The 72,089-nt window shown below is 29.9% G+C and overlaps 3 protein-coding genes, 1 non-coding gene and 1 pseudogene across 4 annotated transcripts; 2 read left to right on the forward strand and 3 right to left on the reverse strand.

Annotated features, from left to right (window-relative positions):
* Positions 1-1,087: 1,087 nt before the first annotated feature.
* LOC113871704 lies at positions 1,088-4,206 on the reverse strand (annotated as a pseudogene).
* A 9,614-nt stretch (positions 4,207-13,820) lies between these two features.
* LOC113873974 lies at positions 13,821-13,927 on the reverse strand. The gene has a single exon (XR_003506038.1). It is a non-coding gene; the product is annotated as a small nucleolar RNA R71 (small nucleolar RNA).
* Positions 13,928-22,417: 8,490 nt separating this feature from the next.
* Positions 22,418-26,515, reverse strand: LOC113873015 (protein SIEVE ELEMENT OCCLUSION B-like). Its single transcript, XM_027510957.1, has 7 exons — positions 26,252-26,515; positions 26,044-26,136; positions 24,753-25,198; positions 24,583-24,677; positions 24,315-24,448; positions 23,485-23,943; positions 22,418-23,319 (listed from the first exon to the last, which is right to left on the reverse strand). The coding sequence occupies exons 1-7, from the start codon at positions 26,447-26,449 to the stop codon at positions 22,744-22,746; spliced, it is 2,001 nt and encodes a 666-aa protein (XP_027366758.1). The 5' UTR covers positions 26,450-26,515; the 3' UTR covers positions 22,418-22,743.
* A 19,214-nt stretch (positions 26,516-45,729) lies between these two features.
* On the forward strand, positions 45,730-49,940 carry LOC113871705 (protein SIEVE ELEMENT OCCLUSION B-like). The gene is made up of 7 exons (XM_027508802.1): positions 45,730-45,974; positions 46,067-46,153; positions 46,330-46,775; positions 46,946-47,040; positions 47,182-47,312; positions 48,734-49,192; positions 49,356-49,940. The coding sequence occupies exons 1-7, from the start codon at positions 45,762-45,764 to the stop codon at positions 49,938-49,940; spliced, it is 2,016 nt and encodes a 671-aa protein (XP_027364603.1). The 5' UTR covers positions 45,730-45,761.
* An 18,306-nt stretch (positions 49,941-68,246) lies between these two features.
* Positions 68,247-71,782, forward strand: LOC113873438 (protein SIEVE ELEMENT OCCLUSION B-like). The gene is made up of 7 exons (XM_027511549.1): positions 68,247-68,462; positions 68,542-68,631; positions 68,738-69,186; positions 69,305-69,399; positions 69,539-69,669; positions 70,581-71,039; positions 71,207-71,782. The coding sequence occupies exons 1-7, from the start codon at positions 68,256-68,258 to the stop codon at positions 71,780-71,782; spliced, it is 2,007 nt and encodes a 668-aa protein (XP_027367350.1). The 5' UTR covers positions 68,247-68,255.
* Positions 71,783-72,089: the final 307 nt, after the last annotated feature.

Below are 72,089 nucleotides of genomic sequence, written 5' to 3' on the forward strand. Positions count from 1 at the left end.
TGAAAACTTGTCTTCAAAATAAAAATACGACTTTTTTTATTTTATTTTCTAGTTTAATCAATGTATAACTTTGATGTTACCAGTCTTTTTCAAGTTAATTAAGTCTTTTTATTTTTTACATTAAGAAAATATGTTATTTTTCGTTCAAATATATAAGATATAAAATAATTTTACAAGTTTAAATGTGAGAAATTTATCATAAACTAGACAAATTTTGAATGATTTTATTAATTGTGAAATTAGGTAACAAGAAAAAAAAATGGAGATTTTTTTTTTATTTAGGGTGAAATTTAATATTTTATTTGGTGAATTTTAAGTAGAAAATATTTTATTACTTGTCTTAATTTGTAAAGATTGTGAGTAAAAAAAATGAAAATTTAAGTAAAAGAAAATAATGAGGCTGTATAATTTCAAAAATAGAAAGAGACGAATCGCCTCTAAAATAAATTGAAAGACTATAATCTCATATAGTTTAAGTTAAAGAATCCAAACATACAAATACAATTAACCAAAAATAATAAACATGAAGATTTATAAAGAAAATAATTTGAAAATATTTCAATAACTTTTATTTTTGTGTATTTTTTTGGTATAATTGAAAATTCGTAGTCAGAACTTTTTGTAGAAATATTTGAAAAATTCGTTTGGTCAAATTTAAAGACTCAAATCATGAAGTTATTGCAGTTCTACTATCGTCTAATAAAAATCACAAAATTTATAAATTGTTGCAGCTCAATTAAACTGACGACAAAATCAACAAATTAAGGAATCAATTTTTTAGGAGGGAGGGGAGGAATTTGAAATCAAGTAATTATTATTTCGGTAGTAATAGAAGGTTGAAGACAGGTAGAAAATCTCAAACGTGAACAAGAAATCTTGAGGACACATTACATCACTTTCATTCTTTTTTCATACAAAACAACAATACAAAGTTAACAAAGAGCCTTTTATAACAGCATACGTGATCTTACTCGGATCAACGATATCGATCACTCATTTGGCTACGTCACATAATTGGTACATAGAAGAGACAAAGATCTCACTGGAATTCAGAAAGCAAGTAGACAGACACAACATGCAACAAATTCTATGGAGGCATAAAATTAATGGCCACCATTTTAGTATTCTGACTATTCTCTGTGTGGCAACACTTGTAGCTGACAAAGACCTCCATAGTGCGGTGACACTCTGGGCACCCAATTATGTCTGGAATTTTTCCTGCAGCGTTAGGAATTTGTAGGAGAGAGCAACGATGAATGTGAGGTTACCTTGTCATGATGTTCTATAAAGGATATCTCAAAGCCCTTATTGATCACTTGCTCTTTCCATTTGTCAAATTCTGCCACCACCTTCAAAATGGTGGTTCCATGACCAGTGATCACCACAGTATAGCCCTTGCTAAGAAGTGCCCATCCATTCTCATTCTCATAAGAAAGCATCTTTTGCAGCTCTTTGGTTACAGAGTTAGTCTTCATGTTCATCTTGGTAACAAACAAATTCTCTATACCCCTCCAAAAGCGGCTAATAACACTTTGTTGTTCCAACTCCAAGCAACACAACTCAATCGAAATCTTTGCCTCCTTAAGAGTGACATCATTTGCAAAGGCACCCGCATATTTATTGAATTGTTGAATCCATTCCTTATCCTTTCCTCCATAAAAGAAGATATGCTTTTGCTCCTTCATCTTTTACAAAGGAAACATTAAATGGATTAGTCGCAATTTGAACATGTCGCCAACCAATTTTTCAACTATATGAACATGTAATAGTCATTTGCATGTGAAAAATTATACTCACCCATGTGGTTATTTGTGGGTTAATGTTTGCAACGAGTGACTCAATCCAACTTGCTTCTTGGGTCAGTGTTGCTTCAATGGATTGAGTGAAAGGGAAGGCATCCATTCCCCAAACTTGAATCATGGGGAATGCATTCGAATGTAGAATCTTTCCTTGGGGATTCATTGACACGAGGATAGGCTTTTTCTTGAATTGCCATTCCTTCTTTATGAATCTCAAGCATTTTATGGGTGCAAAATGTTGCAATATGTACCAAGGCATCTTAGACTTCAAAGATTCAAATTTCTTCCGTAATTGATCATTCCATTCTTCCACAACAGGAACCCACATAATTGTATATTGGTTTTCTGATTTCGTTTTATCATAAACAGGTTTCAAAACAGAAATTTCTTCTAGGGTGACATCTAGGGTTGAAATGAACAGAAACACATTCTTGTTTTTCAGCACTTCAATACTAACCTGTGCACAAAACATGTCTAATATAAGCTCGTTAATCTTTTTGCCAACAAGGGTATCCAAAACTTTCTATTAGGAAAAAAAATAGAATTTTCAAGTTGAACTACATTCTACAAAATTAGCATTATGATTCATATTTGTTTCATTCGCTAGTGTAATTTCACCTGTTTATTTTTCAGATTTCTATTGATTAAATTATGTTTTAAAAACAAGAAACATGTTTCCTTTGAAGCACACCCGAAAAAATATAAATTAGAAGCAAGAAAATACTCTTTCACACAGGTACGCCCTCACAAAAATACACAACAAATTATTTATGTAATATATTAGAAAAGATTATACTAACCTGTTTTTTAGTAGCGCCGTTATAAATCGGTGTTTTAGGAGTGTCTCTACCAAAAATCAGCATCTTAAACACCTCCATAAATACAGTAGGGGTTTGAAGGAATTTCCTGAGTCTCTTGAAGTATTCTGCTTCCTCTGAGAAATTAAATGATTTTCTTAGCTCCATTCATAAAATTAATGACTTTTACATTCCAATGCTATTTCAATAGGAGAAGAAAATACTCACATTTGAGGTTGACAAAATAGAAAACTAAAGAAGACAAAAGCTCTCTATATGGCTAATTACCGATTTGCTGGTTGCATAGTGACATTTGTTTCCTCAATTTGCTTAGTATGATGTTAATCTTTTGACCAAATTGAGATAATTCCTGTCTTTGCTCCCTGAAATTATAGAACAATATATTGCAAGTGACTATTTAGACATTTAATGAACATATTATATTGCAAATTATGAACAAGTTTCATTAATAGCCTGAACATACGAATCAGTTGTGAGGCAATCAATCTGAGTAACAATTGCTACAATGGTGATGATAGCCCAGTAGACATCAATTGGGATTTGTTCTAAGGCAGGTACTAAATCTGGCACATCCTCCATGTCATAGGAGGTAAACTTTTCCAACTCAAAGATTACTTCAATTAATTGACAAGTGGCCTTGATGAGATTGTTGAGCTCCAAAATGGCATTGCGGTGTTTTCCCAGTGCTGAGAGCTTGGTGAGCACAGGAACACGCTTGATAATGGCTAATGATTTGGCAAGTGGGTCTGTTGGCTGATGCAGAGAGAGGAACCAGAACTCCCCATATTCAAGAGCAAAAGCTGCAAGAGTGAGCACTGCTTTTGCTTCCCAGGAATAGCTTGATAGCTTGTTCAGGATTGCTAGTGTGGTCTTGTGAGCAACTTCCTCACCTGGAGGCTTGCATGACATCTGCCATCATCATACAATCAAGCTCCTTTTGATTACATTTCTTATAATTAAAGAACTCCGACATAAGCTAAAGTTGAATAATTTATATTACTTTTATGCAAAACTCATCGATAAAATTTAAACCTTTGCTTTAAGGAGATCTAAATGCCAAAGTTAACTTACTCCTAAAATTAATTAAAATATAAATTCATATGTGCATTCATTTAACTTCTATAAATGAAATAAAATAACTATGACCTCAGAAGATATTTCCTTCAAAGTACCCAATGGTGAGGTGAAGTTAGCTTGGGGAATCTTGTCATACATATGCTCCAGGCTTCCTTGATTTCCCTGTAAGTCACCAATATTTATTAATTTGTTTATCACAAGCCACCGACATTTACAGAGCTAAAGAAATCAACGAACATCAAGTTGGCAAAATTCCAAATCAAATGTATAAAATTAGCCATAAAAAAGAGTGAAGTCCAGAGGAATATATATACTTGCACAGCATTGTCAACAATATGTGTTGAATGCTTAATGATGTTTTCCGCAAGGATGAAAAGGGCGGTGACATCAAGGTTGGTGTCACTGTGGACGTGGGTTGAATAAATCTCTTCCAAAATGTGCTCATCGGACATTGTTAATGGGTTATGGTGACTGTCATCAAGACTAAGAACTGATTCCACAAGGTTGGCCATAACTCTTTCGTTTATGATGGTAAATGAAGGGGAAGAAGATTTTTGGTGCATTATGTGGTAGCTTCAATGCCTTATTTATAGCCTTTAGGGCTTGCATGACCCTGTCTGTGATGTGTTGACTTCACGTTAAGATTCGTGCCGGATCGATCCTACATTGTTTTTCTTTTAGTAAAACAAAAATTAGGTACTTACACGCCGTTGACAAATTTTTAAATTGGTAAACGCTCCCCGTTAAAATTTTAAGTGTATCTAATTTTTTTGTAAGTTTAAATCATTTTATGTATAATTTTTTAAATAAGATTTTATTTTTAAAATATTTTTACAAATTAATTTCAATATAAAAATAATTTATATTACTTTCATTTTAATGAAGAAAAAATTTATAAGCAAAGTGTAACACCTAACGTAAGTCACTAAGTCCTACTTCCTAAACGCACAAAGTAAACGCTCATCAACATATAATATTACCAGTCTGACTCACGAGACACAAAACCCGAGACTGTGACATGTGAATTGGCATTATTAATAATTTTAAGAATCGTTTAAAAGGTTTTTGGAGAGAAAAAAAAAAGGAGAATATATTTTTTAATTTTAAATGAAAAGATTATTTAATATTCATGATAATAAATATATGATTATTATATTAAATTTATGTTAACAGGAATCTGAGTTAAGTTAAGCTTGTACGGCGATCTAATCATATTTATGACGGTGCCATGAATGTTATAATAAACATTTTAAAAGACACAACCTAATCTTAAAATTTAGATGGATAAAAAAAACCTTTGAAAAAACTCTATTCCAGCTGAATTATTATTTTGAAGGGTCGCGAGACGTGACTTTCCGTTAACGGCTAATGGAAACGGATCATTTCATTTTTTTTATAAATTTTTCTCTAAGTAAAGGATAGGGAAAATTAACAAAACGATTAATTTCAAGTTCCATATTCATTAATATTCTCTGATGAACGTCTTTCCCGTCTAAATGCAGTAGCTTAATGAGTATTTGAGATTAGTATTTTATTGAGAATAACTGACAAGCTTTATGTAAATTTTAACGTATATTTTTTTAATAAATTGTAACTCATAAGTTAAATAAAAAGTTTTAGTTAAGTATAATTTTTTTTATACTTATACTAATATAAGATAATTTATATATATATATATATATATATATATATATATACTTTTTTAAGATTATAACTGACAAAAAAAATTATAAAGATTAATTTTAAACTTTCTTTTCAATCCCATTGTTGTTAACTTTCTTTTCAAACTTTGCTCTTTTATAAATATTAAACTTTAAAATGCTTTTGAAAAGTTTTACAAATGTGAAAAAAAAAGAAAAAAAAGTTCACCACATATAAAGTGTATATATTATAAATTTCGTCAGTTACAAAAATATACGGACACTGGAACTGATGAAAAGGTTTCACGGATAGACTCATTTGACAAAAAGATATCAATGGCCAAAGATTGGTTACATTTTTAAACAAATGAATATGACACTTTTAAAGTTTTAATGTAGAAGGAAGAGGCATGGACGTAGAAGGTTAATCTAATTCAGATTCCCAGATTGATTAATAAGTATATGCAATTTGGCAATGTCACATGATATGAATATCTGATAATTTACTTGAACCATTTTTTTCAATGTGTTTAATTTGAATTTAAGCAGTGAATATATATATTATTTAAAGGTTGAGAAAAACATGAATGTAAAAACAAAAGAATAGTTAATTGTTCTAAAATACCTTGCTATAAATCATACCCGTCGTCTAGCCATGTTAATCTGCTGTGGAAGGTTAGTTCCACTATACGGAGGGCTTGCAATGTCGGAAATTTCCCTTCTCCCTTGAAAAAAATGGTGTTTCTGGTTCTGTCTCTTACTGCTCATCTTATTTGTTGTATAATAAAGAACAAGGAAGACAGCTCCATGTGAGTATTCTCCAGGCACCAGTCATACATAAATAATTCAGTTCATCTCCCGAAGTCCATAAAGCAAAAGTTTCGGGCATAACTAGCTACACGGTTCAGCTTAAAGACAGAGATATTGGAGTCCTAAAATAAATTTCACTATGAACTGCGACCAAGCAAAGAGCTACCACCGAGAAAATGAACTCAAAAACTGGGTTAAGACAGAAGACAACGACGAAGAAGTATACCCACTTCCAATTACACCATAACTAACTTGAAAAGCAAAAGCTTAGTTTGAGTTTGAGACAAAAATCAAATATGAAGTGGGAAAGGTTTGTTGTTTGTCATGTTGGAGTAGGACTGTATCTGGGAGTGAAAGATTCATAGAGACCAGAAACACGATTTATTTTTTTTTAAATCGCTTAGCCAATTTGTTGAGCAAAAATTTTTTCTTAAGAAAAAAAAAATTAGATGAGGAGATCTGAATCCTTTTAAATACTGGTCATAAGAAGCAAAGAGTATATAGTGATTCTTCAAATATAATTCAACAACTAATAAGTTTCCCCGATAAAAATATATATTAAAGTTAATTTATAAATAAATTAAATAATTTAGTTATTTATATATTATATAAATATTTTGAATTATTAAAATTTAAATAAATCAAAAGTATAATTAATAAAATACATAATACAGTGTATCTAAAAATTAACAAAAATTAAGTACAAAACCTTGGATTTATTTTTTCGATCTTTGCTTTGTCTTGATTAAAAAAACTTTAAAAAGAATAAACTTAGGATTAGATAATTTTTTAATAAATTAATATAATTTTGAAAATATTAAATTTTGACTGATTATAAGTTTTAAAAAACTTCTTTTAAAGACTACTTCAACAGTGATATGGTCAATGCTTTTCCATTTTATCATGTATTTTAATCTTAGATTATTGCTTGTTCAATATTTTTAAAAATGTTGCATATAATTGGTTATAATTAAACAAAAATTTAGATAAATATAACCAAGTACTGCCTAGTGACCCTAAATTTTATTTATCATCACAGTGTATAAAACTTTTATTAAAAAAAATATCTTCTAGTTAGTTTAAAAGATAATGGTGGTTTAACTACAAACATTATTATTTGATAAATATAAGTTAAATAACTATTTTTTCTCAAAAATAATTTTTACCACCATAATATAATGTGTTAACTTCTCACAATCATTTTTTTAAAAATCTGCTTAAATTTATATTTATAATATATATCTATGAAGTTAATGTCATTAAGTGTTTTAAATAAACTTAGAATTAGATATTTTTTTAATAAAGCAATATAATTTTGAAAGTATTGAATATTGGCTGATTACAAGTGTAAATACTAATTTTATCCTCCCTTTATTTTATTTTTTATTTTTGTCTCTTTATTTATTTATATAAGAAAATTATAATTACAAAGTTAATTTAATCATCAAAACAAAAAATGACTACAAAAACAAAATAAAAATTTGTAAAATTAAAAATTTATCAATAACTCTGGCAAGTTAATTTTTTTTGCGTAATCCAACAGAAAAAGGAAAGGAAAGTTGAATTCAAATGGTATGTTTTTTTTTAAAAAAAATGGTAACTTTTTAAGCTAAAATCAAGAAATTAAATAATAATAATAATAATAATAATATAAGAAAAAGGTAATAGAAATATGAAGATTATAAAATTTAAAAAAAGAAAAAAATAGAAACTGAAAATAGATTGAAAATAAGAAAAACAAGAATTAGAAACAGGGGAACAGAAAGAAGGAAATAATAAAAGAAAAAAAACATAAAAAACTAAAAAAACAGGAAAGCACCAAAATTGAGGAAAGAAGAAAGAAAATTTGATGACGGAGTATAAAAACAGAAGGTTAACAGCTCCAAATCAAAAATAAATCTTCATTGTTCTTCGGATGTAAATAAATTTTTCTCAAATGAATTCAAATAAAATTTTACAATTTTTTATATTGAACACTCATGTCTATAAAAGAATTTAAATTATCAATAGTCTATATTTTAACATGTTTTTATAATCTATTTTTATAAGTATGATTGTTATTTTATCAAATTTTTACACTTATTTATATTAATTGTATAGTATAACACAAGAAGGACATTTTGAATTAAATTGGATGGAAAATAGGCCCTGCTAAGCCAACACGACCTTACTTATGAGAAAGCATGAGAGTACTTCATGGACCATGTACGGGCATGACATGTATAATAGGTAGCATGGTTGTGCTTGCTCTCAAGAAATTCAAATTTAGAAATTTTTAAAGGACTTGCAGATTAACAAAATCATATCTCTCTTGATATGTCATAGTATATCTCTTGGAAGCAAGAATCATCATCTCTTAGAGACTTTAACTCTATTTTTAAGGAACCTCAAGGACAACAACTTAGGCATCTCGTTTACATCTTATCTCTTTCACATCTCTCCCAACCCTTTTACATCTTTTTAAGACACCTTTAATTTTAGTTTTGGTCAATCGCTAATGACTACTAAAGCTTTGAGATCGTGTTTTGAAATTAAGAGCTCTCGTCATCTCTTTTTTGTTGGAGACTACTTTAGTTCGTATTTACTTTTTTATTAGAAAAAGAAAAAAAATACCTTTACTCCTTGAGAATTACCCTTCTAACACTACTTACACTACTCTAATTACACGTTCAACCACGATCAACCAGAAAATTATACTATGTGAAAATTTTATAACGCATAAACTATTCTCCCTTGTCCCAATTATACCCACACTCTCCAAAGTAAGTAACTAAACTAAACCTCACAACACTCTAATACAAGAATATAAAAAAAAGTCAAATATAAGCTTAAAGTGTTTCTGACTAGAGCGCCTTGATACCATGGACTCAGATCCATTATATAACATTTTTCACCCACTTCCTTGTTCATCCCAAGCAATGTAGGACTTCTTCCAACATACCTTGAACAATGTGAGATTTTCAAGATGTACTATTTTCATTAATCCCAACATTTTCAAATAACTATGAATTGATTTATTATTATTTTGGTTTTCAATTATATTATGTTTAACTAAATTTATAGCTAGAGATATGGAGAATCATTTGCATGACTTTATAAGATCTTTATAATTAATGATAATTTCATGATTCCTGATTGATTTTTATCCTATTGTGTTATATTTATATGTTTGAAATTAACAACTCTTAAACATATAATAATTAATAATATTGTAGGCAATCGTATCACGTATAATTAATGATTCTATAATTTAAAATGAGACAAAAGATTAGGTGGATAAAGCTTAGTTCTTCTCTTTCAATCGTTATTAAATTAACAGCTTATAAGCTTTTTATGTAATATATATATGTTGTGATATTAAAAAAATAAATGGAATGTGAACCTAAATAGCAAAAGAAAGAAATGAGTAGAAGATAAGAACGGAAGAAAAGTATAGAAGCTAAACGTTAAAATAAAGCATTATTTCTTGCTGTGTGGTCTGAAATTTAAATTTTAACTTTTAGCGGTGGTTCAAAACTTACATTAAATAATCGCTGCAAATTTAAAAATTTAGTGGCGGTTCAAAACCGTCACAAATTTAGTTTTGTGTTGCTAATTTTAACGTTAATTTCATAACTGCTGAAATAAAATTTAAAGGTGGTTAAAACTATGGTTAATCATAAAAATTAACAATCATAAATGAGAGATTTTTTTTATAATGACAGGGTATTAGATAATGTAGCTAAAATGATACCTTTACAATTTTATAACGTACAAATGATAAGGTTTTCTATATATCGTTATTAGAAATTAAAAAAGTACTTTGATTTTTAAAATAGACAATATCTAAATTTTTTTAAATAAAATGTAGAATAAGTCACTTATGCAGGTATTAGATAGTGTAACTAAATTGATACTTTTACAATTTGTAACATTTGAATGATAGAATAATTTATACATTACTATTATAAAATTGTTGCATAAATTTAAAATATATCTATATTAAAAAATATAAAATACAAGAAATTTTGCATGTGTGTAGTATAAGAGTTTAACTATAATATAAGAAAGAAAATTTATATGTAGCGTCTAGCACAATCTCACGACTTTCTATATAGATTTATAAATTTGTTTCAGAGATTAATTTAATACAATGTTAAATAAAAATTAAAGTCATCCAGCATCTAAGAAAATTAATTACATTACCAATGTAAAAAATGTCTAGTCTCAAATCTTTCTAGCCTCCTTTTGATGCCCTCTTCTCTCCATCTCTTTTTCCTTTTTATGTTGGTATGATTTTTGCTTTTAGGGTTTTTTTTATCTTTTATTTATAAAGCAAGCATTGCTTTATGGTTTAATTATATTTCATTTTTCAATTTTGAAGTTAAATATGAATTTTTCCATTTTGTTAAGGTAAACTTTATTTTTCTTAAAATATTTTGTTCTTATTCTCTTTCTATATAAAAAATAAATTTAGAAATTTTTTAAAAATAACACTTAAGATTTTTTAAACAAAATTTAGGTATTCACATGTATTAACAAGAACAACACCATGTCCTTTAGCTATAACTTGCTCTGCCTCGAGCAAGAAAACAAGATCTACATGTGAGACAAAAGAAAAAATTGGCTTAATCTTGGTCTATTAAAAGACATCCCAACTACTAGTCTCTTCCATCTTGGAGGACTTGGAGGCATCCCTCAACGATGTCGTTTGAGTAGCACGATGTTTAGGCACATCCATGCTAGCAAGTGAGGAGATAAAGGGGGGTTGAACTGCGTTCTCTAGTGTCTTATGCTAAATGGAGACTAAACTCTCATTTTGTTTTCTAAAATAGTAAGTGTTAGACATTTTAGTTCTAAAATTTTAAAAATGTCACATTAGTTCCTGACTTCCATTTCTATCAAGCATTTAAATTTCTAGATCCAAACACCACTAATAAATAGTAACAGAATGTTGACATGTCACGTTAGGTGATACATGTGATTGATTACATAGTAAAAATGACATTATATGTGTTATAATTTTTATTTTTATTTTATTTTAGCCTTTAAAATTATCATCGATAGGTATTTTAGTCCCTAATATTGTCACTGATAAGCATTTTAATTCCTTTTTCTTAAAACCTTTCAACTATCCATCTCTTTCTTCTTCATTCTCCTAAAAACTACCATTCTCGCCATAATAATTCTCAGTCTCTTTCTTCTTATCTCTTTCTTACTTTTAGCCATTCTCTCAAGTGTCTAATATTTTCTTCAAAGCTTCACATGGTTCCATTGGTACTCCTTAAAACCTTTCTCTTTTCTTTGACCTTAACCTTTACATCAACCCATATGTTCTCTACATTCTTATGGCTATCATTAGCATTGCTTCTTCAACCTCGACTCATTATGTTTGAGGACAATATCCAAGCTCACAAAGATGGGCAACATTGTTAACATCAAAGCTTAAAGAAGACAAGAAAATGTATATCAATGCGGTAGTTTGAATTAAAACGTTCACGGAAGCAACATTTGAATGGAGATTAATCAATAGTCTGTAAAGTAAAACCATAATTTCATACCACCACTATGAGGCAAACAAAAATGCAACTTGAAATAATCAAATTCAAGAGCACTTTTCACCCCTTGAAGCAACCATTGAGGGAAATATTTTACCATGTTTTTTATGTATACTCGAAGCCTATATTCAAGTTGAAATTTGTCCAAATAGTGTCTAAAGCAATGTCTATACTACTAACAAAAAACGTAAATGGTAGCCAGATAGTATCCAGAAGAATGAAGAATAAAAAAAGAAGGATGAATAATTGAAAAATTTAAGAAAAAATGACTAAATATCCGTCAGTGAAAATCACAACGACTAAAATATCATACAGGTGATAATCTCAAAGACTACAATGAAATAAAAACATATATTATACCATATACTATATCATTTTTGCCATGTAATCAATTGTACGCATCACTTAACGTGACATGTTAGCATTCTATTACGTCTGGGTCTAGGGACTTAAATGTCGGCCAAAGATTGAAGTCAAGGACTAACTTGACATTTTTAAAATTTTAGAAATTAAAATGTCTAATGTTTACTATTTCAGATGTCAAAATGAGGATTTAATTATAAAATGTTAAATCATAGATATTAAGAACTTGTTTGTTTTCTTTTCTTGAATAGAGTTTTTCTTTTTAAAAATATAAAATATAAAAATTTGTTTGTTAATATAATTTTAAAAATAATTTTTTATTTTCAATTTTTAAAACTAAAAAAGGAATTACTATTTAGGTTTTTTTTTTCTATTTCTCTTTCTACAACTAACAAAAATTTAACTAAAAACAGTTTTAAAAACTAACTTATCAATTTTTTTTTCTAAAATTTTTTTCATAAAATTATTTTAAAATGTAATTTTTATAAATTGAAAGTCAAAATTAAATCAAACAAGCTCTAAATATTTTGAATTTAAATTTTAGAAGCATAGATTAGTTAGAAAAACCAAGTTAATTTTATATATGATATAATAATATGAATATATAATTAGAATAATAAAAATTATGGGAACTCATTTGAATTTAAAAATAAAACTAAAACAAACCTATACAGTTATCAGAGATAATTTAGTCAACAAATATAATTCTTTGTATTTTAAAAAAAATAATTATATATGATAATAGTATTTTGAATTTTAAAAAATGAATTTTTCTAATATATATCATAGATATCTTTTACACAATTTCACTTAAGGTAGCGTTTAGAACAATCTAATGTCAATTGATTTATATGATTAATTATAATAAAAAGATTATGTTGAAAAGATAAAAAAAAATTTGAATAAATTATAAATTGATTGAATTTAAACAAAATAAAATATTTAATGTAAAAAAAATACATGTACAACATGATTAAAAAGAAAACAAAATTATAAAGTTGTCTGTATAAAGTTGTCTGATTGCTCCAAAAATCAATCTTTGTGGGACGATATTTCGGGAACTTAATTTAAGAACCCTTTATTACTTCTCGATGGGTATACTTGCCCTCCAAATAAGTTTTTGGCGCCGTTGCCGGAGATTGCTTTTTCAATATTAAGAAAATCTCAAATTTAATTGATTTAAGCAATTTATGTTTTATTTTATTTTAATTTAATTTTGTTTTGTTTATTGTTAAATTTTTTTATAATTTTTGTATTTATTTTATTTTAATTTTTTTATTTTACAATTTCTTTTAATGTATGCTCACTCGTTTTAAGTGCTCTACAGCTTGTTCATTTAATTCGGAGATTGAGAGAACAGTGTGTAGACAAAGAAACGAAGTGAGAGAGCAAAGAATAGCAGAGGGAAGGAGATCAATTCAAGATTACATGACACCTATTGCTAGAGGCACTCTTGGAAGCATCGCAGCCCTTAATGTGGAGGCCAACAATTTTGAATTGAAACCAGCACTCATAACCATGGTCCAGAACTCGATACAGTTTGGAGGCATGCCTAACGAAGACCCCAATCTTCATCTGACAAAGTTTCTTCGATTGACAGATACCATCAAGTACAATGGAATCTCTAACGATGCTATTCGACTTCGACTTTTCCCCTTCTTAGTATCGAAAAGGGTGAATGCATGATTTTCCTCACTCCCAGCCAATTCCATCAGAACTTGGGAAGATCTCACTCAACAATTTTTGGGAAAGTACTTTCCTCCATCAAGGTCCTTTAAGCTTATAACGGAGATATGTTGCTTCTAACAATATGAAGCAGAATCCTTATTCGAAGCATAGGAGCGATTTGGAGAGCTTTTGAGGAGATGTCCTCATCATGATTTTTTGACGTGGAGACAGGTGTAAATCTTTTACAGTGGCCTATCAATCACTACCAGGGCTACGATTGATGTCGCAGCAGGAGGGTCTCTCATAAGAAAAGATCCAAATGATGTATACAAACTAATAGATTAGATGGCATCTTCTAACTTTCAGTGGCATACCGCTAACTCTTACGATATCAAGAGGAAAGAGACCGCTCTGGTCTACCAAGCAGAGAGCAGCAGCTCACTAATGAACCAAATGACAGCCCTTGCAAAGAAACTAGAATCTTTAATGAAGGCTCAAGACCAACCTATAAGAGCTCCTGTAAGCCCAGAATTTAAGCAAAATGAGACAAACTTTATGGGCAATCATAGTTCAGGGTGGAGGAATAATCTTCCTAACTCTTGGGAGAATAGCTTTGGAAGTCAAAATTCAATTCTTTATTGCCTTCCCCATATGCAAAATCAAGGAGCAAGACCAAAAGGAAAAGAACCCCCTAGATCTCAATCTAACTTTCAAGAGCAAATGATGCAATATGTGCATTACTCTAATAAGAGGATGACAAAGCTTGAATCCAAGTTGGATCAACATATTAAGAGAACTGATAGGAGGTTCACAGAGGTCAAATCTGAAATACAAGTCAACTTTTCTAAGATGAGTGCACAATTGGAGCAAATTACGAACCTTCTGAGTTAAAGAGTGATGAGAACATTGCCATCTCAGCTTGAACCTAATCCAAGGGAGCAATGCAATGCCATCACCCTTAGAAGTGGAAAGAAATTACAAGAATCACAGAACAAAGGCACATGCACGCCCATGCTTGTTGAGAAGCAAGCTCATGCTGATTCTACATGCACGCCCGTACTTACTGATGAGCAAGCTCCTGCTACAATAGAAGCACAACCGTGCTTATACAAGCACGCCCATGACAGTGATCAAAGCACGGTCGTGCATCATTATGAGCAAGACCGTGCTTCAAGCGAGAAGCCTAAAAAAGAAAAGAAGGAAGGGCTTCTTGTTCAACGAAGGCCCTATGAGCCTAAGATACCTTTCCCACAGCGACTGCAAGGTCACCCTCCTTATGATGAAGAGTTCCACAAGTTCTTAGACTTATTGGGCAAAGTGCACATCAATATGCCTTTCATTGATGTTATCTCCAAAATGTCCAAATATGCTAAATTTTTAAAGGAGATTTTGACCAATAAAAGAAAGCTGAAAGCACATGAAACTGTGAAGCTCACCCAGGAGTGCTTAGCTATAGTCCTTAGAAAGCTTCCACCTAAGCTTAAGGACCTAGGGAGTTTTACTATTCCTTGTACAATTGGAAAAACTCATATTGATAAGGCTTTATGTGATTTAGGAGCAAGTATTAATCTTGTGCCTTATTCTGTTTTCAGGAAGCTTGGAATGCATAAACCTAAGCCGACCTCCATGTCACTTCAGCTGGCAAATAGGTCGATCACATACCCCAAAGGCATAATGGAGAATATACTGGTAAAAGTTGGAAAGTTTATATTTCCTGCTGACTTTGTGGTACTTGACATGGAGGAAGATGATGATGTCCCCATCATACTAAGGAGACCGTTCTTGACCACTACTAGGGCTATCATAGACGTACAAGAAGGGAAGCTCACTGAGGCTAGATGATGAAGAAGTTGTATTTCAAGTTTTCAATTCTTTCAAGTACCCTTCTAGCTAAGAGTCCTGTCACTTTGTGAGCACTGTGGATGTTGTTTCTCCTCCTCCAATTTATGTGAAACATGAAACCACAAGAAGAAGGCCAAGGAGGAAGCAATATAAGAAGAAGAAAAGACAAAAACTTACACCATCCATTAATAAGCCTTCTAATTCGAAGCTTAAATTTTCTTCTCTTTATTCTAATCCCTATTTTATGAATAATTTTTCTGATGTAATAGGTGTTGGGGAGGCAAAGCTACTGGGGAGACAATTACATATCAAGGGAGTCACCTCTAAGACTCATGCATTCTTCCCACCTTGATTTAATAGGAACGTCAAGCTCGTGACGTTAAACATGCACTCCCAAGAGGCAACCTGTGTCTTTTATTTTATTTAAATTTTATTTCTTTTTGTTTATTTTATTTTTGCTATTGTTATTTTATTTTTAGAATAAAGAATAAGCATATTGAAGGATTGAAAGAATTGAGTTGAATGTTCCCGCACACACTTTTGAGCTATGATCTAAAAGCACGCCCGTGTTCATCCCATACATGGTCGTGCATTCAGTCGCAGTTATGAGAGAAAACTTTACATCATAAGCATGGATGTGCTCAAGATTTTAGTATGGCTGTGCTCCCTCACCTGAAGCCATCGCGCCCAGAATTATCAGGGAACATCTTTTCTTTTTATTCAATTGCTCTCTTTGCATGCTTTTAATTTGATTGCTTTCAAACATTGAGGACAATGTTTCGCTTTAAGTATGAAAGAGTAGTTCCTAATTATATGATTGTTATTGCATGTTATTGAGTAAAGTGTCTATGCTATTTTTTTATTATAATTTAAAACTTTTTCCCGCATGGAACCTAATTTTTAGTAGTTCCTAATTATATAATTGTTATTGCATGTTATTGATTAAAGTGTCTATGCTATTTTTTTTATGATAATTTAAAACTTTTTCCCTCATAGAACCTAATTTTTCCAGATAGAAGAGTATGTTGAGGGATTATTATTGGCATTATACTTTCATTTGAAAATTAATAATTAGCTAGGTTCTTTACTTTTATGCTCTACATCAAACTTTAAATCACAGATGTGAGTTTTGAGCCTTAAAGAGGATTTTTATCTTAATCTAATTAATTGTACCCCTTCCTCATTGTTTTGTGTGATTATCTCTTTAGGATTTATGCTCTAGAACTTGACTTAGAACTGACTTAAGACTTCTCTTTTTAATTGCATGTTTTGAATATGATTGAAGTATAATAGGATTTTTATTCTTGGCCTTCAGCATGTTTGAGATACAACTAGTTGTCCACTTTGAGCTTTATTGATTTTCTTGGTCCCTTGCATTAAATTTATAAAATATTTTAATGACCTTGAGTTTATGAATAGAGCAATTAAGTTGTTGAATTGTTTGTTAAATTCTCCTTTATATCTCTCATGTGCAAAAAGAAAGAAAGAAAGTATGAAAAAGAAAATAAAAAATAGAAAAAAAAAAGAAGAAAAGAAAAGAAAGAAAAAGGGTTATATATGATTGAAAGGAGAGAGGAGCAAAGATACTGATTACATACAAAAATATAAAAATTACTCCAAGAGCTTCATTTGTAAACTTAGGGGATGTTTATAATTGTTATAATTTATTAACCCTTTGTATATCTCCTTTCTTTCATTTATCTTACCTCAATTATTATAACTCCTTGGTCACATTATAATTTGAAAAGGACCTCATAATTTTTACTTGCATTTAATTTATTTAGTGGAATGGTAGTACACTTTTCTTTAGGAGAACTGAGTGATATTTCATTTTATCCCTTAGTGAGAGAGGAAAGTAGAGTTCCTTAGTTTGATATTTGAGTGAAAAGTATGGACATATAAGATTCTAATTGGAAATCCTTTTGATTGCTTATACTCAGTGATATCATTTTTGTTGCTCTCTTTATTACAATCTGACAAAGACCTCATGATTTTTACATGTATTTATTTTATTTAGTGAAAAGTTAATTTATATTCAAGCTTATAGTAGTACACTTTCTTTGAAGGAACTGAGTGATATCTCTTTTTGTCTCTTAGTGAGAGAGGGAAGTAGAGTACCTTACTTTGATGTTTGAGTGAAAAGTATGTTAATATAAGATTCTAACTGCAAATTCTTTTGATTACTTATGCTCAATGATATTACTTTTGTTACTTTTTTTTATCTCATTTATCTTTGGTTCCTTGTTGTGGTATTGTGTTTCAAGTTATTTTGTTATTCTCTTAACCAGCACTTTGCTTGAGGACAAGCAAAAAGATAAGTATGAGAGAGTTGATAAGTCTGTAATTAGACCCTCTTTTACTGCTTATATATTGATGTTTGACCTTTATTTTATTTGGTTTTACACTGATATATTTGTATATTATTCAGTTTAGTATAAAAAGACCACAACTAGGTTTAAGACGTGTTTTGGGCCCAAATTGGTTGCAAAATAGAGTTTTGCATGAGTCAGCAGGTCCAGACCCTATCATCAAGCACAAGAGTACTTCAAGCTCAATTAATGAAGAACTTTTAGGGTTTTCAAATCCTATAAAAGAGATACCTCAGACATCTTGTTAGAGACACCATTTACAGCTTGTCTTTTACTCTCTGATACGTTTCTCATCTCGTTTCTCTTGTACAGGATCTTGGGCATACTCTTGATGGAACTTGAAGCTTCAAGCGATCGTACTTGAAGACCGAAAACTCATGTCACACTCTAATTTGCTATTTCTTTTTATTATAGCTTTGTTTATGATTGTTTTAGTTCTTTCTTTTAACATGAGTAACTAAATCCATAGCTAGGGCTATGGGCATGAATTTATGAGATTTTGAAGTTTGAATTTATATTTGGTTTCCGTTTGTGATTAGCTTTTATCTTATTGCGCATAACTATAATTCTAATTAATTTTATCGTTAGATAATCATACTTCAATTAGTTAATGGATCTATAGGGTAAAATGAGGCAAAGGATTAGGTAGACTAAACTAATCTTTCTCTTCCAATTGTTATTAAATTAACAAGTTTATAGGTGTTTTATGCTTTTTTTAGAGAAAAGGATATTACTATTGCATAATCATTGGGTATTAATAGTATTTGTATGAATAATTAGTAATTACAAGGAAATCAATTTTAGAGTTAAATAGAAAAATAAAATAAAGGATTGAATGAGAAAATCTATATGCCCTAGGTTCTTCTCTTGTAAGTTCAACCAAGACCTGTATTGTTTTATTTGCTTTTATTTATAATTAAATTATGGTTCTTATTAAATTTTACATCTTTTAGGCTCAAACAATTGAATTAAAAAATTCTTAATAATTGCAAATCAATCTTTGTAGGACGATATTTTGAGAACTTATTTTAGAATCCTTTATTACTTCTCGACGGGTACACTTGCACAACGAACAACAACCCATAAAGTAAAATCATAATTTCATACCACCATCATTTGAGGCAAACAAAAATGCAATTTGAAATAGTCAAATTCAAGAGCACTTTCCACCCTTTGAAGTAACCATTGAAGGAAATATTTTACCATTTTTTTTATGTATACCCAAAGCCTATATGTAAATAGTGAAGTTGAAATTTGTCCAAACAGTGTCTAAAGCAATGTCTCTACTGCTAACAAAGAACGTAAATGGTAGCCAGATAGTATCCAGGAGAATGAAGAAGAAGAAGAAGAAGAACAAGGATAGATAGTTGAAAGATTTTAAGAAAAAAGGACTAAATGTTCATCGGTGACAATTTCAACGACTAAAATGTCATGAAGGTGATAACCTCAAGGACTAAAATAAAATAAAAGTATATATCATACCACATACGACGTCATTTTGCTACGTAATCAAATCACACGTGTCACTTCACGTGACATGTCAACATTCTGTTATTGTCTATTAACAGTGTCTAAGTCTAAGGACTTAAATGTTGGTTGAAGATAGAAGTCAGGGACTAACATGACTTTTTTAAAATTTTAGGGACTAAAATGTCTACCACTTACTATTTCATATACCAAAATAAGGGTTTAATCATAAAATGTTAAACAATAGATTTAAGAATTTGTTTATTTTCTCTTCTTGAATAGTTTTTTCTTTTTAAAAATAAAAAACAGAAAAAGTTGTTTGTTAAAATAAGTTTTTAAAATATTTTTTTATTTTTATTTTTTAAAACTAAAAAAAAAATTACTTTTTAGGTATTTTTGTTTTATTTTTCTGTTTTTCTTTTTATAACTAACAAAAATTTAACTAAAAACAATTTTAAAAACTAACTTATCAAAAAAAATTATTTTATTTTTTTCTAAAAATTGTTTTTTAAAATTATTTTAAAATATAATTTTTATAAATTGAAAGTCAAAATTAAATCAAACAAGCTCTAAATATTTTGAATTTAAATTTTAGAAGCATAGATTTGTTAAAAAAAATCAAGTTAATTTTAAATATGATATTGTAATATGAATACATAATTAGAATAATGAAAATTATGGAAACTCATTTGTTGGAGATAATTTAGCCAACAAATATAATTCTTTGTATTTTAAAAAAATAATTATATATGATAATAGTATTTTAAATTTTAAATTTTGATCTTTTCCAGTGTATATCGTAGATATCTTTTACACGATTTCACTTAAGGTAACATTTAAAACAATTTCATGCCAATTGATTGATTAATTATAATGAAAAGATTAAGTTAAAAAGATAAAAAATAATTGAATAAATTATAAATTGATTAAATTGAAACAAAATAAAATATTTAATGTGAAAAAAATACATGTACAACATGATTGAAAAGAAAACAAAATCATAAAGTTGTCTGTATTAAATTTTTAACTAGAGTGTTTTTTTTTTTTTTAATATTCATAGACATGAATGTTAAAAAATATTTTTTTATTATAACAAGTATTATTTTTTCCATATTATATGTATTTTAAATTATTTTAAATTTATATTTTTAAATTTTATTTAATACAAAAGAATATTTATTATTGATGATTATGATATTTACTCTTATAAGTTTTTTAATTTAAAATTATTCATATAATATATATTTTTATTTTATTAAACACACATATACATACATAGGAAGAGAATTTATGAGAAAAAATCTTTGTAAGGTGTAGTCCGCTGAAGGACTAATATAAATTATGAAAGGATGATGCAAAAAGGAAAAAAAAAACTGAAAAGACTCTAATCCAAACATAGCCAGCTAGAGAAAGAAGTGATTTTTATTCAAAGCAAGAAAAACTTACAAAAGGTTTTCTTCAGAGCTTCTCTTTTTAAAATCACTATTTAGAATTGGTAATATATGTATATATAATATTTGTGAAGAATTATTTAATCATTAATGACAAAAATTATTTTTTTAGTGAATTTTGTAATATAAAATTAGTAAAAAATTGAAGTGAATAATATCAAAGGTCATGAATGAATTTTTGTTTGTAATTAACACCAATTTGAAAATTTATATTTTATCATTATTATAAAAAAGATACTTTAAATTTTTAACAAGAAAAAATTTGTCACTACTAATTATTATTTTATATTCACCAGTACTATAAATAAATAATAACAATTTAATTTTTTATATTAATTGATATGTCTTTCTCAAACTTCTTTTTAGAAAGTGATTTTTCTAATTGGCTTACATGCATTAATTAACAACGATAATAGGACAAGTATGCATTGAAGTGTACCTATTAAATGACAAATCCAAGTTTAGACATTGTAAAAATTTTAGATTTGGATTTAATTGTACTTTAGATCTTCAACGCATTTGATCTCTTTAATTTTTTAAAATTTTAAAATAAATACACCTCAAAATTAAGACTTTTATTATATTTATAATTTTTTATTAATATATAAATCAATTAATAGAATGTTACTTTCATTATATTTTTATTAACTATTAAATAAAATTTGAAGATACAAAATTTAATTTAAATATTTAATAAATTAAAAAGATTAAATATTAGCCATTAATATTAGAAAAATTAAACACACGTGAAAGTAGGTAAACTAAAAGGATAATTAAATTAAAAATTTATTTTTAAAAGTCTGAGAAAGAGAGCGCACGATAATGACATACCATACACCTTCCACCGTAACAAACGGATAAGGTTAAATCATGCGTGGAACTACTTCATTTGGTCACGTCAAATGTTAGGGGACCACTTGCTGCAACATTAAATGTTTGGGTACCTTATGCTGCAACATTTGCGGGCATGGCAGAGCTTTTGGGCACTGTTTGGGGGAGGATCATGGAAACCTGTTACGCTCCTTGTCTCGCTCTTCAAAATGATTCTGCCCTTCACGCACATTGGTAATTCGCAGAAGCAATGGCAGTGAGGCGTGGGCACTGGAAATTGGAAAAGGCTAGAGGCTTGAACTTTCTCTTTCTTCACGTTGAGACAGATGGCAAAATTACATGGATCATGGAAAAGTCACCAGCAAAATGTTCTCTTCCTTTAAAGTCAATTGGATAGGAACGCATGCACGCTGCTATGTGTTGTCTTTGTCTTTTACACATGTTTTATAGGTGGATGCTCCAAAAAAACACAGATATAGAATGATATTATAATGTTGTTTGCATTAGTTAAAATGTATTTATATATATATATATAGAGAGAGAGAGAGAGAGAGAATTTATTACTATTATTTTGCATTAAAATTACACTGCTTTTCTTATTTATATTTTATCAAAAATTCGGAGTGGCTTGATGTTGTGAAAGTTTGGAGGGTTTGCCACTCGTATAAAATGCAATAGAAGTTGGTATTCAAAGACGAGAGAAATTATGAAAATCTTTGAAGCTTGAATAGTAGTTGAAAATCTCAAACGTGAATACTGCACTCATTATTCATTCATATAATAGAACACAAAGTTGACAAATGGCCTTATTGTAGCTGCATTAATTCGAGACCAGACTCTGATCAACGATAATGCAAATTACTAATTTGGCCCCAACCCACAACGAAACATAGAACAGACAGTGATCTCATAAAAAAAAAAACTAGACTTATTTAATGCTCAATTGTGCGAATTAGTAGACTTAAGAAAAGACAGTGAACCCACAACGATAATGCAAACTAGACTTAAGAAAATACAAGAGAAAGGAGATCGTACTGTAGACTCTAGTTATATGGTAAAGAAACTGATATATTAATGCTCGGCATTAGTAGTATTCTCTTTGTGGCAACACTTGTAACTGATAAACACTTCCATTGTGCGGTGACAGTCTGGACACTCAATTGTGTCGGGAATTTTTCCAGCAACATTAGGAATTTCGAGGTGGGAGCAACGATGAGTAGTGCGAACAACTTTATCATGTTGTTCTCTAAAGGATATCTCGAAGCCTTGTTTGATTGCTATTTCCTTCCATTTCTCAAACTCTGCCACTGTCTTCAAAATGGTGGTTCCATGGCCAGTGAGCACCACTGTAGAGCCCTTGGCAAGAAGTGCCCATCCACTCTCATTCTTGTAGGAAAGCATTTTTTGCACCTCTTTTGTTACAGTGTTGGTTGTCATGTGCATCTTTGTCACAAACAAACTTTCTATCCCTCTCCAAAAGCGGGTGACAACATTCGGGTGTTCAAACTCCACACAAAATAGCTCAATTGAAACCTTTGCCTCCTTAAGATTGGCATCATTTGCTAATGCACCCGCATATTTATTGAATTGTTGAATCCATTCCTTATCCTTACCTCCATAAAAGAAGATATACTTTTGCTCCTTGATCTATTTCAAAGGAAACATAAAATAATTAGACACGGTTTCTTAAATTTCTTTACTTTCTCAATTTAAACTTGTTGCCAACTAATTTCAACTAGTGATGTGCTTATAAAAATGTTGTAATATAATCATTTGCATAATAAGATTCATGACTAAGAAAGTTATACTTACCCATGTGGTTAATTGTGGATTTATGTTAATCACGAGTGACTCAATCCAACTTGCTTCTTGGGTCAGTTTTGTTTCAATGGTTTGAGTGAAAGGGAAGGCATCCAATCCCCAAACTTGAATCATGTGGAATGCATTCGGATGCAGAATCTTTCCTTGAGGGTTCATCACCACAAACATAGGCTTCTTCTTGAATTGCCATTCCTCCTTTATGAACCTGAAGCCTTTTATAGTTGAAAAGTATTGCAACACGTACCAGGACATTTTAGACTTCAGATATTCAAATTTCCTTCGTAGTTGATCATTCCATTCCTCCACAATGGGAACCCACACAATCTTGTATTGGTTTTCTGATTTTGTTCTATCGTAGATAGGCTTCATAATAGAGATTTCTTCTAGGGTGACATCCAGGGTTGAAATGAACAAGAACACATTCTTCTTTTTCAGCACTTCAATGTTTACCTGTTTCGAAACATTTTTAATTCAAGCCAAATGGTTATTTTATCGACACACCTAAACTTACTATTGGCAAAAATTCTAGAATTTTCAACTTGAACAACGTAATGCAAAATCAGTATATGATTTATTTTGATAATTTTTTCTAGTGTAATTCAATTATTTATTTATGTATTTTGGGTATTTATTTTAATCAAAATATATTTTAAATACAATAATTGAAATTAATATTAATTAATACATATAAAAAATGAAATAAAAGTTTCCGTTGAATCACTCCGACGAAACCAAGTTAAAAGACAAAAACATAAACACTCACGCGCGCACACAACAAAATATTGTTGTAATTAATATATTAAGAAAGAAATGTTACTAACCAATGATTTAGTGGCACCATCATAGATGGGTGCCTGTGGAGTCTCTTTCCCAAAAATCAACACCTTAAACACCTCCATAATCTCTGTGGGGGTTTGAAAGAGTTTCTTGATTTTCTTGTCATATTCTGCTTCCTCTGTGAATTTAAATAACTTTCTTAGCATCATGCATGCAATCATCGACTTTTTCATTCCAACGCTATTTCAAGGGGGTTAAGAAATTAATTACAAATAAAATAGAACTAAAATAATAATAACTTCAACTAATTACCGATTTGGTGATTGCACAGTTGCATCTGCTTCCTTAATTTGCTGAGTATGATGTTAATCTTTTGACCAAATTGGGATAACTCCTGCCTCTTCTCCCTGAAATCATAAAACAATTATTTATGAATTTAATGAACATACACAAGGTTAATTTCACTAGTAGTCTGAACTTACGAATCAGTAGTGAGGCAATCAATCTGAGTGACAATTGCCACAACGGTGATGATAGCCCAGTAGACATCTACTGGGACTTGTTCTAAGGCTGGAACCAAAGCTGGCACTTCCTTTGTGCTGTAAGAAGTAAGCTTTTCCAACTCAAAAATGACCTCAATCACTTGCAAAGTAGCCTTGATGAGATTGTTGAGTTCCAAAATGGCATTGCGGTGTTTCCGTATGGCTGCGGGCTTAGTGAGCACAGGAACACGCTTGATTGTAGCTAATGATTTGGCAAGTGGGTCTGTTGGCTGATGCAGAGAAAGGAACCAAAACTCGCCATATTCAATAGCAAAGGCTGCAAGAGTAAGCACCGCTTTTGCTTCCCACGAATAGCTTGACAACTTGTCCAAGATGGCTAATGTGGTCTTGTGAGCAATTTCCTCACCTGGAGGCTTGCATGCCATCTGCCATTATCATACAAGTAAGCTCCTTGCGTTTATCACGGCCATACAATTGTTTTAATTAATGTTGATATATATGCATATATCGATGCATGTCTTTGAGTTTCATTTCAATGTTAATACATACCAAGAATTTTTGTATCGAACTGGCATTTGTTCATCTTCTGGGCTAAATATAGTTTACATTAATTATGCATATAATGAATGCGACATATAAGAACTCTGTCATTTAGGTAGTTATAAATTTTACAAATAAAATAAATTTGTGTTTAATTATCTTATTTGATGCATTTCCGTTTTGAAATTTCTTTCGAAACTGCTAGTTATAGCGTAATTTGGCACCAGATCTTTATGTGACTGCCTGATTTTTAATTACAATGATACCAAAAATCATTGAAGTCGTTAAATCCATATCTACCGTTTTCTTCGGTTCACTAGGTCTTCAAGCTTATCGATCTACAGTAGACAAAATGAATAGTATTCGCTAAACAATTTTTCTTTTGAGTAATTTATTTGGGAAATAATTTGAAGTAATTTCTACGAGAGAAAGAATGAAAAAAAAAATGACAAACATAAAAAGACGAAGAAAAAAAAACAGTTTGTTGTTCTCTATAAGAAATGGTAACTTGTTTTCGTAAGCCAGTCCTTTTAATTTACCAAAGTGTTCAAAATGTAACTTATAAGTCAATCATTTTATATAATTTTATTTAAAATCCATCCTTATAATTTAACCTTTCCTTTGAAGCAGATCCTACCAAACTTATCCCTATATTTGATACCAAAAAAGATCATTTAAATACATATATGTATTTAGTTTAGCTTATAAAAATCAAATATTAAGTAATGACCTCAGAAGAAATTTGCTTCAAAGTACACAACGGTGAGTTGAAGCTAGCTTGAGGAATCTTGTCATCCATATGCTCGGGGCTTCCCTGGTTTCCCTGTAACAAGCCATCAGTGTTTAGAAACTCAAAGGAGAATTAGAATACCAAAGTTAGCAAAATCCCAAAAATCTTTAGTGTGTAAAAGGATGATTAATTGTGGAGGTGTATATACTTGCACAACATTGTCAACAATATGGGTTGAATGCTTAAGGATGTTTTCAGCAAGGGTGAAAAGTGAGCCCGCATCAAACTTAGTGTCACTTTGGACATGAGTTGAATAAATCTCCTCCAAAATGTGCTCATCGGACATGGTTAACGGGTTGGGGTCATTGCCACCAAGATGAAGAATTGATTTCACTAGGTTGGCCATATTGATTTTGGAAAAGTGTGAACTAGTGGAACTCTTGGGTTCTAGCTTGGAAGCGCGAATAGGATTTTTGGTGCATTGTGTGTAGCTTCAATGCTCTATTTATAGCTTGAGAGATGGAAGATTTTTTTCTTCAAGCCGTGGTGTTTTGTGTTGTTGCAAATCATGTTTAGATGAAGAAAGGGTTGATCCTGCAATTTCTTCACGTGTATGTTTTGAATTCAGTAACGTTGTTCAAATCTTTAATTTGCTTTACACTATCCTACGTCTTATGTAAGATATCAAATTATTATACACGAAAGAAGAAAAAACTGTTTTTATCGTAGTGAATATAAAATAAAGCGTATTAAAAACTGAAAAAATCAGGACATTTTCAATTAAATAACTCATAGTATCTTTTATGTTTAATAGTTTTTATCTATTAAAAAAAAAGAATATTTTAAAGAATGAAAATTTACCAAAACACATAAATAAATAAATACTTTTTTGTGATACAATAAATTTTTGGTCTACGTAAATATACTTTTGACAATTTTAAATTGGCAAAGTTTTAATTTAGTTCCCATATTCCTTATTCCCGTACTTAATTAATCTCTGTATTTTGTTGAGTTTGAAGACTTATTTGATGAATAAAATAGGATTAAAAATTACGATAAGAGTTTGATAACATTTTATTTTATTAAATAAAATTTACCCTAATAAAATAAAAAATAAAATTTTATTCTTTTATCGTATATACTAAACCAGTTCATATCATTAGAAATGTATGGATTCAATTTCTTGACGGAGTCAATGTGTCCAATGATCCGGAAAAGAAGGGATGAAACTTAAAACTGAAATAGTAAGATATATATATATATATATATATATATATATATATATATAATCTCTTTTTTTTAAGCAAAATATAATAGGAATTTATTTCAGTTTTTAAAGTAAAAACATTTTTTATTATGTAGAAATAAATAATATAAAAGTAGAAATGAAAGAGAACTTAATTAATACTGTAGTTCCATAAATTATGAAGATTGCTTGAGGAAAGCAGCGAGAGACGGAAAAAAAACATTGAATAAAAATGAAAATAAAAACAAAATCTTATTATAAATTAAATAAATAAATATTAATTTCAACTTTAAATAAAATTTTAATACTTAATAATACTATTTCATTAGACAAATATTTATTTTATTTTTATTTTAAATAAATAAATATAGCTTTTAACAAAAATATTTTCAATCTTCAATTCAATTTTGAAAAATGAAGGCAATGAAATATACTAAAATATATGACATGTAGATTTACACGTTAGTAACTCTGTCTGTGTGGTCTAAATTCCATCCATAAAAGCAATCAGAGAAGCTGTGTTATTGTTTTTTTCGTCGTCGTGTTGGGTGACCACTAACATGCCTCATACATTATACGGATAGAGCCTCAAATGTCCAATCAATGGCGGTTTGTTTTTTATATGGGATTTTCAAGCTTTATGTACCAAAATATGAAATTTTGTTACAATTGAAGAAATAAAAGAATACAATAAATTTATAAATTTCATAAAATTCAAAAATAACAAATAACATTTTTAAAAATAACTAATTTATAAAAAAAAGTATTGTTCATAATTTTGAATTTCTGTGTTTTTATAACTTTGTAATTTCATATTTTGATTTATAACCTTTTAAAAATCTCATGTTACAGGACAAACGGTAAAATGCTCCGTCACTCCTATTTTAAGAAAGAAGAACCACCGGTGAAAAAAAAAAAGCATAAGGAGACATCGGTAAATAATTAATGGCATACATGTTATCGTGTGAATTTTTTTATATGAAAAAACTTTAAATACTAAAATATATAATTTTAGAAGAATATAAAAAATAAGTGGCAATTTTTATACTTTAAATTTTTTAAAGTATAAAATAAAATCTGTTAATAACAATGTGTAGTAATTTAAAAATATTTAATACTTTTTTACTGTATTTTTAAATTTTTTAAATTTTAAAAAATACAGTAAAATAGTCTCTACTATGGACGCTACTAAAATCGTCTCAAATAAGATGATACTAATTTCTGAGATGACACGTGTCGTCATTTTGTGAGTGTCGTTTCTTAATAGAACGACACTGTCACAGTTCGACACGTCAGCATCTGTGTCGTCTCTATTTAGAACAATTCTCTTGCTACGTGAACTTCAACTTTAGACCAAAAATTTATTTTTATGAAATCTTATTTTGATAATATTTTTTAAAATTAACTTCATAAGGACAAAAAAGTCTTCTATCTTGAGTTTCTGTATCTGTATAGATATTTTTGAGTTCTTATATTTTTACAATTTTTTCTAAAATCTCATATCTTAGTATATAATTTTTTAAATATCATATAAAAATAAATGAACCGTTATCATGTAATAATTTCAGTATTTTTTTTATTATTTTTATGATTTTATATATGTATATCATTAACATTATTCTATCTCCTAATTTCATGATATATTTTCTAGAAATAATAGTAGCATTTTGAACTGGTATTTTTTATAAAAAAAATTCACATTTTTTATGTACTTCATTATGAATCTGACATCAACAACTTTGAAATCGTCGTTATAAACTTTTTTTATTGCATGCGAACCATTTTTTAACAAGCCACTCTTTTGAAAAATGGAAGAATTGGAGTAAAAAACTGGCAAAAAAATTAAATTAAAGAACTGAACTAAATAAAGAAAAAATAAAAATAAATTTGAACATAGTTAAATTAAGTTGATAGGACTAAGTTAAATTACAATATAAAAAAATTCAAATAAATTGACATTGTTGTCTTCTGATATAAGGTGGCAAGTATGTATGAACACACTCGTACACTTTGTTTATTTGCATTAAATTTGTGTGGACAGAAATTGATGAGGATGAACCACTTTAGTCATACCTGTATGTGGAAAAAAGACAATAAAATAAATCTGTGGGCCTCAATGATAAAAATAACGACTCTCGCTTTATCATGAAATGAAGCTGGCAAAGGTCCAATTTCTCTCAAATATACCCTCATCAAAAACATTTGCTTTTTCCTAAAAAGAAATAACGTTTACTCTGTAATAAAATTATTTTCGTGAATTTATTTATTTATTTTTATTTCATTCCATTTAAATATTATATTATTCTATAAAATATTTCATTTTTTGTTTTTTCTCTTTTACCCTTATATGCAAACAAAACATTAACACAATTGAGTCTATTTTTAGCATATTTGGATTCGCGTAATCATATAATTAATGAGCTTTTAACTTTTTGCTATCAAGTCTCCATTGAAAGGGATAGTTTATTATTTTGCTGAGATTTTTTCCAGGGAATGCAATGAAAATAATAGGAGGTTATCAACCTCACAATTCTGACGTGATTAGCATTGTTGTCCTTCACGTAAAAACGCGTAAAGTAAATTTTCAACACTTTAATTTTTGGGAAATGATTGATATACATTAAAAAAAAATTATCTATACTATTAAATACATTTCCAATTATTTAATATTTAATTAATAAACTTTTTTTTATAGGCAAAATAAATATTATTAGAAAGAGTTCAAAGAGAACTCAAAACTCATATATACAGAAAAAAAATTACTTACTTAGAGAAATAAAAAACAAAAATATACTTATACAAAACTAAGACGGATGTAATTTTGTGAGTTCAAATACCAATCAGCTAACATAATAGTTTTTTTCTTACTAACAAGTGATAGTCATTTCTAAGACCTTAGAATAATAGAATCTAGGACTTCCCTCTTATTCAAAATACCATTAAAAAACACAATTATATTTCTATGTAACCACAAAGATCACAGTGTACTTACCCAAACAATTAATAAGTATATCCTTCTCTTTTACTACAGTCAACACCAACTCAAGAAAGTAAGTGAGTCGATAAATCTGAAGGCAAAACCAGTGAGAATCCAAGCCAACGCGTAGTACAGTAGCAGATTAGAGATGAAACTGAGCACGTTAAAAATAAATGAGTTGGAAGTTCCTCCAAACCATGACAAAAGCAACAAGTTATATCATCAATTTGAACACCACGATCAATTAGCAAACATTTACAAGAAAGTGCATTCAACAACAATTGTCAAGAAAATATCAGACACTTAAGAGGGACATTCCCTCTCCATAGCCTTTGCAAGGCATTTGCCGTATACTGATCTACACTATTAAGACCACCAAAAAGTTTAAATAGCCATGAATACGCAGATTGCACTGAATAATAACCTGAAGAATCTACCCTTCATATTCATTTATCTTCTTGTAGTAACTTAATAGAAACTTTATCTACAAACTCCAACAAAAGATTAAAGCTTGAGATCTCATGTTGAAAGAATCTTCTTCGCCAACTAATATCCCAAACTCACCTAATGCCATCATGAAAACTATTCTCCAATACGTATGATTCAGCATTCATCGCCACCATAAACAATTGCGGAAGTGCTTCACACAATCACACCCCACCTACCCACTTATCTCTCCAAAAAAGAGTGTGTAAACCTGCACCCACACTCCTATCAAACTTCTCATCCAGCCATGAATTTTCTTAATGAATAACCTCCAGCAAATCACACCACTATAAAGAATATCTGTTGTGAACTGATGAACGCTAAATAGAAAAAGCTAATCTTCCATATCTAGATTCCAACACCCGCACCCACAATGAACTAGAACAGTTAACACCTCGCCACAACAATTTATCAAGAAGCGCTCAGTTAAACTACTGCACATTCCTAATGCCTAAGCTACCATTCTTCTGCGGTCTGTATACTATTTCCTATTTCACCCAGGGGATTTTAGATCCATCCTTAACATCCTTTCATAAAAAATTCTGTTGGATAGTGACAATCTCTTTTATCACTGACTTCGATACCTTAAAAAATGATAGAGTGCAATGGCATAGAATTAAGAACAACATTAATCAAAGTCACCCTGCCTCCAATCAATAAATACCTATGCTTCCATGATACTAACCTCTTTTTAAAAGCCTCTAACACATCCTTCCATGCACTATGCTTTCTCGAGTTAACACCTAACTGTAACTCGAGATACTTTAATGGGAAACTACCAATCTTATGATGTAGGAACTTTGCAGCCAAGTTTTCAAAGTCATCATCAGTGTTAATTCCTAATACATAATATTTATAGAAGTTAATTTTCATACCTGACATTAATTCAAAGCTACGCAATACTACTTTCAAAGTCTACAAATTCTGCACTGAAGCCTCTCCCATAATCAATGTGTCATCCGCAAACTGCAGCAAAGAAATATCTGGTCCCCCTACCTCAATCTTCACACCAGAGAACAACCCACAAGTCATTGTCTTCCGCACAAGAACTCCTAACACTTCTGCTGCCACAAGAAAAAGAAAAAGGGCAAGAAGACCCCCTATTTTAGGCCCCGCTTAATATGAACCTCCAATGTAGGACAACTATTAATCAAAGCTGATAGACTACCCCACACACATAAGCTTCCATCCAACTGACTCATTTTTCTGAAAATCCAAAGTTACGTAACATAAACAAAAGATATCCCCACTCCACCGAATCTTAAGTCTTTTCATAATCAAGTTTTAACACAAAACACCTCTTGTTATACCTCCGCACATAATCAACTGTTTCATTAGCCACAAGCACACTATTTAACATGTTTCTTCCTAAGATAAAAGCTAATTGTTATTCTGAAATTATTGAATGCAAAATCCCTTTTAACCTATTTGTCAAAAGCTTGAAAATAATCTTATAAAGACAACCTAATAATGAGATAGACCGAAAATTAGATATCTGTTGTGAGCAAGACATTTTTGACACAAGTGCTACAAAGTAAGATAACAAAGACCTAGGTACTTTTCTATTTCTACAAAATTCAGTAAGCATACCTATCACTTCTTCCTTGATCACTCTCCAAAACCTCTTAAGGAACACAAAATTGAAACCATCAAGCCCAAACTTTTATCCCCGCACACTCCAAAATCATCCTTCTCACTTTCTCCTCTGAAAAAACATTAATCAACCCCTCATTCTGTAGAACAGAGACTCTCGGTAAATCATTAACATCAATAATAGGTCGAAACCAATCTCTAATACTCAAATAAGACGCAAAATAGGATATCACACCTGCTTTAATCTCATCAACACATCTCTCTCCAATTTGAAGCACATGTATATTATTTTTCACATATTAAAACTTTCATGTTAGTAAATAATCTCAAAAGTATTTTAAATTAATTGAATAATTTTAGGGAGGAAAGGTCCCATAAATGTCGAAGATAAAAACGATAATTGATGGGAAAAAAGGTAAGACAACAAAAATAACATTATAATACTTGTTCGGGTTGGAAAAGTAAATATGAAAAATAAAGAATACCAAGGTCCTTTTTATTTTTTAAACATTTTTCATTTTCTCTTTTAATTATAAAATTTCACTTTTTAATGTTATTTTTTTTAATTTTCCCATTAAATACTAAAAGAATCACTGTTTTTTGTATAATTCTTTAAAAACATAAAACATAATAAATATAAAAATAAAAGTTTTATAATTAAAAAAAATATAAAATGCTTTAAAATCAAACATCCCTATTATGTTACAAAAAAAAAAAACATCCCTAATATTTTATTTTTTATTTTTAGAGTATAGTAACTAAATTTGAATTTATCGCCCTGAAATTAAGAAAAATTATTTTAATAAAATACAAATGTAACTGTTGTTTAAAATGTTGGCAAACGATATTATGATAAAAACATATATACATGCATAATAAATTAAAAAAACTGTTAGAATTTTCTTTTTGTTTTGGTTTTGTTTTTATTTTTACTGTTAAAATTTGTTAATTACTTATTAGAACTATATTTTATCTTTTAATAACAAAACTGGCATCTATCTAGATTTACACTTTTTGCACTTGTGTTGTGTGTGACCAATAAATTTCATCCACCAATACAACAAAATATTTATTATTTTCATTGCATGTTGTCTTGTGTTTTGGGGTAGCAAGTGGCAGTCATTGCACCCTCAAATGCCTCTTTCAGTCCGAAATATGTGGACAAAGCCTGAAATAACAGATATATAGGCAAAAGGTCCTTCTATAAAATTGACAAATAATTGTTTTAATTTTACTGTATAAGATATTGAAATATAAATAAAAATATTTCATTATATTTTATATGTTTATTTAGTGTTTTTATATTTATATATTTTTTATCAATTAAAATTAAAGATATTAAATACTGACAAGTAAATTTTTAAACTAATGGCATTTGATTGTTATGCAAGGAACTTGTGGGTGAGATTTATAGTACTTAATCGATTAAAACATCCACAATTTCTGGCTTTGTGACTCCTGGCAAGTATGAACTCCTTGCAGATAGAGTCAATTCCGAATTCAAAGAACGTGAACAATGCTTGAAATTTATATATACAGAGACAATTAAGACCCATCATTAAATGTGGATAATGACTTGTTCATCCGGTGTACAACCAATTTGGTAAAACCTACTAAGAAAGAAAAAAAAAAACCATACTGATATATTGTTAGTAAGTATGCTGAGTATTTTATATTAAAGTAAAAATAAAATAATTTAAAATTAATAAATGTACGTACTTAATTCAAATGAATGAACAAGAAAACATAAATAGGTTCTTTCGATAAAAAGAGGAAAAAAAAACATAAGTAGTTTAGATAATAAACAAAAATTTTTAAAAAAAATCATTTGAGCATTGAAGTAATTGAGATTTGAGTAAAAAGTAATATAAAGGTAAATATTTAAAATTAACTAAATTAAAAATGTTAAGATTTAAAATAAAAAAGTTTTGATGTAAAAATTAAAAAGAAATTAACAATTTAATTTTTTTTAAGGTATTAAATAACGGAAAAGTCCTGTATTAAAGAGAAAAGGTTAAATGAAATATGTCATCACATTTGAAAACAAAAATTCAATTTTACAGTATACAAAAATTAATCTTATATTTATATATGATTTCAGGTGTCAGATTATGTGATAATTAGTTAAAATATAAAATTTATTAAATAATATAATAACATCGTTGATAACGGATTAAGCCAACTGCATTAAAGAAAGAGGATTGGACAATAAGTATAAAAAAAAAAAAAAGTATGATATACTTATATATTTTTTTAGTCTAGCTTGAAGACTAACACTACTAAAAAGTGTGTTTATACAGACAGATTTACAGACGGATTTTTAGAGCATTACAGACGGTTTTTTCTATTACAGACGGATTTACAGACGGATATAAACCGTCTGTAATATCCTCGTCGGTAAATAATTACAGACGGATTTTCAAATCCGTCTGTAAGTTACAGACGGAAAAATCCATCTGTAATCCATCAGTGATATATTTTACTATAATTGATATTTTTTTATTTGTATAGATAGTTATTTCCTGCTATTCTTAATTATCACAATTTATAAACAAAATAGAAACTATAGATTCGGCATCTAAACATTCCAAAATGATTTATAAAATATAAAATTTAAATGTTGTTACAAAGGAAGAAAAAAAAAGCATATAAATAAATACATTTAAAAATAAAATACAAGTCTTCATCAGGAATAATCTATATGGTCAGAATCCGAAGAAGCATCATCATCAGTAGAAGAGGAGTCAGTAGAAGAATGATGCATGGAGGTGAAAACCGGTGGTGCTGGAGCTGGTGGAGGAGGAGGAAGAGGTGTGGAGCTGCTTGCTCTCATGAGCTCAAAATAAGCATGCATCTGCTGCATTTGCATATACTGCTGCGTCATCTGCTGCTGGACCTCCCTTTGCATTCTCGACGCCACCTTCTTCTCTATCTTCTTCTCCATTTTCTTTGCCCACTTCTTCTTCCATGCACTTTCTTTGCTCTTCCACGTCTCCTCATTCTGCTTCTGGAGTTCTTCATTGAGGGCATGGACCTGAGTGCGGACCATGTCCTCCACATCCTCAGGTGCAAGAGAAGGGGCATCTCCAGTGACAGATGCAGGGGACATGGAGTCTGCAAAGCGGCCCCCCATGCCATAAATGCGACCTTTATAAAGGCCACCCACTGTCTGTGACCACATAGCATCCTCATCTACTGACTCTGGATTCTGAGAAGATGCTTCCTCAAGCCTTTGAATATAGTCATCCTACAGTTCAGTTCAGATAATTAGATATTAGTTTGGAGAACTATTTAATAAGTCGCTAATAATAACATATATTATCAATAACTATGACTTACATATGTGGCCTGAGATCGTGTATCAACCCACAGGTTTTTGTCCTGCCTGCGAGTGTGTGTCTCTTTAATCCAAGTTTGGAAACTAATTTTTTGGCTTGGTAAAAGTCCTTTGGGATGGAGTCAGGTTCGGGACTAAGCTCACTAATTAATGTAGCCCATTGATCAAATGAACTCTGACTTTGATTGTCTTCTGACTTTATGCTTAACATTCTTATTGCTAAAGATAACTTTGAATGCACACATCCATCCCATAAAGGCTTGTTTGCTGCTTCTAAAACATTATAAAACTTTGCAGCCTCTCCATTAGGTTCTTGTTCAGCTTCAAAATCATGAAAAATTCCAAATTGAGGACCAACAGCATCATAAACCATTTCTTGATAACGACTATTGCTTTCTTCCCAACTTACATTACCTACATGACCACCTGATTGTAATATATTTGAATTACCTACTTGATTTTCTAAATTAACTTCTTCCCCATGCTCAGTCCATATCCAATAATCATGTTTAAATTCAAACTTATACAAATCATATCTAATTGAATCAATATCCAAAAACTTTCTACACTTGCACTTAGAACATGGACACCTAACGACCTGATTGGTGATGAATTGCTGCGAATTACAACAGACGCGTATAAATTCCTCTACACCCTCAAAGAATTCAGGTTTTATTCCCCCCCGACTTAGGTGCAACCTATCATACATCCACTGACGATTTCTGAGAAACATCTTCCTCAAGAACTATATAAACCTAATACAAATATACAATGTGGTATCAACCTTCTAAAATACATTACAGAAAATTTTAATATAAATTTTGGCAGAATCTCCCCTAATACATGTTAATTTCCTTACATTTGTTTACTATTTTTTTACAAAAATGAAAATTTCACCTAAAATCAACTAATAAATTATATAACAATAAATTATTCGATACATCAAACACAAACACATCACAATCCTAAACCGTTCTAGAGCACATCCCCTTGTAACTCCACAACATGCATATTCTACAAACTCCACAAACACAAACAATCCCACAGCACACAATAATCAGGTTCGGAGAAGGACCTCTACGCCCTTCCCCCAGTCATACAATCTCCAATCCTACAACTCTATCTTAAAAATTTTAAGTCTCTAAAAAACATAAAAAATTAAAAAACTAAACCGATTAAAAGTTAGAGTATCGTACCAGGAATACAATGATGCAAAAAAACTTTCAAATGGTTGCTCCAATAACTCGCAATGGCCAAAACATTGAGCTCTTAGAGAGAGAGGGGGGAGCGAGAGAGAGAGAGAGGGTTCTGATGGGGGAGGGGAAGAGGAGCCGCGGTTTTAATGGGTTTCAGTCATTACAGACGGGAAAATCCGTCTGTAATAGGTTTAATGAAACGGTGCGTTTCAGGAGGCACATTACAGACGGATTTTTCCGTCTGTAAATGCGTCAATCCCATTTACAGACGAAAAAATCCGTCTGTAATGTGCCACCTGAAAGGTCGGCTAAAACTGCCATATTTACAGACGGGAAAATCCGTCTGTAATTTCCCGCTATAATATTTCGTCCTATTTTCAAATTACAGACAGAAAAATCCGTCTGTAATTACTGTCTATAACGTTTGGCGCCAAAAGGCGGGCAAAATACAGACGAATTTTACAGACGGAGAAAACAGACGGATTTTTCAGAAAAAAAAAAATTATTTCACAAATTCGTCTGTAATACAGACGGATTTTTTCCCGTCTGTAAAATCCGTCTATATTAAGCGCTTTTCTAGTAGTGTAAGTACCACGTTAATAAATTACATAATCACAACTCACTTTGTTTCATTCTCTAACAAGCACGTCTTGATTATTGGAAAACGGAAAAGAATGTTGAAACAAAAGATTATGTTAAAATATTAAAATAAATGAATAAATTAAAAGATCAAATACCATTACACTGTCACGCGGGGAGTGAACCGAAACACGAGAACAGTTCACGCATGCAATCACACGTAGCACCCGTAAATATCAAGTGAGGACCACTAATTATTAAAATTTAAAACAAATTTTTTTTAAAAAAAATATTTTTTTAAAATCAGATATTAACATCGTATAATATCTGTTTAAAAAATAATTATTTTAAATTAATTATATAAATTTATTTTAATTTTAAAAAATATCTTTTAAAAATAAAAATATTTTTTTAAATATCAAATGAGTCATTACTAAAATTTATTTTTAAAAAATTTAAATTTTTTTAAAATTATATAATTTTTAAAATTAAAAATAAATTTATCAATTATTTAAGTGTAAAGAAAGTATTAATATTTTATTATATTTATTTAAAAATAATTATATAAATTTATTTTAATTTTAAAAATATTTATTTAATTTCTAAACAATAAATAAAAATAGTTTAACGTGAGAGATCTGTTTCCACTTCTACATACTCCCCAAGTATAATGAAAAACTTAAACATACAAAGTTCCATAATAAAAATTATAAAGTTAATTAATTAAAATTAAATTTATTTTTTTTCTCTTTATATAACTTTTTTCTCTTATTATATATATATTCGTAGCATTTCTCCGATATTTAACACAATTAATCTCGTGTATCAATGTGGGACCATTGACCTGAAGTTATTCCATAAATTGGTCAATTTCCACTTTGTCATGCGTAACTCAATCATGTCATGTATTTTTCGTGGCTGAATTAAGTCATGTGTTTAATACGTCCGGGAAAAAAACGTTTTGATGCAATTGATTTTTTTTATTAAAATGTGTTTATTTATTTTTCTGCTGACTAATTTTAAGCATAAAAATATATTTTTATGATAATAAAAGTATTTTTATAACTAATATTATTAATTTAATAAATATTATTTAGTAAAAAATATTTTAATTACTTAAATTAAGAGTTTTGTTATATTCTTATAAATATTTTTAGTATAATTTATTATTTGTAGAACAAATATTAAATAAAAAATGTTTATTACTTTAAAAATATAAAAATATTAAATTTTATTAAGAATAAATAAAATTTATAAATATAAAAATATTTAAAATTATTTTTAAATTAATTCTAAAATTTGATGCTAAAGAAATTAAAAAGCTTGGATGGTTGAAAAAGGACAATAACAAAAGCACATTTGGTTTCATGGTTGTGGTGCAGTAGCAACGTGACACACGTGATTTGATCTGTGAAGTGTGAACCGGATGGGATAATCTCCAGCGCAGTAATGTGACGTAATCCTCAGCTCCAATCCCTGACGTAAGTAGCTGTTTTTCAAAACGCGTCACGTTTTACTTTTAAGTAACCTTGTTGTTGTTGATTTTACGTAGTATTATTTAATTTAATAGGATAAATTGTATTCATCTTTATTAAGACATAACAAGATTTTATTTGATAATTTTTATATAAATATTTTTAAATTCATATGACAGTATAATATTATATATTTTTCATAACAATTTATCTCTAATTTTTTTATGTTACTGTATGGTTTAGAAAATTTTAAAATAACATAAAATTGAGAAAATTTTATTAAATCTCAAAAAATATAAATATAATTTACACCTTTAAAACAAGCTATCATATTCTTTATTTTCACGGGTTTTTGATGAATAGAAATTATAAATGTCATTTATTATATATTAATCATTATTTAAAAGGTACAAATTAAGAAAACAAATATTGTAGTTTGTCTTTCTATTTTTTATTAAAAAAAAATTAAGTTTCTTTCAAAAATTTAAGATAAAAGTTATAAAAATATTCGAATTTAAAAATTAAATATAAAATATATTTTAAAAATAAATATTATATGCAAGATTATCTAATTATTATTTTTATGTCTATTTAAATATATATATATATATATATACAAAAATATTTTAGAATATTTACTTGAGTAATACAAAAACTGGTTCTCATTTAATTATTTGTTAAGTTTGTTATAACGTTATCAGTACAAAAATAAAATAAATTGCATTAGGTAAAATGTCATTTTTATTTTTAATAACAAGTATGTAATAAAATAAACGTCTCCATGAAAAGGAAACACATATTTATTGGACACGAGTGTTAATTTACAAAGCTTAAACGTTCTTTAATATTTTCTTCGGTCGATAAAAGAAATAAAAAAAAGAGAGATAAAAAATAAAATAATAGTTTTAATTTGAAAGAATAAAATAAAAAATATAAATTTTTAAAAAATGAGAATAAATAATTTAAAAGTACACATCTATAGTAATATTTTTATCCTTGTAAAAATTTCTTAATTGAAATATAGAATTAATTAAAAAAAAAAGGAGATGTAAAGAAGTACTTTTCTGTTGCACTAGTTCATATTGCTTTATTTATATTAATATCTAAAAGAAACATAATATAAGCATAAGCAGAAGTGTTTTTTTTTTTTTTTTATCTTACTGGTGGTTATAAATTTAAAATTAAATTATGTTTTTATTAATTTCCCTTTTATCTAGGTAAGAAAATGGAATAATTTTTATATAAAAGATTTGAAAAATATATACACTAAAATATAATATTTTTAAAAAATATATGAACATATGAGTTCTTACTGACCATTTTTTATATAAATACTGGTGAAATAACGAAAAATTATTAAATTTTAAAAATTGTAAAAAGACAATATTTAAAAAAATAATAAAAAATTACTATCAGCAATTTTTGAAAAAAATTGTCAAAAATTGTTACACGATTTTTAAAAAAGTTTCATATTTTCAGTAATTCTTTTCAAAACACTATATTTTTTAATAATTTTTTTTCTCATAAAAAAAATGACCCTACGAGAAGTGATTTTCAACTTTAAATTGCATATTCGATTGGTGGACGTGTATTTGTACGATGGAAAAACACTTTTTGAATTGGATACAGGTACTGATGCTGTTTTGAAAAGTAGATACTGATATTTAAAAAACAAAAAGTTATTATAAGGTTAAACGTGGTAGTTAAAATATATTAATTTGTGTAACAACCATGTCAGTTCATATACGTATAAAATAATAAAATAAAAAGACAGATAAAAATAAAATGTGATAAGAAAAATATATATTTTATCCTATCTTATATCTAAAGTAAATGATAACAGTTAAATATATAATATTATATATTCTTTCTAAAATTTGAAATAAATAAAAATTAATTTAATACAAATATAAATTATTTTTAAATAATAAATTAATTTTTTTTATCAAAATTAATATAATTTTTAAATTTTAACTTTTCAATATACATATATATATATATATATATATAATATAATGATATTGAGAATTAAAAAATATATTTATACACATCATGAAAACCATTCTCCACTACACGTGATTCAACATTTCTCGTCACTGCAAATAATCGCGAAAATGCTTCACACAATCGCACCCCTCCTACCCACTTATCTCTCCAAAAAAGAGTGTGTAAACCTGCACCCACACTTCTATCAAACTTCTCATCCAGCCATGAATTCCCTTGATGAATAACCTCCAGCAAATCACACCACCACAAAGAACATCTGTTGTGAACTGATGAACGCTGAAGAGAAGAAGCTAATCTTCCATATCTAGATTCCAACACCCGCACCCACAATGAACTAGAACAGTTAACACCTCGCCACAACCATTTACCAAGAAGCGCCCAATTAAACAACTGCACATTCCTAATGCTCAAGCTATCATTCTTCCGCGGTCTACATACTGTTTTCCATTTCACCCAGGGGATTTTAGATCCATCCTTAACACCCTTCCATAAAAAATTCCGTTGGATAGTGACAATTTCCTTTATTACCGACTTCGACACCTTAAAAAAGGATAACGAGTGCAATGACATAGAATTAAGAACGGCATTAATCAAAGTCACCCTACCTCCAATCGATAAATACCTATGCTTCCATGATGCTAACCGCTTTTTAAGAGCCTCTAACACACCCTTCCATGTACTAGGCTTTCTCGGGTTAATACCTAACTATAACCCGAGATACTTTAATGGGAAACTACCAATCTTACAATGTAGGAACTCCGCAGCCAAATTTTCAAAGTCATCACCAGTGTTAATCCCTAATACATAATATTTATAGAATAATGAAGCAGTTGATTATGATCCTTGTAGCTATTGGGGATCCACAATATTTTAAATTTTAATCAAATAATGAAGCAGTTGATTATAATCCACATAATATATGAAATTTAGTTAAAATAATGAAGCAGTTGATTATAATCCGCAGCCAAGTTTACACATAATATTTATTCAAATAATGAAGCAGTTGATTATAATCCACAAGTACACTATCTAACATAATATCTGAAATTTAGTTAAAATTATAATTTAAATTTTAATAATAAGTATTTTTATATTGAATACTTTTGTTTTTATTGAATAATTTTTATGATCCTTGTTAGTGAAATTTTAAATTAAAATTAAATATTTTTATATTAACTTTGTTATTAAGTTGTGTTTGATAAAATATGCTAAAAGTTATAAAATTGTAATTAAAAATTTATAAGTAGATTATAAAATTAAAAATATTTAAAAACTTCTTTAAAAATGTCAATTGCAACTTCCTTAAAAAACTTATAGTCTTGATAATTGTCAATTGTAACTTCTTTTGAATCAACGTTTTTTTTTTATATTTTAAACTTTCATTGTCGTCAACGACAATTTTATTTACCATACTTTTTTAAAATTTCATCGGTGACCATTTTTAAAGTAATTTTTTTAAATTTTGCCAACATTGACTTTTGGATCTAGCTAAATTTTTTACAATTAAAAATATAATTGATGATTTTTAAATTAAATCATATTCTTATAATTTTATAATAAAACTCACATTTTTATAATTTCAAAATAAAATTTCATATATAAAAAAAACCTCATTTTCAAAAGTTAAACACTTATTTGAATAAATTTTAAAAAATACATTCTTTTTTATTTTTAAATATTAATATTTAAATAATAAAATATTAATAGTTATTCATCTTATCACTTAATATATGACAGTTGATGATAAAAATTAAATTCAATTATTTTAAAAATATAAAAGATTTAATTTTAATTTTTTATGAATTAATTTTAAAATGTCTATTTTATTGAGACTAAAAGTATAATTAAACCTACAATAATTAATGATATTATCCATCATAAAATATAATTTTAAAATATTTTATTTTTTTAAATTTAAGTAATATATTATTATATTAAAAAATATAGTTTATTAATTTTTGAAATAAATATATTTATAATATAACTAAGATTATTTTAAATTAATAATTAAAATACTTAAATAGTTTATAATCATAGAATCGTGAGTCTTTTACATATCAATAAAGCGCAGTAAACACATGAATAATTATTAAATATTAGATAAGATGTTTTTTTTCTTGGACGATTAGATGAGATGCTTTGCTATATATATATATACTTTCGAAAACTTTGATGTTTAAAGATTTTTGTGAAATATTTAAAATAAAATAAAGTATTTCAAACTTACATCGCAAATACTTTTTTTCGCGTTAAATTTACACTTTAAGAGTATTATATAAAACTTAAATTAACTAAGGGTAAAGTTACTTGTAATTTAATTATAAATTTCCCATGAAACCCAGTTGAAGTTTAATCATAGAAGCTTGTGGAAGCTATCACATGTCAATCGATCTTATCCATCCACAAAAGGGTCGTAAAGTAAAAACTAATCACTGCTACGTGCGCTTGTGGAACTGTTCCAAGACACAAAAGATGAGGAAGGTAGTTTTTGTATATATTAAGTGAATTTTTTTTATATTATCTTTATTTTAAAAAATATTTTAAGATGTACGTATGATACCAATTATTAAATATTCAAATAATGTAACTGAAAAGATAAGTCGTCCCTTTCTTCCTGCGTCATGTTGACGCGCGGAAGCGCAAAGATTGATTTACTTACTTTGTTTTTTTTATTTCTCATTTAAATAATAAATTATATGACCAACCTTATAATGATTATTCAAATTAAATAATGATTTTTAAAAATTTATCTAACGGAAGAAATGTTAATTGATTCTTAAAAAAGTTGGAGAGTATAATGCTTACATCGACTAAGACTCACTTAATTATGAAATAAACCTTAATTATGTGCAACAGAACACTTGGAATATTTTTTATTTATATTTAAATTTTTGAAACAAATTTCAAAAATATGAAAATTTTAAAAATATTACACAATTTTTAATGCATGTGTAGAGATTAAAAAAATAAAATATCATTTTTAAAATATTAAAATTAAAATTAAAACTAAAAAAGGCATAGCATTTTTTTTTAAATTATATTTTTTAATAATTTTTTAAAAAAATGCTAAAAGATACTGTTTGCAATTTTTGACAATTTTTTGCAACAAAAAGTAATTTTTAAAAATTTATCATATTTCTGTAATCTTTTTAAAATCTCATATTTTAATGTTTAAATTTTTTTCTATATGAAAAAAGAAGCCACACTTGGAGGCAATAAATTCAATATGTTCTGAAAAAAATTGAAGGTCCCCTTCCTCCCCAAGAAAAGGGGGAAAAAGAAATAGTCAAGAGTGTGAATTGTGAAAGCAAACGGTGGTCCAGCACGGGAAACTGGCACTCGTCCCCAACGCGTAGTGTCCTACGATATTTTAAATATAAAAGCAACTATTCAATTAATTAAATTATAAATAATGGTGTTAGATAAAAAAATAAAATATAAGATAATACATTAAAAAATTTAAATATAAAATTTAATTATAAAAATTAATTTATAAATAAATGTTGAATATAAGTATAAATTATGTATTTTAATTGAAGTGTAGCAGAGTGGACCACAAAATTGGTCACTGCACAGATGGCTCTGGGAGATGTCGTTTCGATGTCTTTGGTATTGGAATGCGGTCACAATTTTAAAATATTCTCTCGCCGATGTAAGATGTTATTTGAGTATTTTTATTTATTTAAATTATTAAAAATAATTAATAATTTTTACATCTCTTTTTTTATATAATCTTTTTAAATTATAGAAATATAGATTTTTTTTATCAAAATTACACATATATATATATATATATTTTAAAATCGATATGAATGACTTTTAGTAAAAAATTACCATTAGTTACTTTTAAATATTTAATTATTATTTTAAAAATTGTCATTAAGAATTTTTTATTTTTTAATATTTTTAAAAAATTATAATTGACGATTTTTAACATTTTATTACCTTTTTAATGTTTTATTTCTTTTTGTATTTACATAAAAAATTGTTATTATCAATTTTTAAATTCTTTATTTCTATAAATTTTAAAAATTTACCATATATATATATATATTGAATATTATATATAAAAATATAATCCTATTTTTACAAGTATTTTCATTTATTATAAATACTTTTTATTGATTAACTATTCTTCTTATTAACTTATATAAAATAATTTTATCATTTTTAATAGAAATATTTTAATAAAAATTATTTCGTTATAACAATTAATAAAATTGATTATTGTTGAAATTATATATTTTACTACTAACTCACATCTAAGATAGGATGAAGATGGTAACTATAAACTATGTGACGAGGGAGTGAAATGATTTTTAATATCGTTTTAAGTAACTGATTCATTGAATAATGCCGTTGGTGATGCGTTTTCATCCTTCTTTAAAATTGACGTAGTTTGAGCACCCCTCGTGCTCAGTATAATAATTAATATCTTTATTTGATTAGAATAAATATGACGTGATATGAAAATTTTTAAAAGTGTTAGGTACTAGGTATTTGGAATCAGAAGAAGTGATATGAAAGAGCTAAAGAAACTTTCTTTAAAAGATAATAAAATATAATACAAAAATGAATTTAATTGTTTTAAGAAAAAAATAAATTGAAACAATCGAATTGTAACTTCGGTGGTAGACCATGATTAGTTCCAATCTCCAACATAAAGCACAAGATGAAATTTACAACTCAAAAAAAAGAAAAAAGAAAAAAGAAAACAAAAATTAATCATTTTTTCACGTTATAAATACGGTAGGACTTGGGAAACCAGGTTATTACAGCACTAGAAGGCAACAACAAATAATTTTCTTTACCACCGAAAGGCATGAACATGCTTTCAACCAAGTCTTCACTAAAGTCTCTCCTTCAAACAACTGAGAGTGAGCATAACCCATTAACCATGTCTGATGATCAGATTTTGGAGCAAATTTACTCTACCCATGTTCACAGTGACACCAAGTTTGATGTAGACTCTCTTTTCACCCTTGTTGAGAACACCCTTAGACGTTCAACCCACATTGTCGACAATGTTGTTCAGGTATACCTAGACATAGTCTTTCACTTCCATGTTTCTGCTTTCAAACACATCCTCAAATAATCCATGCACTTAATCCGAATCAATTTTTACAGGGCTCTCAACCAAGCTTGGAAAACCTAGACGACAAGATCCCCCAATTCAGTTCTCCACTCTGTACCCTGAAGCAGATTTCTTCCGAGGTCATTCATGAATCTAAGAAATTAAAGATATATATGACTGACTTTTTTTAATTTAAGGATCAAAAAATATGATTAATTAACAAACATCCTCTTATTAAAACATAATATAACACAAACAACTTGGGAACATTATGATTAGTAAGTGACGAATGTAACACAGTGACATGTCGTGGCAGATGTCATGCAAGCCTCCAAGTGAGGAAATTGCTCACAAAACTACACTTGCCATACTTAACAAGCTCTCCAAATATGAGTGGGACGCAAAAGCGGTTTTGACTCTGGCGGCTTTTGCGTTGGAGTATAGTGAGTTCTGGTTGCTAGCTCAGCATCAACCAACAGATCCTCTTGCTAAATCTGTGGCTGTTCTGAAGCGAGTGCCAGTGCTGACAAGGCCCGCAGCACTTCAAAAGCACCGCCAAGCCATTATTGAGGTGAACAATTTGGTGAAAGCAACTTTGCAAGTGATTGAGGTAATTTTTGAGTTGGAGAAGCTTACCACTTATGACACAAAGGATGTGCCTGCTTTGGGGACTGCAATTGAGCAAATTCCCGTTGATGTCTATTGGGCCATCATCACTATCGCTGCAGTTGTTACTCAGATTGATTGCCTCACCACTGAATCGTAAGTTACCCTCCTTATTGTTTTAGTGTATATTTAAAAATACGCTAAGAAGTTTATAAAAGTGGATCTAGTAGTACCCAAGTACTTGTAGTAAGGTTCACACGTAATTACAACACGAACTTATTAATCTTACTTTTGAAGATATTATAATAATTTCTTGATTATTTAAGGGAGCACAAGCAAGAGCTGTCTCACTATGGTCAAAAGCTCAACATCATACTCAGCAAACTGAGGAAGCAGATCACGCTCTGTGGACAACAGATAGGTCAGTAATATATAATTTAATTGGCTCTGCCTTTATTCTCTATTGTTTTCCCTTCAAAGGGTACGTGCTTCTTTTTAAGCTATAAAGAGAGAGGAGCAATAAATAAGATGCTGACTAGATGATATGTCCATGTGGTTTCAGATGAGGCAGAATATTATCGTAGGCTCAGGAAACTTTTCCAAACCCCCACTGAAATAATGGTGGTGTTTAAGGTTTTGATTTTCAACAAGGATGCTCCACAGCCCCTGTTTGATGGTGCAACTAAGACCACGGTTTGTAAAGCTTTCTCAAAATTTAGGAAATTAGTTGCCATCTATTACCAAAACAAAACTAGTGTGAAAAATTTGCTTTTTAAGCTTTATAATACTTTCTTCTTTTTTATCTATCTATTTTTAAAAATAATACTCCACTTAAGAAATATAATATCTATATTTATATTAAAATTATTTTTAACTTCTTATAACCTTTATTATCATTTTTCTTTATTAATGATAAGTGTGTATAATATTTAAGAATTAAGTAGAGATAATATAATAATTAATGTTATCTTAAATGTCTAAAAAATAATAAACAAAATAAAGTTTTATTGCAAAAGTGAATGAATAAGCTAGAAGGTAAATAATATGATCTTTCGTGTATACCTGGACAGCATACAAGAAAAAGTTGATTTACTTTCCTTGTATGGTGGGACGAAAAAGTCAACAACTTTCATGTCGATGGGTTCCGGTCACGTGGCTGTTTTGTCAAAGGTAAGTAATTTTGGAAGTGTGAATTAGAGGAAAACGACAAACTTAGAACCAGATCCAATATCTTCATTTACGATTTTATTATAACCTCTTTTTAAATAATTAATTTTCAAGGAACTAAAGCAACATCAAAAATTAATTTATTGTTGGAAGTGATATTCTAAACGAGAATTTATGATATATAAATGATTTTATTTAAACAATAAAATATTATTTTTAATATATATATATATATATATATATATATATTTGGTGCAAATCTTTCATTTAATTTACATCTAATTAAGTTAAATAAAAATTTAAATTAAATGTAAAAATTTTAAAGTTATATTAATGTAAGAAGATTATGTGTATATAAAAAAATTTAAATTATAACTTGTAATTCAAAATAAATTATTATCAATATAAAAAAAGAAAAAAAATTAATTCTCTCAAAACCAAATCTATTCATAATAAAATTTATTTTTTTACACCTTTAGATAATCAATATCTGTTGTGGAAATGGGGTTACCTAACCGCAAACATATATTTGGTACTAATGTAGGCGCTACATGAGTCATGACTCTCAATTAGTCAGCAAAAAGAGGGACCTCAAAACAGGAGGATGCATAAAAAAGTTCACTTACTTAGCAAGTTTGTCCCAAGTTGTTGGTTGGAGAGTTATCGCTCACTTTAAAATCAAACCGAAATGTCAATGGAGTTAAAATATCAATCATTGGATTTCAGCAAGCTTTTGAGAAAGAGAGTTTCATTTGAATACTATTATTAAACTTTTCGTGAATTTAATTAAAAAATTATAAGATAGTGAAAATAAAAAGAATTAAGATTGAAGAAATATACGTGCAAAGTAAAACTATAACTCGCGTTCTAGATTATCCTATGTCTGTGAAACGGTGTATTCAAGTGCATTTGTAGCTCATAATTTTGATTCATTTATTGTCTGGTAGGTTGACATATCTGTGCTAAAAAAGAAGAACGTGTATCTGTTTATTTCTACCCTAGACATCACGGAGGAAGAGATTTCAGTACTTCGACCAGTTTATGATTCAATTAAAACTAATGATCAGTATAAGATTGTGTGGATTCCCATTGTGGAGGAATGGACCGAGCAGCTGCGCAAGAAATATGAGGTTGTAAAAAGCAAGATGCGTTGGTATGTGGTGCAACCCTTTGGAACCATAGCTGGGTATAAGTACATTAAGGAGGAATGGCACTTCAAAAAGAAGCCCATGGTTGTGGTGTTGAGTCCTCAAGGGAAGGTGCAGCACACAAACGCATTCCATTTGATTCAGGCTTATGGAATGAAGGCTTTTCCATTTACAACTTCGAATGAAGAAAGCATAAACAAAGAGTTCGAGTGGGTTGGCTCTGTTGTAGGCGGCATTCACCCCAACATAGACGCTTGGGTAAGTAGCTTTCACAAAAAAATTAAGTTTATATACTAATTCAAATGGCTTATCCTTTTTGTCTGTTGAATTAGTATTATGTTATCTTTGCGGGAAAATAGGAAACTAGTATTTGTATGAACAATGATAAAAACAAGGTTTTGTGATACTTTCTGTGAAGCAGATCAAAGAGAAAAAGTACATTTTCTTTTACGGAGGCAATGACAAAGAGTGGATTCAACAGTTCACTAAGTATGCGACTGCCCTTGCAAACGATTCTGTCATAAAAGAGGCAAAGATTTCCATAGAATTATTTTGTGTGGAAAAGGAGGACAAAAGCCTCGTGAGACGCTTTTGGAGTGGCATTGAGAGTTTGTTTGTGACAAAGGTTCACAAGACAGTTGATGCAGTGACTCAGGAAGTGCAAAAGATGCTCTCTTACAAGAATGAAACTGGATGGGCTCTCCTCAGCAAAGGGTCATCTGTGGTGGTGAGTGGTCATGGAAACACAATCTTGAAGACAGTGGCAGAGTTTGAGAAGTGGAGAGAAGTTGTGGTCAAGAAGGGCTTTGAGTCCTTTGAGTTATGCTTCAAAGAATACCATGAGAAGATTGTGAGCACCACTCACCGTTGCTCACACCTTGAAATTCCTAATGTTGCAGGAAAGTTACCAGAGACCATAAAATGCCCTGACTGTCCTAGGACTATGGAGATTTCCATCAGCTATAAATGTTGTCATAATGAGACTACCGCCAATGCCATACCCTAGATTTCAGTGTGGTTTGCTTCTTCGATATCATCAATATATCAGCGTGGGTGAGAGAGCTTTCCCGTTTTGTGCACCTTTAAGGACTAGTTATGGTAAAATAAATATTGCTAAGTCCCCTAGAATAATTAACTGTGTTCTATGTACCTGTAAAGTACTGTGTTACTTCCAAAATAAGGTTTATGTTTTCTATGGAGAGTGGTGATGTAATATTAAATCTTTGCATTCAATGAAGCTTCTTTATAATTTGCAGTGCAATGCGCAAAGTGTTTACGATGAAAATTATAAATAATAAATAAATAAATTTAAAAATAATTTGAAATTAGATTTTTTTTGCCTCTTTTAAAATGTGTTCACAGTGTAATTAAGTAACATCAACATTAGAAAGTAAGTATAATAAAATAATATTAAAACAAACATAAAGAAGTATAGAAACAAAGTTGACTTAAAAATAAATTTTATAGGAATGTAACATAGAATTTTTAGTAATGATCAACAAGTTTGTTAATCTCTGGTCGTTATGTTTAACTTATGCGTAGAACTTTGGCTTATAGAGATTTTGGACGTTGGTCTTTAGTGCAAAAAATCATCTCTTGGGATGCAAAATTTGATATTATTTATAAACAAATGCAACTCAATTGTTCTCTTTTTTTTTTATGGACACCTCTTGCTAATTGCTTTCTGTGCATGTTTTTTTTATAATTGTTATCGTCCATTATTATCTTCTTCTACAACTGCTCTCGCCTACAATGAGCTCCTTGTGTCTCGATCTTCAACTGGTGATAATCGCCAGTAACTATTGGTTGGGCATGGTGACTACTTCAAGTTTTGCAGCTTTTCAACATATTTCTTCAACTTGTGATAATCGTCGGTAACTATTGGTTGGATATGGTGACTACTTCAAGTTTTGCAGCTTTTTAACACATTTCTTTACCTTTTAAACTTTGTCTTTTCTTTGAACATGAAACAACTTTCTTGTCAACCTCTATTTTTTTACAACTTTATAGCAAAATTTGTTAGAGACTATTTTTTTGATTATTTTTGGATGTTTTCCATCTCAGGCTATGAACCTTAAAAAAAACTCCTCAAAATGTCAACTTTTTTTTTTTATACAAAATAAAGTTTCATTTAACTTTTTCCATGAGGATGTGTCAAGGGAGATCCTTTTGATAGAATTTTCAATATTTTTTTATCTGTCCCCAATTAATCAACATATTGAAACTCAATATTATATTAATATTAATCAAAAATTGTATCTCAACAATTTTTTGGATGAATTCAATCTTCTTTAAAAGTTATGAGTGTCTAGTAATAACTTAGTAAAATTTTCCTCTCTCAAACAAATATACTTTTACTTTCTTGTTTCATTGAGCATATAGTTTGAAGACAACATATTTTTTAATTTTATTCAAAAACTAAAATATAATTATTAAAATTAGCCAATTTAGCATTAAATGTACAATGCCAAATCCTTATTGGTACGAAGAATAATATTTTATGATTTTTTTATAAAATATAAAATTGATAAATATAACTATTAAATTATTTTATATTATATTTTTTATTGTATAAATTAAATTTAATATAAATTGAATAATTTTATGTGTTTTTTAAAAGTCAATGTTTATTTATATTTTAAAAAGAAATTATACATTAAAATAAAGTAATATAATAGAGTACTAATTTATTTGTATGTTTTGCTGCTTATGGTAGTCTCACCTTAATAATTTAGCCTTTAAGTTTAAGAATTATTTTTAATTACTTATTTTCAATTCTATATCAAATAGAGTCAACATTTTTTAAATAAAAATATTGTCTTTAAGAATTATAATTTAAGTACTGGTATTTCACAATAGTGCAGTTAATTCGATTAAATAATCAATCGAAAACGTAAACACGATACATTAAAAGAATTAAACTATTTTGTAATGTTTTTCTAAATACGAAATCAAAACAATACTAATGAATCGAAAACGTAAAGACGATACAGTAAAAGAACTCCGTAAAATTTAATAAACGAAAGCTCTTGAATGTCTTCAAACTCTTTGATTATTTGATTATTTAAAAGTGAAACGATTAAATTTTAAAAATATTATTTAACTGTAAATAGTGAAAATGTAGTTTTAAATGATTTTTATACTTTTAATCATAAAAGAATAAATAAATCTATCATTCTAATATTTTTTTTCTCTTTTTTTATATTGAAGATATCTTTTTGCCTCATATAGTTTTTTATTTATCATTAAATAAGTTTTATTTTATTCTACCATATATATATAGTTATAGGGCTAAAATTTACTTCTTTCATATCGTCTTAAAAAATTAAAATTAAATTTAAAACTAATTTATAAAACTCATGACATACCATATTCAAGGGGTGAAAAACAGAGAATATGATGAATAAAATAAGAAAGGAATACTTCTCATTGAATATTGCAGTTGTAATTATTGCAGTAGTGATTACAAATTATATACAAGAATTAGTTATAACAAAACTAACTAACTGTTTTATAACAAGATTGTAGCTAACAATAGAGAGAAGGCTAATATCCCTCCTCAAGCTAGGGAATGAATATCATTCATGCCCAGTTTGGAACAGATAAAATGAAAAGCATCTTTTGTGTATACATCAACAAGTTGCTGTGCTGAAACAATAGGCAGAAACTTGATTAAACCAGAAAGCAACTTATCACGAACCAAGTGGCAATCAATCTCAATATGTCTGGTTCTTTCATGAAAGACTGGATTTGCTGCAATGTAAAGAGCATATTTATTGTCACAAAATACCAAGGTAGGTTTAGGAGAAACACCAAAGTCATGAAGCAAATATGTGAGCCATTTAATCTCACAAGTGACACTGGCAAGAGCACGATACTCAGCCTTAGAAGAACTTCTCAAAACTATGGCTTGCTTCTTAGATTTTCAGGATATAAGTGAAGAACCAAGGTAGACAGAGAACCCAGTGATGAATTTCCTAGTATAGTACAACCAGCCCCATCAGAATTGCTAAAAGCTTTGAGCTGAAGTTCACTGGTAGAAGGAAAGAAGATTCCCAGCCTAGGAGCAGCTTTAATGAAACGAAGAATGCTATAAAGAGCTGTGAAATGATTGGTAGTAGGATGAGCAATGAACTGACTAAAGTGTTCTTTGTGAGTTTTGGGAGTATCCTATTCATAGGTCCGAGATCCACATCTATGAGTTGAAAGGTCCAAATGATCCACTCTATAATCAGTTGTTAGAATCAATAGGTCTTCAAATCTTTCATTTGAAAAAAAGGAAACCCTTATTATTGGATGACCATGATACTTCCCAAAAATCAAAATTCTTGAACAACAAAAGTGATATCAAGTGTAGTATTGGTAAGATATATCAACCTACCAATCAAGTGTCTGTATGAAGAGACTTGCAAGTCAAAAAGCAAAGACCCAAAAGTTTGATGCAATCTGGTGCAGTAATCAAAGGAGTGAAAATAGGTTTGGAATTGAACATGTCAGTGTTAGAGAGAAGATCCAAAGCATATTTTCTTTGATAAATATTAATACCAGAAGCTCCACGAGCAACCTCAAATCTAAAGAAATATCTTAGGTCATCGAGATCTTTGATATTAAAAGTGGCATCCAATAAGTCTGTAATGTAAGAAATGACATAGAGATCATTTTGACTAAGAACAATATCGTCAACATAAACCAATAAGACAGTGAAGGAAGCCCCTCTCTTCTAAGAAAAGAGAGAATAGTCAGCGGAGGACTATTTGAAACCATGAGCCATAAGAAAAGTGGATAATCGAGGATATCATTGACGGCTGGCCTGTTTCAACCCATAAAGAGACCGTTGTAACTTACAAACTTGACCAGGTTTGGTAGATTATACACTCGAAAGTAGGACCATATACACCTCTTCATTGAGATCACCATGAAAAAATGCATTATTAACATCAAGTTATTTGAACAACTACTTATTTGAAGTAGCTAGTGCTAACAAAATTCTAACTGTGGTAATTTTGGCTATTGGAAAAAAGGTATATAAGTAGTCCTATCCTTTAATTTGAGTATACCCTTTAGCAACCAAGTGAGCCTTATATCATTCAATAGAACCATCTGCATGATGTTTGATCTTGTACACCCATTTGCACCCAATTGCATGTTTATTTAGAGGTAAATAAGTAAGCACCTATGTATGTTTCTTCTCTAAAGCAGAAATTTCATCATTCAAATTTACAAGCTTCAGCATAGGACTTACGCTCAAACTGAGCAGCAACATTAAGAATAAAGTTGTGATAATGTGAAGAAATTTTGTTATATGAAATTACAGAAGAAATAGGATGTTTAGTATCGGGAGTATGAGTCACGGTGGTTGATGCGAAATTGGTCTGATAATCATTGTATTTTGTGGGTCAAGTTCGCATTCTGTTAGATTTTTGAAGGGAATATTCAGAAGAAACAACTCTGTATGTGGCTAGTCAACGAATATATGTTTAGGTTGAGGAAAGGAAGGATTAAAGAGAGGAGAATCAATAGGCGAAGGAAAGGCCTATGGGTTGTGAGTAGTGATGGAAAGGTGAGCTAGAGTAGTAGGATCATTCATGTTGATAGTGGAAAAGGGAAAGCAATTCTAATAGAAAATAACATTTCAAGAGACTTCAATGGTTCGTGTATGAAGATTGTGCACAATGTAACCTTTCTTGTAAGACTTGAACCCTAAAAACACGCAAGGTAAAGCTTTAGGATCCAACTTCCTACTGTGAGCACTAAGAGTGCTAGTGTAACAAAGGCACCCAAACACTCGAAGTAAAGTAATATTATATAATTCAAAATAGAGCTTATGATATGGGGACATACTTTTTAGAAAAGGTATGGGAATAAGATTTATGAAGGTAGCAACATGAAGTAAAGCATAAGACCAAAAGAGGTTGGGAAGGTTAGACTAAAATAGGAGAGCTCGAGCCACGTTAAGTAAATGTTGATGCTTCCTTTCAACAATGCCATTCTGTTGAAGGGTTTCAACACATCTAGTTTGATATATAATACCAGTGGATTGAAAGAAATGACTCCTGATAAATTCAACTGTAACATCCTCAAAATTTTATTTAGTTTCTAAACCTTAGTCTGCAAGTGTGTGTTATTTCAGAAACGGAAGAAATTTTTTTTTTCTTTTGTTCTCTTATATTCTATTTCCACCTACTATTTTGATGTGTTGTCATATGTTAGAATGAATTTTTTTTTAAGTCTTTGACATTCTGTTATTTAAATTTTTGCTCTGCTAAAAATTATTTTGTTTAATTTACTTGTTGTAGACATATGAACTTGCAATCAATATATTTTACCTTCCATGTATGCATGACTTGTTCTTCCCTTTTTATTTTATTACCTTTCGTTTACCTAAAAATGCAACATGTGGGATGTGAAGACTAAAAGTCTATTTTGACCACTCTTGACTTATTGATTCTGTTTAAAGGGGTACAACTGAGCTACAACTCTTCGCTTACCCTCTAGGTTTTGCTAATCACACGTACTACCCTTCTTAAGACTCCACTCATTCTCTTTCTTTATGAAATGACACGTTAGTTTTCAATAAAGAGGGAATTAACTATTCCATGTGTCTAGTTATTATGTTGGCCAGATTCTCTAACTACCTTTAATTAAGGAGACTAATAATTAGTTGGCATCTCATTAATATGCATTAGAGACCACTAAGAGGCACATTAATTTCCTTTCTTAAAATTCCACCAAAACCATGTATTTAAAGCTTATCACGTGAAACCAAGAGGTTAGTGGAAGTTGAAGACAACCCTTACTGTCCAACTAGTCTTTTAATGAGCATTAAAGCCTTTCTTGTTATTTCAAATGTCATATCTAGTTGGCTGTGCAAACATTAAGTGTAGTGAATTTGGAAAACGAAAAGACATTAGCATGGAGAGAGAATATTGGACTTGGTGCGTCATAAATATATTGTTGTTTCATTAATATAGACTTCATTAATTGCATTTATTAATGTCTTTTGTGGGTGCTATGCATGTGTGCCTTTTTATCTTCCTTGAAGACTCTTGAGATTCTTTACCTCTAAATATTCCACTAGCATGGCCATTAGAACACATTTATTCCTTAATCAATATGGCTCGAGACACCTTAACACTAGGCATTAAGGATGTTTAATGACCTACTAACTCAAGTTATGAAGAGAGAGGAGAGAGAAACTCATGAATGGAACCTCTATTAAGCGCCATTATCCTCATTTAATGTCATTTTAATGACACCTTTTCATCTCTATGCCATTACTTTAGGAGAGAGAGACAAGTGTGTGATGGTATTGGGAATATAAAGAGACACTCGAATTAGAAAGAGAGAGAAAGTGGAAGACATAGAACCTCAGTGGGTATTTAATGCTAGCCGCCCTCATTAATTGTACATTTTTCTTGACCAATCATAATGCATGCATGCCTGGGAAAGGGGGAGAGAACCGGTTTTAATAGGCTTAAACCCTAAATGATTACACTTAATGCACCTACTTTAATTGTAGCCGCCACACGAGGCAACTATTTGAATTCTCCCTCCTAATTGTACAACCGAAAACTCATAAATGGGCAGAGGGAGAGAGAGACTAGAACTAATTAGAATTTAGAGCCTTGTCCACTCTTTTAAATGCACACTTTTCATATTCCTAGGTAACCATAATGGAGCCCTAATTCTTTCCCAAAGTGTGGACCCTTTTTATTCTCGTGCCTTTAATTAGAGTTGACCAATTTGATTTAAATTAACATTCATTCCCATGGTCATTTATTAAAGAAGTATTCCATGCTTAATCACTCCCACGAAAAACCTTTCACCTATCCATTTAAGACACCACTAATGTCTTAATTGCCTTCCACCTGTATTAAACTCCTCAAGAAACTGAAGGGGTGCACGCCTATTCCCTCCTCAAATAACCCAAACTGCAGCCTACATTTAATGGGTGAGCCAATCAGCATAAGATGATTACACCTGGAGCATTTACTTGCCTTGAACCGTGCCCAACATTAAATTCATATTCCCTTTCCCTTTAATTGTTGCAATTACCATTTCTCGTGGAAAACCCTTGCCCTTACACGGCCATAATGGAAGCACACCTTCTCACCAATGATTCAAAGGACATGACCCTTCAAATACAAGGAATACGAAGAGTTTAAACTTGACTCCTCCCCATAGGAACTCGAAACCGCAATCCACATTTAAAAGGACAATAAATCAACATGAGGAATTACTACCTAGTGCATTTAAAACCCTAAAACCGTGCATGATATTAATTACATATTCCTTCCTTAATTGCATTGCATTCATTGCTAATCATAATGAGCTTTATGTGTGCACATTGCCCCAAATGAAATGCCACTTTTTCACGAGCAAACCAAATGACACGAATATGGAAAGATTTTTTTTACTCCTCCCCTAATTAATTCAAACAGTTATCTTACTACATTTACCAACTCACTGCATTTAATGTCATAATGGGACATTTTGCATGCCCTAGGAAGCCTGAGAGAGGTGACTTTTCAAGGAAAGACCAAAAGGCACACCCCTCCAAATGCACTAGCCACGACCCCTTATATGCAGCCTCAACCGTCACGCCCTTTTGAAAATGAAAAGGCATGGACACTTCACTCATACTATAAAAGGATTCTACTCCTTTTCTTTCTCCTTCCAAAAGGCTCTCTCAAAATCACTGTGACCTAACACGTTTAAAACCATTTTCTCTCACCATTTCATCTCCATTCCTCCCTCTCTCAGACATCTCCTCAACCTCACCACTTAAGGAACTCAAAGATGTAAAGGAGCTCAACCTCACGGCCTGCATCTTCACTTCCTTTGATGGCCTTCACTCTCACCCTCTACAACGTTTACGTCGCCACCAAGGAGCCACTTTGTGGACGAACTTGAGCAAGCTTTCGACTTTTTCTCTCATTTCAAACCAGGTTAAGGAAATCCTTGGTTGCATTTGAATGTGTGTGCTTGTTCGTTGATTTGTAAACCTTGCATGCGCTCTTTCCTTCTTGTTTCGTCTCTAACCTTCATCAAAAATTGCATACAAACAATTTTCCTTCATCTCGTAATGATTATGTTTGGATGGTGTAGTAAAAATCATATCTTGTGGCTTGCATGAACCTGATTGTGGTTGGTGTGTGTTTGCATGTCAACGATTGCTTGATATTTTCATGATCTTTAATTATCCTTGCCTTTCGGTTGAGTACAACGGGAGATTTTGAAATAATATGATGTTGTGCATTATTTTTGTGAAGTTCATCTATCTTCTTTCGGTCCACACTTTCTTTACCCTGTTGCATTTCGTTGATATCGTAATCCTTACTTAGTTCTCGATTGTCCATACTTATTATTGCATAAAAATGATAACTTTGAATGGATATGTCATTGCATGGTAAATCTGAGTGTGTATTGTTGAAAATGGTTTGTCTTCTTCTCCCTCATCCTCCCTTCTGATTTTCGTTAAAACGTTCACATGAAAGTGATTTTCTTTATCTTCAAATCACTCTATTTGAATAACGTTTTAAGGGCGACACTTTGTAACTTAAATGAGCGTGATTGTGAGTGTGTGATCCTTGCATGTCACTAATTTGATGATATTCTCATGATCGTTGATTGTTCTTGCATTCTTCACTATAAAAATGATATCTTTGACAAGATATGTTATTGCATGATAGATTTTTACATGAATTATTTAATTTTTTCTCGATTCTTATTGTTTGCCTCTTTTCTTAACCATTTTGTTATGAAACCACTTATTTTTCTTCTATACACATTCTTCAAATATAAAAATATGTATATGAAAGAAAGAACTTATTCCTTTTTTAGTTTTTGTCTAGACGAGAGTGAAGGAACCCTTTTTTTGATCGTGCATGAATTATTTTACTATCTAACTATGAATTTCACTAATTTTTTGCTTAAAAATCTGATTGCATGTGGGGTTGAGCCTGCGGTTTTTTTCATGACTTTTCTTTTATGCTTAAATGGAGAAAGCACTTTTGATTTTGGCATTCCACTGAAGCTATTGTAATTATTTCCATCTTCTCCCCTTTTCTTTCGTTCCTAGATCGTGTGTGTACAACTACCCCTTTTTCTTGAACGTGTTAGTTCTCTTGAGTGTGATCTGATATTGTAGTTGTGATTTTTTTTTAGATTAAATATGTGATCGCTATATGTGTTCTCTACTTACTGTGCAATTTTAAATTGTTTCTATCGACAGAATGACTGTACCTTTTTCTCTTTTTAGAAATTCATGGGATTTTGTGCATATTTCTATGTATTAGTTGAAAAGGTGGGAATAATGTTTCTATACTTTCATCCTCTAAGCTAGTCGCTATTTTTCTGCAAAAATTCTACACTCCTTACTTTCTAAAGCTGCTATTACTTTTCTACATAATTTTATATTGTTATTCTTTGAACTTACTACTACTTTCTACACTAAGTTATTATTCAACATTCTCCTGCCCACTTATTTCTACATCACAAGAAATACTAATATGCATGTTACACCCTACTACTTTATTATTTCTAACATGAGTGAATAAATATTAACATATCACTGTACTTTGCATGTTGTGCCTTGCTGCATAACTATTTTTAGCATGAAGGGATGAGTTATTCAACACTTTATAACATTCTGTGTGCTGCACCCTATTACCTAACAGTCTTAGCACCAAATGACTTATTCTCTTGTTTTTCAGCATTCTGTACACGAATAATTCTACCATAAGAACATATCTTTTAATACACGTTGTATACCAGACTCTACACTTAAAAGAAACATTTTAATATGCTATTACATCCACATATTTTCACATAAAAAAGGGGCAGTTTCTGCACTTAATTACATCTAAATTCTACGTTGTATCATGAAAAATGAATGTCCTTTTGGTATTTCTTGATGGATGTTCTTAGTTGTATTGAAAGAATGTAATTATTTGATTTACCTCTAAATTATTAAGTTAGTGTAATGATAGTTTGAGATCTGTACAAAATTGGGTTGAAGTTGCATGTTTAAAGTGTTACACTCAACTCGATGAAATATGCAGAATATTATTAGCTCCTGAACCACTGGTTGGATTGTAAATGCACACACAAGTATACATAGACATTTGACATTGCTTGAGTCACAATTTAGTTTTTGGAATGATTGGTTCCTTTTACTTGTGTATGATTTAATACTCAATGGAGATGTTGAAAGTGTTATGTTTTACTAATTCATTCTATGTGTTGTGTACTTGATCCTTGGATCTGTGACAAGGACTGAAAACATCAATATGAAATGGATGGTGGTTAATGTATTCGATTGTCGACAAAGAAGTGTGTGATAATTGACACCCACATGGGTGATTATGTACTTGAATGTAATATCCTCTTTAAGAAAGAGGAAGTTGAACGACATGATGGTAATGATGAAATATGGAAGGCTAATTAATTAATTTGTTTATCCATGCATCATGACATGTGCTGAGGAAGTCGTCGAGGCTACAATTTGGCAAAACTGTGGAATATGAGTGTTCAGGTTTAAGGAGAACCTTGGGGGTAGTGAAGGGGGTTGCCCCAATGGCACGGAGTAGCTACCGTGATTGGAACATGTCGCCAGCAAACCTTCACTAATCTTGACATGAGCAAGCATTACCAGGGTCATGGTAGGTCCATTCCTGAGGAACGCTCTTGAAGCGTGGGTTGTCGACAATTATTTTTATGAAACTTGTGCTGTAATGTGATGTGGAGTAGGGAATGGAGTCCTCTGACCGCCTCTGACGTTAAATCAAAGAATTTGTGATGATGATGTTCCGAGTGATTGAGATCCCCATGCATTGCATCATGTGACTAAACAAAGAGTGAATTTCATAAGAAAATTGCGTCATGCATTATCCAACATATGTTTGGCTATGTTAAAACTGTTGGATTTGTTGAATTGATTGGTACTAGGTGTTATGGATGTGATTGAGAATAAAATTATTGTATCGATTCTTGTGTGACTTGACTTGTGCTATTTGTTACATGGACTCACCCTCTTGTATGTTTCTGTGTCTTTCTTTGTTTGCTTGTTTGTTATGTGTGTGTGTGTAGATGAGCTGAGACTAAATCAAGGTGTGGGCCCTAGTATCAAAGGAAGACATGTGGTTCTACAATCCAGTCTCGCGACAATGCATTTTCTTGTACTGATGACTTAAGTACAACTTGTTGAGTCTTCGAAGAGGGGGTACTTACTCTAATTATTTTCTTTTGTGATTGTTGTCCTTGTATAGATATAGTGTTGGGACTGCTCTTAGGCTTAAATAGAGTAATAACTATTTCGAGTTGTATCATGGATTCTATAAGTATTCAATTACTGTATCTTTATTGGAAACAAAATTATTTTGTACCAAATGATTTTCTACGTATTTACTCATTATAGTGTTATTTTCAAACCATGGTTTACTTTTGAGAAAAGAAAAGAAGAGGTTTTCTGTACGTGTTTCTATGAATGATGGAAGCTATTGAGTATTTATGTATGAATGGCTCGCAAACAACAACTAGGTGTTGTATGTCCGTATAGCAGAGTTATAATTCACATATGCATATATTAATTTGTTTATAGAATGTAAAAGTATCTTTAGATGTTAACTCTCTCTTATGAAAATGAGATTGCTAACTCATTTCTAAGCGTGAAGAGAGGGTCACATGTCACTTTGTGCAGCGGAAGCGTGATGTGCCATTGAGTCTGTATTAGGGACGTTACATCAACACCATTATCTGATCGAATAGTTTTGACCTTTGTATCAAATTGCCTTTTAACAGAATTAACAAATCCTTGTAAAAGAAATTGAGTTTCAGCCTTAGAAGATATTGGGAAAACCAAAAAAAATCTAGTATGATCATCAACAACAGTAAGAAAATATTTATGGCCATGTATAGATGTATTCGAGCAAAGACCCCAAATATCAACATGTATTAAGACAAAAGAAGAAAGAGAATGAGAATTGCTAATGGGAAAAGTCAATTTCTTTTTGTTTAGCCTTTTGACAAACATCGCAAACAATATTTCTGGCAAAATTCAAAGTGAGATAATGTTGTTTCATGGCTAACATTCTTTCATTGGACAAATATCCTAATTTGCAGTGCCATATATCAATAAGCATTTTATTACAAGAATTGATATAATTGGAGGGATTGGATATAATAAGGGATGCATTATTGGGAAGGTTAGAGGTTGGCTTGAATTTGTACAGACCAGCTTCAACATCAACTAAACCAATCATCCTCTTGGTGGAGATGTCCTATATCAAACACTTATTAGCCATAAACAATAGTTGATAATGCATGGAATTAGTTAATTTAGAAATAGAGATCAAATTGAAATTGAAATTAGATAGATATAACACATCAGTCAGTACAAGAAACTATGAAATGTGTATGATACCAGAATACTTAGCAATCAGTTGTTCTCTATTAGGGAGCCTAACAATGATGGGAGAAATTTGTCTATATTAACTATATAAGTCAAGAGAAGATGCAATATGGTCAGTAGCCCCCAAGTCAAGGAGCTAAGTATTGGGATTAGAATCATTGTTTATGGTGCAAACTACAGGTAAAACACTTCCTACAATAGAATCGATTTTAGGAACTATTCCAAGTTGATTAATATAAGCACTCTGTGTAGAGGAAGAAGATCTTGCAATGGATGTCTATTGCAACAAATTCATTAGAGCTTGATATTGTTGTGGAGTTAATTTCATTTCTGAATTCTGTGTTTCCTAAGATTTGGTTGTTGGATTCTCATTATTGGTTGTTTCTATAGCTATGTTGTTAATATTAGCACCAGGTGCCTTGTACAAATGATGCCCTAGTGGATATCCATGTTTCTTGAAGCATTCCACCTCAGTGTAGCATGTGATTCCACAATAATTGCATACATTGTTGCTTCTGTCAGCATGTGAACCTCTACCATTACCAAGAGAAGTTCAACCCCCTCCTCCCTTTATTCGATGAGAAATTGTTTGGATAACCATTCTTTTTCCAACATTCTTCAATAGTATGCTCATTCTTTCCACAATAATTGCAAAGATTTCTCGAATGAGAAGCATTAGCTGCATTAACTAAGTTGATTATTTATATTAATAGTTCCATTGAATTATCTTTCTTGTTGAGTAGCATATGAGAAAACTTTGTTAATTGAGGGAAGAGGATCCATCATTAGTATATTAGACCTTACATTACTATATTGATCATTCAATCATCTAAAGAACTGCATAACTTGGTCCTGTACCTTCCTTTGTATCATAGTTACAAGAGCATCACATGAGCATTTTTGAACACAATTATATTTTGGATCAGGTCTATATGATTTTAATTCATCCCATATCACCCTTAATTTCGTATAATATTCTGTAATAGAAACATCACCTTGTTTGACAGAAGCAACTTCTTGCTATAATTCTGAGATTCTCAATAGATCCACTTGTGAAGATCTTGATTTCAAATCTTTAACAGTTTTATCCATCTACAATATACTTTGTCTGATTGAAGATGATACCGAATGCATCAACCATGTAACCACCATATTATTGGAACATTTCTATGCAGCATGGAGAGCATGATTAGGTGTTGGTTGTTGCAAAGAACCATCAACAAATTCCAGCTTATTCTTTGCACTAAGTGAAGTGGACATTGATCTACACCATGAGTTGTAATTTGTAGGATCAAGAAGCGGAGAAACAAGTGAGATCGATGGATTCTCATTTAGATGTACGTAATATGGACTATGAGGGTTGAGCGATTCATCTTGTATTGAAGAACTGGTCAATGCCATGGAAGAATCGAAACGATGCTTGCATTAAAGAAAGATAATAAAAGTGCGTAGCAGAGCTGAAGAGCTCTAATACTGTGTAAAACTCATAGCATACTATATTTAAGGGATGAAAAATAGAGAATATAATAAATAAAAGAAGAAAGGAATACTTCTCATTGAATATTGTAGTTATGATTATTGCAGTAATAATTATAAGTTATATACAAGAATCAGTAGTTATAACAAAATAAACTGTTTTATAACAAGATTGTAGCTAATAGAAAGAAGGATAATAGGCTAATATAATTCAATTTTATCTTAGTTAAATATATTATATGTAAAAATTTTATTTAAAAACAAAAAATTAAAAATTCGCGAAAACTCAAAAATGCTCGAAGAAAAATGTTAAAAGTTCACAAACACTCGAACATTCAAATCCAAATTCACGTTCTTTCAAATCTCTTCATTTTAAAAGTTAATAAAAGAAAAAAGAAAAGAATCATATTGTATTGAACTTTAATTACCTTTTGATTTGGTCTTCTCAAATTCTTGGCGTTTAGAGTGGCTGATATGACGTGGCTATTATCATTATATTACTTCAATTTTAAGGTTGTAGAGTATCGTTTGTTTTAAACGAGGGGAGTTAAAGATAAACTTTAATAGTGAAGAAAGATACTTTTTTTAGTTTATAAGAAAAAAATAATTTTATTATAATATGTACTTATAAAAAAATAATAATTGATGTATTTCATATGTTTTTAGAACATTGTTATTAAATGCATAATTTAATTTTAATTTTGAAAATAAAATTATTTTTTCTTCTTGAAAATAATATTTATTAAAAATTATTTAAATTGGACTGCCGCTACTCTAAGCCCTTCTAATTTTATATTATTTTAGTTCCTCTCCTTTTTAAAATATTATTGAATTATTTTAAGCAAATTACACTCCCATCCAATCATATAACGGAAGGAATATCAAATATCAATCCCCGACAGTATTATTCCCATCAATCACTGTTCGAATTAATATTGAATATCATAAATTTCGTCAATTATTCTTTTAAATATAATTTTTTAAAATAAAAATATTTAAAATATTATTAATAAACAATTTGAATTTAATATTATAAACACAATTAATATAAAATAAATCATTAATACATTTTTATTTTTTATTTTATGCAATTTTTCACTTTAAAGGCCGTTAATCCTACTCTTTCCTCTAACTATAAGATAAAGCGAAAAGAAAGCCAATACGGAAAGTGCTTTTTTCTGTTTTTAAAACAAGCAACCTAACTGAAGTGTGAACAACGTGAATATGGAGAATTACGTTTGGCAGATTAATTAAAACCAAACAAATCCTTGTTATAGTTAAAAGTACAATTATTTGCCATAAAGTGTCTTCACATGCAACTCTGTACCAAAGAAGGAATAGTATAATGTGCCCATTTTTCTTGATTCTTGTGTATGTTTTGTTTTTGGGTCAACTTGTATGTTTTGTTATTGATTTGGGCTGGGCCATGTAAATGTAAACCTGAAGGTCATCGAGACCGGTGACTTAAGCCTCAATTGTTTTTCACGACCAAAGAAACGGTAATTTCTTTATGGTGTGTATTTTGTTATTTAAAAAAAAAAAATCGGTTTTTGAACTTCTCTCTAATAAGATAGTCTCATCTTTTTAGTAATCAGTTTTTTAATTATCTGTTTAATTATTTTTTAAACTTTTTATTTCTTATTAGATCGATTTATTTCTTATATTGTCACTTGCTTTATATAAAAATTGAATATTTTTTATTTGAATTTAAAACGTTAAAACGTTAGATGAGAATAAATTCAAAAAATATTTATTAATTCTGATTTTTTATTTAACATTTTGATATTAATGGCTTTGATTTTTTATATTTAAATATATTGAGAGAAATGCTAATGAAAAAATTAATACTCTAATAGAAGTATTAAAAACTATGTCAAAATACTGTATTATTTTCTAAATATTTATATTTTTTATAAAATATTATTTACAATATCTTTCAGAATTGTTATTGTTGAAAGAAGAGTTTTAAATTTTAATCACTTAAATCAACAAATATTATAAAATATATTAAATGATTGGTCATATTTATATATTGAGAGTGAAGCATTAGATCGAATTACTGATCTTGAAACTCTGATAAATGATTTTTGCAGCTTAAAAGGTTCGAAAAATAACATGAAAAATAATAATTTACATTGTACGAAGTCACTTTAATTAATAATTTGTCTATAACGTCAAAATTTCTGAATGCAACAACCTTTATTTATGAAAGTCATATTTCTAAATGTATCACAATTTATTGAATGAATGAAGCCACCAATGTAAAGATAAAAAGGGCTATCGGGTTAGAATTGCCTTGGACATGTTTATCGTTATACTTAACTCATATAACTATTTAAGTCATGAGATTCTCCCACCTCTCCTAATGGCTTCCAAAGTTAACTATGAAGGTGTTGATTTGAATGGTTGTTAATATACGAGAGCTAAACGCACAAAGCTTATCACAAACCAAATGATTGAATTACTGGAAAAAACAAATGCACTTATATAATGATATATTGTTAGCCAATAACATGAGAAGCTTTATACTTAACGTTTATAGTAATCATCTATTTCTTTTTCTTTTAATCAATATCAATTATGCATACATATTCCAATTTCTCGTTCTTTCTTTTTTTAATCATTTTTTTTTATTTCTTCTTATCTCTCTCTTCTCACACTCATTTAACAGCCTAAATAGGATTTTAAATTATCATTTTAATTTTTTTAAAAAGAAAATCATCATTTGACTCCTGATCAAATGGGTGTCAAATGAGTAAAGATAAGTGTGATAAATAATATGATAAAAATAAAAAGTATATGTAATAAAAATAAATATAAAAAATAGAATATATTTTTTTAAACACGACCGGGGCAAAAGCTTAACTAACACAGTATACACAAAATGCATGATAAACAGCGACACAACTAAAGTTTGCCAACAACACAATTGAAAAGAAAGGAAACATGGCTACATATTCTATGAAGACTCGTAGGCAGAGAATGGTCAATCTTAACCGAACCTTCAGCACAACCATTCAGCAGAGAATGGAAAATCTTGAAGACTAGGATATATCCAAAAAAGGGACTGAAAATGTAAATAAATTTTGACTTAGAAAGTCCAGAACTTGGGTATGATATAACAAATTTTAAAAATCATAAGATATGAGATTATTGCGGCAAAATGAATAAATAAATATTGAGATGATTATGATATAATGTATATGCTGATATACAAGTACAAGATAAAATAAAATGTTACAATTTATCAAATTATTATCGTATTTTAATGTATGCTGATATACAAGTTTAAAAACAGAGGGTTAAAACAATAAAATAAAGTTAAAAATATTCAAAACATTCATATAATGTCTAATATAAGTACACATCTAATAAATTGAAAGAATTTACACACTCCATTTTGTTTATTTACAGTCAATCTATTTTTAAAAAAATTGTTTAAATTTAGAAATACTTGGTTGTCTTTGATTTTAAATAAAATAAAAATACAACATAAGATTACTATAATTTAGAAGTATCTTTACTTTTTTACTTTTACATATATAACTAATATTTGTACTCGCATAATAAAAAGTGTAATGCAATAATTTTAGTGAAATAACTTCAGTATCTATAAATTATATTAATAATTAAAGATTATGTTTTTATGAAAAAAATGAAATGCCAATATTGATTCTTATAAAAATGAGGAGGGAGGGACTTGAACTCACCGTCGTCTTTTCCTAGATCCATCCCCGTTTGGAGAAGTAGCATTTTTTTTTGGTATGATACTAACATTACTTAACACTTATATTCCAAATGCAGCAAATTTTACGGAAGAACAATAAATAGTGCAGATTAATGGTCACAGCCATCAAAGCTTGCGACATGAGGTAACGTGAATAATATTGGGCCTAACCCAGCTGGAGGATGTTAAGAAGATCGACATTGACAAAAATAAAGATAGACCAATTTAATAAATTATATCATTAAAATTTGTTTGGAAGAATTATAATTTTAAAAAATAAATTTATAAATAATACTTATTTTAATAAGTTTTATATTAAACTTATTGTATAAATTACAGTTTAAATTTAATTAAGCTGCATATTTAAACACGTGAACACGTGCTAAGTAAAATGAGTTTTATGGCTTGCACATTCCGTCTCACTCATCCGAAAGTAATATTATCTATCAAAAGACTATAACTTAAAAAAGACTAATGGAGAGAGTTAGTAGCTTAAATATTACATCAAAGTTTTTATTCTTCTTAATATGCAAACGTGGGTAATTGTGTATATTATTCTACCGATAGCAGAGTAAGTCTAGCTAATCTAATGGACAAAGATTAGCCACCAACCTATGGACGTTATAAATAGAGTAGGACTCTGGTGAATCAACAACACAACTCTCATCTCCGACACTTTGTTGTTATTATTCTTGAAAGTGGGCATAATGGCTACCAAGCATTCACTCATGTCTCTCTTTCACCGAAATGCAGAGAGTGAGCATAACCCATTAAACATGTCTGATGAGCAGATATTGGAGCAAATTTACTCTACCCATGTCCACAGTCACACGAAGTTTGATGTAGACTCTCTTTTCATCCTTGTTGAGAACACCCTTAGGCGTTCAACACACATTGTTGACAATGTTGTGCAGGTATATATACATATATGTGTGTGTATATACACAAATACATGCACCCATGAAATGAAACCCCATGATTAATCTTTTACAGGGTTCCAACGTAAGCCTGGAGCAGGTAGATGACAACATCCCAAACAATTTCAACTCACCACTCTGTACCCTGAAGCAAATTTCTTTTGAGGTAATTCCTTAATCCAAAGCATTGCATATATTAAAAACAAAACTAAAGGGTTATGTAATGTAAATGCAGACATAAAAGAAAATGACACAATGACTTATGATGACAGATGTCATGCAAGCCTCCAGGTGAGGAAATTGCTCACAAAACTACAATAGGCATTCTTAACAAACTCTCGAACTATGAGTGGGATGCAAAGGCAGTGTTGACACTTGGGGCATTTGCGGTGGAATACAGTGAATTCTGGCTGCTAACTCAGCATCAACCAACAGACCCTCCTCTTGCAAAATCTGTGGCTGTTCTGAAGAGAGTGCCAGTGCTGACAAGACCCGCAGCACTTCAAAAGCATCGCCAACACATCGTTGAGCTCAACAATCTTGTCAGAACGACGTTGCAAGTGATTGAGGTAATATTTGAGTTGGAGAAGCTTACCACTTATGACACAAAGGATGTACCTGCTTTGTTGCCTGCCATAGAACAAATTCCTGTTGATGTCTACTGGGCTATCATCACTGTTGTGGCCATTGTTACTCAGATCGATTGCCTCACTAATGAATCGTAAGTAACCTGTTTTTGGTTTTCAGTTGTTGTAGGAATGAACAAGTTTTGTCTATAACATTAATCAAACCTGTTTGTGTTTGATTTGATCAACCTATAATGAATTGCTTGAGTTCAGAGAGCACAAACAAGAACTATCTCACTATGGTCAAAAGATCAACATCATACTTAGCAAACTCAGGAAGCGAATCATGCTCTGCAGACAACAGATAGGTTAGTAATAGTAATACAACTTACTCAAAACAAACTTGGCCAGTGTGGAACTGTTTCATTCGAAGTTAAAAGTGAACTAAAAAAGACATGAAGTTATAAAGAACATGCTAATTATATTATTTATCATTTATATTTTCAGAAGAGGCAGAATATTATAAGAGGCTGAGGAAATTTTTTCAAACGCCTACTGAAATCATGGAGGTGTTCAAGTTTTTGATTTTTTCCAAGGATGCCCCACAACTACTGTTTGATGGTGCTACTAAAACCACGGTTTGTGATCCTTTCTACCAATTTATCAATATAAAGTTTTGGCAATCCTATTAGTTTGAAAATTATTATTTTGTGATCATCTAGCTGTTTTAATATAACTTCTAAATTTAGTAATCTTTTATAGATTCACAAATAATATTTTGGAAGAGGCCCAAACTAATTCAATTAGAGGCTTTTGGAATTTACTACTCCAAAGGAGTCTTTTACGGGCCTTTGGTTAAATGGGCTATCCGTTGGCATAATTTTTATTTAGAATTTTAACTTTAACTTTAACTTTGTATATATAAATATATTTATGACATAATTTTTTATATATGAATTATAATTTAATCAAATCACGATGGTTATCTGCTTCAAAAAGTCCAATCAAACAAATTCAATAGACCGATTTGAAATTAAGACAATAACATTATTATTAAAAAAACAAAAAATATTCGGCCAACAAATAGATCCAGCCCATTGCAAACCACACTTCACTGAATTGGCAAAACCCAATCTGGGCTAGGTTGCGCTGACATGAAATAGAACTGAAATTTTGCTATGTTTAAGCTACAAGAAGACCTACATTTTTTAACAAGTATAAACAGAAAAAGAAAAATAGCAAGTTAAATATTAGACGATATATTACTACAAAAAAATGTCATAAATTGACAGTTCTTTTTAATTAAATTAACATCTATTAGTATTGTCTTTGTTTAATATAACTTAAAGTTCAAATATAAATATTACAAGTTAGCATTGCTAAGCATACACAATTACTAAGTTTTATCTGAATTTATGTAATTTTATTTATTTGATACTGACTAAATTTAGGAGCAAATCTAATGCTGAAGAATGTGTGCAAAATCATTCGTGCATGAAAATGTTATGGTTATTTCTTATTGATTTTGATTCATTTATTGCCTGGGCAGGTTGAAATCACTGAGCTGAAGAAGAAGCATGTGTACCTGTTGATTTCCTCTCTAGACATCACTGAGGAAGAAATTTTAGTGCTCCGACCAGTCTATGAATACATTAAAACTAATGATCAGTATAAGATTGTGTGGATTCCCATTGTGGAGGAATGGAGCGACAAGTTGTGCAAGAAATTTGAGGCTATAAAAAGCAAAATGCCTTGGTATACGGTGCAACATTTTGGAACTATAGCAGGGTACAAGTACATTAAGGAGGAATGGCACTTCAGAAAGAAGCCAATGGTAGTAGTGTTGAATCCTCTTGGGAAAGTTCAACACACAAACGCATTCCATTTGATTCATGCTCATGGGATGAAGGCCTTTCCCTTTACTATTTTGGATCAAGAGAGAATTGACAGAGAAATTCACTGGGTTGGTTCCGTGGTAGGGAATATTCACCCCAACGTAAGCACCTGGGTAAGTACATTACATTTCACAAATCAATTAAAATATACGTATGGTAAACATAAATGAAGTACCAGTTTTAAATACCATAATATGTTTAGTTTTGGGCACTCAAATTAAGTAGTTTTTGTTTAAACTTAGTTACAAGGTTTTGGTATCACTAGATCTCTGTGATGCAGATCAAAGAGCAAAAGTACATTTTCATCTATGGAGGCAAAGACAAAGAGTGGATCCAACAGTTCACAAAATTTGCAACTGCCCTTGCAAGTGATAGCACTATAAAGGAGGCAATGATTTCCATAGAGTTGTTCTGTGTGGAAAAGGAAGATAAAAGCTTCCTAAGGCGCTTTTGGAGTGGCGTTGAGAGCTTGTTTGTGACCAAGGCTCACAACACTGTTGACGCAGTGACTCAAGAAGTGCAAAAGATGCTTTCTTACAAGAATGAAACTGGATGGGCTCTCCTGTGCAAAGGGTCATCTGTGGTGGAGTGTGGTCATGGAACCACAATCTTGAAGACAGTGGTGGAGTTTGAGAAATGGAAAGAGGTTGTGATGAAAAAGGGTTTCGAGTTCTCCTTCAAAGAGCACCATGAGAGGATTGCACGCACCACTCATCGTTGCTCACACATTGAAATTCCTAATGTTGCAGGAAAGTTACCTGAGACCATAAAATGCCCTGAGTGTCCCAGGACAATGGAGATTTTCATCTGCTATAAATGCTGCCACAATGATAATACTGCAATTTCCATAAACTAGAATTGAGTGTGCGATGCATGTTTCATATTTTGAATGAGAGTGTGGTATTGAGCTTAATTTTTGGTATGTGCAACTTCTAGGACTCAGCTTCTCTGGTAAAATAAAGATTTTTTTGTCCAAGATTAAGCATTTCTGTGTGACCTTAAAAATAAGGTGTCTTTTTTATGTAATCCGTTGCTGCCGATTTTTAATAGTTTTGTGTTGATTGGGTAATTTCTTTTTACTATGGATCAACATTTCATTTTATAGAGCATAAACAATAATAGAAACTACGCTATTTTAACATAACTAATGTACTCAAGTCAAA

This window comes from Abrus precatorius, unplaced genomic scaffold, assembly GCF_003935025.1.
Source record: "Abrus precatorius isolate BTA unplaced genomic scaffold, Abrus_2018 Scaffold7, whole genome shotgun sequence".
NCBI lineage: Eukaryota > Viridiplantae > Streptophyta > Magnoliopsida > Fabales > Fabaceae > Abrus > Abrus precatorius.

What these genes read in the sequence shown, in the direction of transcription:
- LOC113873015 (XM_027510957.1), bottom strand. Translation starts at nt 26,449, where the DNA reads ATGGCCAACCTAGTGAAATCAATTCTTCATCTTGGTGGCAATGACCCC. An exon ending in ACTGTGCAATCACCAAATCG is followed by an intron (nt 24,449 to 24,582) that starts GTAATTAGTTGA and finishes TTAAATTCACAG; the next exon opens with AGGAAGCAGAATATGACAAG. An exon ending in ATGGTGCCACTAAATCATTG is followed by an intron (nt 23,944 to 24,314) that starts GTTAGTAACATT and finishes GTTTCGAAACAG; the next exon opens with GTAAACATTGAAGTGCTGAA.
- LOC113871705 (XM_027508802.1), top strand. Translation starts at nt 45,762, where the DNA reads ATGAACATGCTTTCAACCAAGTCTTCACTAAAGTCTCTCCTTCAAACA. An exon ending in TTGTCGACAATGTTGTTCAG is followed by an intron (nt 45,975 to 46,066) that starts GTATACCTAGAC and finishes CAATTTTTACAG; the next exon opens with GGCTCTCAACCAAGCTTGGA. An exon ending in GATTGCCTCACCACTGAATC is followed by an intron (nt 46,776 to 46,945) that starts GTAAGTTACCCT and finishes TGATTATTTAAG; the next exon opens with GGAGCACAAGCAAGAGCTGT.
- LOC113873438 (XM_027511549.1), top strand. Translation starts at nt 68,256, where the DNA reads ATGGCTACCAAGCATTCACTCATGTCTCTCTTTCACCGAAATGCAGAG. An exon ending in GCTCTGCAGACAACAGATAG is followed by an intron (nt 69,400 to 69,538) that starts GTTAGTAATAGT and finishes TTATATTTTCAG; the next exon opens with AAGAGGCAGAATATTATAAG. An exon ending in ATGGTGCTACTAAAACCACG is followed by an intron (nt 69,670 to 70,580) that starts GTTTGTGATCCT and finishes TTGCCTGGGCAG; the next exon opens with GTTGAAATCACTGAGCTGAA.